Source organism: Nyctibius grandis, chromosome 5 (genome assembly GCF_013368605.1).
Source record: "Nyctibius grandis isolate bNycGra1 chromosome 5, bNycGra1.pri, whole genome shotgun sequence".
Taxonomy (NCBI): Eukaryota; Metazoa; Chordata; class Aves; order Nyctibiiformes; family Nyctibiidae; genus Nyctibius; species Nyctibius grandis.
In genome coordinates, this window is record NC_090662.1 from 4,666,644 (window position 1) to 4,736,991 (window position 70,348).

Below are 70,348 nucleotides of genomic sequence, written 5' to 3' on the forward strand. Positions count from 1 at the left end.
AGCAGCCCATGCTACCAAATCTTCTATGCTTTTGCCCCTCACCTTGACCATCATGGTGGTCTGGATGGGGCTGGAGCCTGTAGTAGATGGGCAGGGAGGCTTTGTGCCACCATGGCCACCGGCAAAGGGATAGTTTGAAGAAGGTCTTGGTGACTCCAGGAGGGAAGAACAGTTCTGCAGGGAGCAAAAAAAAGCTTATGGTATCACTGTTAACCAACACGGTGGAAGGATGGGGTCCAGTCCTATGTAGCTTAAGGAGTTTCTCTTGACCTAGCTCCAAGCCAATGCTTCTTTCTACTTCCAGGAAGGGTAGTAAAGGAACCCCAGTAAAAAAAAAGACTCTCCCAGGTGGTAATGCTCCACCTTCCCCTCCTGCTGCAAGCTGAGCTGCAGGTTGAATGGTAGAAATTAAGCCACACAGACCTGATCACGCTCCAAAATGCTGGGCTCAGCTTGTGGCTCATCCCAGCCCTGCACCAGTTGTCCCTGCTGTGATCCCAGGAGAGGGGGGTTTGCACATCCTCAGCATGGGGGTGAGCACAGCAGGATCTGAACCTCCAATTGCCTCGGCCTTGGATGGTCCAGCCTGTGCAAGGGCAGACGGGAGATGCTAAGCAGGGGGATCTGAGTTTCTGGCTCCCTGATGTTGGAAGCCATGGAGTTTTCCCAGCTTGGCCCAGTGCCACCACACAGAAGATGGGATTGGTGCTCTGCTGAGCTCAGAAGATCAGCAGAGGTGATGTGGGGGGCCAAAACCCCATTATCATAGAATGGTTTGGGTTGGAAGGGACCTTAAAGATCATCTAGTTCCAACCCCCCTGCCATGGGCAGGGACACCTTCCACTAGACCAGGTTGCTCAGAGCGCCATCCTACCTGGCCTTGAACACTGCCAGGGAGGGGGCAGCCACAGCTTCTCTGGGCAACCTGGGCCAGTGTCTTACCACCCTCAGTCAAGAATTTCTTCCTAATATCTAATCTAAATCTCCCCTCTTTCAGTTTAAAGCTGTTAGCCCTCCTTCTGTCCCACCCACATCCATTACACCCAGGTCTGTACTGGTCCTACCAGGAAAAAAAGAAAAACACAAATCAAACCAAAAACCAGTTCCCAGTGCCTCCCATCCCTTTCTAAGGCCATCAGCTCCCTGTCCCGTCCCTGTCTCATCTCTCCCAGCCCTGCTGTCTCCAGCAAGCTGAGGGTTAAAGGCTCCGAAATTGCACGAACTTCCTCCCTTCTGCAGCGCCTGCCTCCAAGTGACGCGGGTTTCTGCCGGGCTTTGCCCAAATATGTCCGTTTCCTTCTAAAAGACGGAGGAGGAAGAAGGAAGAATATATAAATAAAGAAGAAAAATATATATATATATGAAAAAGAGCAAGGCATCCTCACCCGCGGAGCCCAGCCGCCCCAGCGCAGCCCTGCCCGCCCCATGCCGTTCCGCAAAGGTAGGGCTGGATGGGGGGGACCCGGGGGACCGGGGCTGGGGCTGGGGTCCGTACCCCTTGCAGGGGTGGGAGATGGGAGCATCAGGCTGTGCCCGGCTTTGCGGCACCGCTGGCTTTCGGGGGAGCGTGGGGGACACCCCACGGGGCTGGGGTTGGGGGTAGAAATGCACCCTGCGAAGGGCAACTGTCTCCCCTTGGTGGGTGGGGGGGTTCGTGTCTCCGTGCTCTGGGGGAATAAGCAGCTCTGGGTGGTGCAAGGGCTGAGGAGGAGAAGGGAGCAGGGGGTTTCTGGGCAGGGGGGTGCTGCTGGGGGTTGTTTTGGGCGATGGAGGCTGAGAACTGGCAACCTGCGTGCATTTGTGGAGATGCTCAGCTACAGGAGCTGTGCCTTTGAGAGCACCTTGGGAGATGCTCAGCTACAGGAGCTGCGCCTTTGGGAGCTTGGGAGGAGAGGCCAGGGGGATAAACAGCTTTTGAGAGGGGTACCCTACCTGGGCAGCCCTCTTTCATGCCATGGTGGTGTCCGACCTGCACCCCAAACCATCTCTTTTCCCATGAAACTCCGTCCCAGCAGCTGGCAGAAAGCCCCCCTTGCCATCCCCCAGCTTGGTGGTGTGGGGCAAGAAGGACCCTGCTATGAGACCTAAAGCCCCGACGGCAAATCCTGTGCTGCCCCATGGTGGGGGATGAGTTTTCTGTCCTCCCGGGGCTGCTTCGAAGCAGAGGCCCTTAATGTCAGCTCCTCATCATCCTGATGGCTCTGTGTCTCAGTGGGGTACCACAGTGCAGGCATAGAGTAGGATGCTCTTGGTGGCTCCTTGTCCTAGTAGCAATATTGGGAGGAGAAACCGAGGGGAAAAAGTCTTCTCCAGGAGACACAAAAGCCAGGGTTAAGTCGGGATGTGCAAGGGCATGGGTAGAAGATGCTGCTCAGCATCTAACCCAGGTGCTTTGCCAAAGTGGTGTCTCCAGACTGGTGGGCAGCTGGTGCTGTGGCGGGGGCTGGCAGTGCTGGGGCAGGGGGGTACCACTGCGGGGACATTACACGCTGAGGCTGGCATGACATGAAAGGGCATCAGGGAGGGAACGGAAATTTGTGGGAGAAAGGTTTGATTTGGTTTTCTCACCTCTCCCTGCTCTAGGGAGGATGTTTTGGGTGTGCGGCAGTTTGCCCGCAGCGATGGTCACAGAGCCCGTGATCTCGGGCGCGGAGATTTATGTTGCCTTTTAAGGCTCAGTGAAGCATGATGTGATTCACACCCTCGCATCGCGACAGCACAGCAGACTTCAGGTCTTGATTTAATTTTAGGTGATAAACGGATGCGTTTAGAGCAGAAGGAGAGACACTGGGGGTGGGCGGTGGGAGGAAAGCAGAGCATCAGGCTTTAAGCGCGCTGAGCCCTTGGGGTGAGCATGGAGAGCCGGGGAGAGCTTCCCATGGTGGAGGGCAGCTCGCGTGGCTCCGCTGTAGCCTCAGGAGGGATCCCAGTGACAGAAATGACATGTGGTCTCCAGCACTTGGGGACATGAGGTGGGTTTGCAGTGATGACGATGCATTTCCATGCGGTCCTGCTCAGCATGCCTGAATTGGGGAGGACCTATTTGCTGGGGCACCATGCCGTGCTTGCCGTCACCGCTAGATACCTGGGGCACAGCTAACCTGCAAGTCCTTGGGACCTTGCTATGGGCAATTCGGTTCTGCAGCCATTGTGTCACCCTCCCTGCCATACCTCCTCTACAGACTTCCTCTAGAGGTCAACCTTGAAATGCCAGAGCAGCTGCCAGCAACTCCTTCCGTCAGCTTGCAGCTCCACCTTGGGAAGGTCCAACGTGGCACAGAGGTCAGCGTGGATGGGTTTTGTCCATCGCTTGTGCACGTGCGTGCTCAGCTCATGCTGGAGTCCCCCCCAAGGACCCCTTCTTCTTGCAGATGGAGACTGTAAGACTCACTTAGACTAGAATAGACTTGAGTGTGGCCATGACAATGCTTGTAGAGGCTCTCTGCAGTCTGTGTAGACATGACCCCGGCTGAGAGCATCCTGTTGGGTTCGTGGGACCCCATGTCACCAGCCATGCCTAAAGCACTGCTTGGTGGCTGCAGCTGGGCTGCCTGGGCTTCCTGTGGTCACTTCTATAAGCCACCAGGCAGGAGGGCTGTGGAGAGCACGGTCTTCTGGCTGCCCTTCAAAAGCTGCACAGAGTGAGCTGTGCATATCCTTAATTTGCAGGAGAGTCGGGCGTGAAGATATTTTCCCTGTAGATCAACTTGGTGCATTAAAACTCCTTGCTGAAGGTGGTGGCTTCAGCCTGATTGGAGTCAGGATGCCTGCCTGATCCTCCCAGAGGAAAACTGAGACTCCAGCCAGCTCGACAAGGAGGCTGGGCCTTTCCTTTGGGAGCCTTTTGGGAGCAGCGTCTCACCCCAGGGTTTCCTCACCACCACCCAAATCTGGGGTGCAAAGAGGAGGCTCTGCCTAAAGGCTGCTGCTCTGCAAACCCCAGGTAGCTTGAGGCACAGGAAGACCTTGAGACGTGCATTTTGGAGGCCCTGAGCTGCCTTTGCACACCCCTGCGTGTGGAAATGGAGTATCCTGGGGAGTAAAATGCAAACTCCACCCATAGCCCTGCCAGCTTCTCACTGCTTGCAGCTTTGGCATCACTTTCCCAGGTCTCCCCGACAAGTCTGTGCTAAATCCTCATTGCCTGGGCTCTGTTCCACCTCCTTTCGCCCCGGGCATCGTAGCCAGTGGCGTTGCCCCAGGATCTGCATTTCGTGTCTGTAAAACAGTTGCCATTTAGCCGACCTCAAGGCAATTGGCAGTTTTGGATATCAAGGAAAGGTGTTTCTAGCAGGGATGCTGGAGGGCAGCTGGAAGGAATGGGCTTAGGGCAGGAATTAATTCCTTACAGCGTCACCACGTCAGCTGGGAGCGCTGGAGAAAGGCCTGAGCAGTGCCGTTACCCTGACAAAGCCCCATCCGTGGCTACAGCTCTGCTGGCAGGAGCCTTCACCTGAAACGCCCTTCACCCCGTCTGAAAAATATGATTTAATTACCGCAGCTGACGCGAGGAAGCCTGGGAGTGTGCAGGTGATCAGAGCCACGATATTGCCAGAGAGCGGGGCCGTTCCTCAAAGGACAAATGAAACCCTGGTGGTGTTGCTGGCTGGGACAGAGCTGGAGATAAGAGCGAAAGGCAGCGAGCAGAGATGGAAGGCGTGATGGTGGGAATGACATGCTCCCCAGGGCATGGGTACAGCCATCAGCGAGTTGGCAAGGGCATGGCAGCTGCATGGCGCAAGGTACTTCCCGCTGAAAAAACCCCACATGGCACCATGACTATGTCTATTTATGGTTTATATAAAGGTGTAAGTTGGCTTTGGGCTGTTGGATGGGAGGACCTTCTGGGTGCTGCTTGGATCACCAGTCATCAGGGCATGTTACTGCTGGACTGGTGTGAGCAAAGGATCCTGGCGTAGCGATGCATGACTTGAATTGGGCAAGAAAGAGGACTTGGGGCCCTGCTTGATGAGGGGGAGGATTCTGGAGTGACTGGTGTTGATTTTGTCTGTTGATGGTCTTCTCTGGGACCACCAAGGAGGATCATGCTGGTGGCAGAGGTGGGCCTGGACAGACATGGGCTGTGGTTTGGAGAGGCGATGGTGGACACCACGGTCCTGCAAAGAGGCTCTGCTGACATGGACAATGGCTGCGGTTCTGCAACACCATCAATCCCAGGCAGAGGCAGAGCTTGGATGACTGCAGCCAGCTGTGCTGAGCACACTGTCTTCACAGGATAAACGAGAAGAACTCATAGCAAGGTGGAAATCAGAAGAGCCATGAGCTTGATGGATCAGCATTGGATCCTGTGCAGCATCTGGAGGAACAACCACAGCTTGAAGAGGCAAGAGAAGAAGGAGGGACGCTGGAAAAGCTGAGCTCTGCCTTCATCTTCTGGGCTGGCAGTGGGAAAGCAAGTGGTACCTCATGGTCACTGCACACATGAGTTGGATTAAACATCAACTCCCAGGCTGAGAGCAATCTGGTAGGCATCCTTGCATATGTCACATGGGTGAGATGGCTCTCACCTTTCTTAGGCCTCTGGAGTGAAGTGTACAGCATAAGCCAGGCATCCAGGTCCCCCCCAGGAGGCAATGAATGGGCAGGCCCAGAGGAGGTTGCTTTGATAATGGATAGGCTCAATGGCCCCAGTGGCAACCTCTCCATTGCCATTGGCCTCAAGGAGAGCCAGACACGGGTCCAAGCTGGCAGCAGACAGCTGAGATGAATATGACCTCAGGGCTAGCACGGGTCTGGAGGAGCTGAGCACCCACCACGAAGCGGGGAGCATGAGGTTTGAAAAAACAGCCCTAAGCTTCCCGGGGTCCTTCCTCCCCACGTCATACCTACCTCCACAAGGACTTATCCACTCACCTTCAGCCAAGTTGCTTGTAAATCTTGGAGACTCTATAATAGCAACCCCCAAATACAGCTCTTGGGATGCTTGGGGACACAGAGCTGCTCTGCAAGGAGACCTCACTATATGTTGCATCTACTGACCTTGCTGCAGATGTGTTGTGTTGGATGTCTCTCAACCATCACGTCCCAGCCACCACGGGGTGTGTGTCTGCACGGAGGTTTGCAGCATCCCACAACGCTGGGTGAAGAAGAGCACCTGGTAGACCTGCACAAACCCCTGCTGATGTCCACCCTCCCCTGGGTCCTCTCTACTGGTGGCCATCAGAGCAATCTCCTGAGAGCAGCTCCTATCCAAAGGAAGTTATTATACAGTGGGAAAAGTGATAACAGGAGCTGTTTTGGCAGGAGAAATGCCCTGGTGGGTATGACGATGTGGAGGTGATTTCTGCCACCAAGCACTGCAATTTCCAGCCACCTGATGGGAGGAGCAGGTAGGCAGCGTGGCCGCTATAACAATGCTGCTCATTATTCAGCCTTTTCCCTCTCTGTTAGCAGAAGTTGTGACGCCTTCTGGTCTCATTTCTTCTCGCTGAGATCAAGGAGGCTCTTGTTAGCACAAGCAGTGGTGCCTTTTGCAGGTGAGCGTGACGGGAAAGGGCAGGACAGTGCCGTGCCCCAGCATTGTCACCTCTGCAGCGTGTCCCCTTCTCTATCAAGTGCTTCCTTGATATCACAACTCCTGCAGATAGATTATAACACCCGCTGATGGGAAACTACCTACTTTCGCGAAGTGATTACAGCTGGGGGCGGAGATTTGCCTTTCTGCAGCTTTTTGGTATCAAAAGGGATAATTTTGTCACTTTGGGCTGCTTGCTGGCTTGCTGGCAATGCCCTGCACATCCACACGCTGCTGCGCTCGCTGGTCGCGTCACCCGTCGCTCCTTGATGCCGTGGGAGGGCTTACGAGCACTGATGAGCAAAGCATCTGATGGAGGGGAGCCAAGTGGGGAGTCGGGAGCTGCCGGGGGGGGGTCCTGCCTGCTGCAGCTCCTGCGGGGGCTGTCCCGGTGACGGGGACAGCGTGGGCGTCTGCTCGCCGCCGTCTGCTCAAAGGGCAGGGAGGAAACGTGCGGCAGCACTGGCCCCGGCTCTCCTGACTCACCGGCTCGTGCCTGAGTCAAGCCATCGCCTTGTTTGCAATGAACACCTTTCCTGGAAGGCTGGAAACTCCCTCGTGTCCTGCTTTGCCCCCTGACCGGTGTTTCTTGCCAGGGTATTTTCCTTCTGGCTCGTGGTTTTGTTTCATCCCCTTTCGCCTCACCAGCCTCTTGAGTGAAACACGAGTGAATGACCCAAAAGAGCAGGTGTCTGTTCCCCCATCGCACCCGTCCCAGTTCCCCGCAGCTCTAAGAAGGCGCTTGGTGAGCATGACCCCTCCACTGCCTCTTTGACATTGTGGTTTCTTTAGCATTTACAACCACTCATGAAGACTTTTAAATGGGTTTAAGGAGCCACCGTGCCTAGCGGTCATGTTCTCACTGTTACTCATGAGGTTGTGCACAACCAAGCAGCAAGGCCCACCACGTCTCATGGTGCTGGTGCAGGGGAGGATATGCCAGGCTGTGGTGGGGAGGTGGAATGTCCTTCACTGCCACCAGCCAGAGGTGGGACCACCACCCAACTCAAAACTGAGGTAGGAGGCTTGTAAAGGGATATGTGCTGCTATGGGGGAGCTGTAAGGTTCAGTGGGGGTTTTGGGGACCCACTCTGCACCTCGATCACTCCACAGAAACCAGCCAGTGGGAAGAGATGGGTTGCTACAGCCTCTCAGACTTCCTGAGTATGGGAATTGAAACCACGTAAAGACGCAGTCGCTGATAGCATCTCCTCATCTCCTAACCTGGGAGCAGGCAGATAGGCCTGTAACCTGCCGTTCCAGGGCCAGCAACCCACCAAGCAACTTGGGATGCTGGGAAACCTTCCTCTTGGTGTCTTGCCTCACTCTTGCATGGATGGAGGACTCTCCTACATCGTATTTACATGGTGAACAGGCATTGGCATGACCCTGTTGCTTTCTATCCACGCCACCAGCTGAAGACCAAGCTTGGTGGCCACGTTACATAGAAAAAGCCCAGCTGTCTGGGCTGGGCTTGGCCCATGAAGAAGGATCCACCCTCCCCAAGGAGCTCAGCATGGGCTTGGTCTTCACCCTAGCATTCAGATCACACCACCAACACCTGAGCCACTTCTCCACTTGCCATCCTACCATCTCTGATGTTCCTCTTGCCATCAGGAGCCCGTGCCGGCAGGGCGGCTGGCACGCCGAACCCTTCCCTAACACGCCCTCAATGATGGAGAAATTAATCTCAGCATAAAATTACTCCAAAGGCTTTAAAGCAGATGACCACGGGTTTTTCGTGGAGGGACGTGGGAGGATTTCAAAACCAGCAGCTGGCGAGGCGTGATGCCCGTTTGCCTGGTGCATGCGTGCACACACGCAGGCACACACATCTCTGCAGGGCACCCTGTTTTTTTTTTTTCCTGCATAACCACATTTTAAGGCTGAAAAAAAAAAGGGGATGGGGGACAGGCCCTGGTTGGGAGTCAAGATCAAACCTACACAAGCAGATTCAAATTTCCCTTGTGTTTTCCCTAGGGGATTCTTTGTCCTCCCAAGAGGTATGAGGCTTCCTCTAATACTTGGGCAACTTGTCCTCTGTTTACCTTAAATATTCCTTGCTAGGAAGGACAGCTGTTATTTTCATCATAGCATCCTTTTGCAGACTGAAAGCTGTTCCCACACCTCCCCCCCACCCCAGGTTTCTCCTTCCATGAGCACAAAACAGCTCTCACTTTATGCTCTCCCACATATCCCTGTCTGGAAATATCTCCTTGGTGTTTTCCATCCCCAGTTAAACCTCTTCCCAAAAGCATGGGGCCTAGAGTGAGACATGCACTGGTGAGGACGCACCTTGAATACTGTATCCAGTTCTGGGCCCCACACTTCAAGAAAGATGCTGAGGTGTTGGAGCGAGTCCAGAGGAGGGCGACCAAGCTGGTGAAGGGTCTGGAGGGTCTGACCTATGAGGAATGGCTGAGGGAGCTGGGGTTGTTTAGCCTGGAGAAGAGGAGGCTCAGAGGTGACCTTATTGCAGCCTACAACTACCTGAAGGGAGGGTGTAGTGGAGTGGGAGTCGGCCTCTTCTCCCAGGCAACTAGTGATAGGACAAGAGGACACAGCCTCAAGCTTCACTAGGGGAGGTTCAGGGTGGACATTAGGAAGCATTTCTTCTCAGAAAGGGTCATTAGACATGGGAAGGGACTGCCCAGGGAGGTGGTGGAGTCACCATCTCTGGATGTGTTTAAGAAAAGACTGGACATGGCACTTAGTGCCCTGGTCTAGTTGACATGGTGGTGTCAGGGCAATGGTTGGACTCGATGATCCCAGAGGTCTCTTCCAACCTGATTGATTCTGTGATTCTGTGATTCTATGCCCTTCCCTGGCCAGTGAGACATGTCCTTCCTGGGCCAGAAAAACGCAATCTCTTGCATTTTCTATGCCACCCTCCTGCTAAAACACCCTGGAACTGGACTTTCCTTTTGGTTTTTCATTATTACAATTTTTTTCTCCAGGGGCATCATGCTGTTTGTTCATAGTTGGCTGCTGAGACTTTTTTATTCCCCCTTCTACCTAGTCCTTCCGTCCTTGTTGGATGATTTCCAGCTTTATCACTTGAGGCAGGGGAAACTGAGGCACAGGAGAGTGCAGCGATAGGCTGGAGGCTGTGGTGATTGTGGGTTTAGCTGCTCTTATCTGCAGATCCAGCACACTCTGCATCAAACCTGGCTGTGCCGGAGCATCCTGCAGTGTGTCCCCCATGTTGGTACATTTTGGTGTGCATCCCTGGTCCAGACCTTACCATACTGCAACGTGGAGCTTCAAAGTCATAGGATCACGGAGCTTCAAAGTCATAGGATCACAGAAGGGTTCGGGTTGGAAGGAACCTTCAAGATCATCTAGTTCCAACTCTCCTGTCACAGGCAGGGACACCTTCCACTAGACCAGGTTGCTCCAAGCCCCATCCAACCTGGCCTTGAACACTGCCAGGGAGGGGGCAGCCACAGCTTCTCTGGGCAACCTGGGCCAGTGTCTCACCACCCTCACAGCAAAGAATTTCTTCCTAATATCTAATCTAAATCTTCCCTCTTTCAGTTTAAAACCATTCCCCCTCATCCTATCACTCCATGCCCTTGTAAAAAGTCCCTCTCCCGCTTTCCTGTAGGCCCCCTTCAGGTACTGGAAGGCTGCTAGAAGGTCTCCCCGGAGCCTTCTCTTCTCCAGGCTGAACAGCCCCAACTCTCTCAGCCTGTCTTCATCAGAGAGGTGCTCCAGCCCTCTGATCATCTTCATGGCCTCCTCTGAACTCGCTCCAACAGCTCCATGTCAGTCTTATGTTGGGGGCCCCAGAGCTGGACGCAGCACTGCAGGTGGGGTCTCAACCCGTGTGGTTAGGAGCAGGGTGTTAAAACCCCACCTGGAGAGATTTGCGTTGGAAATTGGGGAAAGCTTTGCTCAGCTCTGGAATAGGATATCTGAGGACAGGGTGGGGAGGCTGAGAAGGACAAATATAGAATCACAGAATTGTTTTGGTTGGAAAGAACCTTTAAGATCATCAGGTCCAACCCTTAACCCAGCACTGCCAAGTCCACCACTAAACCATGTCTCTCAGCACCACATCTACTCATCTTTTAAATATCTCCAGGGATGGTGACTCCACCACTGCCCTGGGCAGCCTGTTCCAATGCTTGACAACCCTTTCTGTGAAGAAATTTTCCCTGATATCCAATCTAAACCTCCCCTGGCACAACTTGAGGCCGTTTCGTCTTGTCCCATCACTTGTTACCTGGGAGAAGAGACTGACCTGGGGGTCAGAGGCCCTCGCTACACCCTCCTTTCAGGTAGTTGTACAGAGCGATAATGTCCCCTGAGCCTCCTTTTCTCCAGGCTAAACAACCCCAGTTCCCTCAGCCGCTCCCCATCACACTTGTGCTCCAGACCCTTCACCAGCTTTGTTGCCCTTCTCTGGACTCGCTCCAGCACCTCGATGTCTTTCTCGTAGTGAGGGACCCAAAACTGAACACACGTGAAATGGCTTGGGGAGAAATGATGCTCCTTCGGGGCTGGGGAAGGGTGATGGTAAATTTGCTGGTGAAAGAAGGTGCTGCCGTGTTCCTGCGCAGCCCCAGCCCCACGTTGGGCTCTCCTGGTGTGGCCAGCGGCCCTCGACAGCCAGCGTTTGGGCAGGGACGTGGCAGGGCTGGAGTTAAATGGCTGCAACCCTCCGGACAACCTGATTTATCCCCCTCCCTGACGCCTTGGCAGTCAGCTCCGGAGCTTGTTTGCCCAACCTGACGCAGGGAGAGCCTTTTGCAGGGCAGCGAGGTGAACTTGTTTACTGATCTATTTATGATTTGTTGGCCGTGCACGGCCCGCTGGCACATGGCCGCCGGTGGGAGCCCACGCTCGGCCGCCCGAGCGGGACGGCGGGGACGCTGCCGGAGCACGTGCCGTCCCCGGGCGGTCGCACGGGCTGTGCATGCCCCGTTCGCGTGCACGCAGGGAGGAAACGCTGCCAGGGATCTGCTTTCCTGACCTCGCCGTCACCCAGCACCGCCACCGTCCCTCGCAGCAGCTGCAGCCTCCTCCGGAGACACGCGGAAGGGGCATGAGCAGCTATCGCCGGTGCTTTGGGGCTGCCGGGCTTTCCGGCTATTTCCAGGAAACCCGGAGAACAGCTGAGCCTGGTAAACAACAGGGATAACACGGGTGGTGTTTTTCTCCCAGCAGTATTGGGAGAAAAATTTGTCGTCTTGCCTCCTGCACCCAGATCTGACCACAAGCCCCAAGGGGGGTGTAACTTCCCAGTTTCGGTCTCTCCGGAGCCAGGATGCTCCATCTGCTTCTGCGGAGGGATAATCACAGCATCACAGAATCAATCAGGTTGGAAGAGACCTCTGGGATCATCAAGTCCAACCATTGCCCTGACACCACCATGTCAACTAGACCGTGGCACTAAGTGCCATGTCCAGTCTTTTCTTAAACACCTCCAGAGATGGTGACTCCACCACCTCCCTGGGCAGCCCCTTCCAATGGCTAATGACCCTTTCTGAGAAGAAACGCTTCCTAATGTCTAAGCAGGAGGATGGGTCGCACGAGGATGGGTTGCACTGTGCGTGTTTTGCTCGTGGGCTTGAAGGCAGGGACTGAGTGCCTGGCATGAGGAGGAACTTCTTTACTTTGAGGGTGACAGAGCACTGGAACAGGCTGCCCAGGGAGTGTGGGGAGTCTCCTTCTCTGGAGATATTCAAAACCCGCCTGGACGCAACCGTGTGCAACATGCTCTAGGTGAACCTTCTTTGGCAGGGGGTTGGACTAGATGATCTCCAGAGGCTCCTTCCAACCCTTAACCATTCTGTGATTCTGTGAATTATTCAGCAAAAATGCAGATGGACATTGCCAGGTTATCCTGCTCAAGTGGAGAATAAAGGCTCCTTAGTCACTGATATAAATTTATTTGGAGGAAACTTGTCCCTTCATCCCAGGTATGACCCAGGCGAGCATCCCACCTTGATGCTAATAGGAGACTCTAGTATGCCTGGGGCAGAAATTTGAGGTTTTGACTTGTTTTTTTTTCCCTGCTCACTGATTTTGTTAGAAATCCTCCTAACTAGCAAGGGTTTTCTAACAGGAACAGTAGGACACGGCTGAGGCTGTGATTTGGGCTTGGGCAGCTTGATGAAGCCTCTCCACCCCTGGCACCACTTTGTGCCAACACTGCTTTGGGGATGGTTCCATGCTCATGAAACAATACTCCCTTTGCAAAAAAAAAAAAATAATAAAGAAAAAAAAAGATGTTATTTTTTCCAGCCTGAGTCCATTTCCCAGCTGAAGCACTGGATCCTGTTCACAGTGAGGATGACGCTTTGGGGTGGGAAGAGGGACCCAAAAGTGGCTTCGCTGATGAAACCTCCATGTTGTCGAACCAACCTGAGCAGGACAAGTCGAGACAGAAGAGGCACCTGCCAGCAGTGATTTTTGTGCTTATTTTTTTTCTCCAATGGATTTCCACCTTGCAGCAGCTGTGAAGAACATGTATGTGGGGGAACGCAGTCAGCAAAGCCTTTGGTCCTCTTAAACATGAAATCACTTCTGCTTGCTGCCATGTTTCCCCTCTCCTTTGGTTGCCTTTTCTGGCATGGCTTTGGGTGTCCTGCCATGCCGTGCTTGCAGCGGTGGGGTTGGGTGGCCTTGGCAGCTAAGAGCCTGGCTGCAAACAAGACGAGGCAACGTGGGATGAGGCTGGCGTATGCCAGCGCCGAGTCTTAGTCACCCCGCTTCGCTGGTGACTGACTCTATCTGAATGCAAAAGGACCAGATTTCTGAGTAGCATCTGAAGGCAAGCAGTGGCGCGGGCTGCCAGGGTTCGGGGTGGACGCGTGTGCTCCTGCACGTGTCCCAGGGAGTTGTGCCTGTCCAGGTGTGGATTGGACCCTGCGTGAGATGGGTTTTCAGGGCTTTTTATCTGGTCAGCTCTGGAATGAGCATCTCTGTTTAAGGCAGGATGGGGAGGGGACACGCAACGCATCTGTGCTCAGAGCATGTCCTGCAGATATGGGGGACTGCAGCTACTGTGACCCCTTCACCCCAAACCCACAGTGATGGGACTGCCACGACTGCAGAAAGACCTTGCTCTTGCATAGCTGGCAGGTTTGGGAAATGCTCTGGGCTCTGCTCATGCAAACGTCCGTGGGTCTTGACATCCTCATGGATACAGACAGGAGCTCCCGTTGGCTCAACGCAGGGGTTGGACGACCCAAGCATCTCTCTGATCCATAAGGCATCACAAGCACCTTCACCCAGCAGTGGGAACGATGTGCTCATCCCTGAGATGCCTTGGATTATCCAAGCTCTGGCAATAAATGCACAACACAAAGTGAAACAAGGTCATGCCTTGAGCCCGAGCCCAGCTCTCTTTATTGGGAAGTTGGCAGGAGAGCCTGGCTGGGAGTCGAGTGGCTGTCAGATCTCTTGTTGACTCAGGCCACTCTCTAGCAGTTGTTTTAATTCAGCCTGAGCGCCGGGTAAACAGCCGGGCTGGGAAATGTGAAACCCTCGCTCTGACCTTGCCATCACCCAGGTGTCAGCCAGGGGAGGTGCAAGCAGAGAAGCATGGACCCACTGGCGCAGTGCAGAGGAGCACGTGGGCACGGTGGGGTGAACGTAGGGTGAGCCCGTGTCTCCTGGAGTCATTTGTTTGGTTTTCAAGGAGTGGGAAGAAAAAAATGAACCTGACTTGGGGCACAGAGTTTGTGCTGTGATTCCCTGCTGAGTGGTGTTTGCCAGAAATACTGAAGCAGATGCAATAAAAGTGGTTTTCCCCCTTCTCCATCGTGTTTGGTGGGGATGACTCATGGTCAATGTCCAACGTGTGTTTCCATCTCTGCCATCCCCTCATGGCTCTGGCTCCCAGCTCAGGTAACAGCAGTTATTTTGAGAGGAAACTGGGCCACTCCTCAGTGCTATGAAGCACAGCATCTTCTTTCATGATCCCTACCACTCTGCCAAGTACCCAAACACCAGTTTGCTACTATATGTTAAACTCCAGGGCAAAAATCTAAACATTCAGCTGAATTTTCTTTTTTTTTTTTCCCAATGAGCTGTTAACAGGTTGTCATTGCGGTTTGGAAAATGTAAATGCATTTGAGAAAATATGTTGGCAGCAAACTCCCCATATTGTTTCAGCTTGTCCCAAAATTCCAGAGAAATTTCCCATTAATATTTTTCATGCCTGATTGGAAAATATCAGGGAAAGACGAAATAAATTCTGTAGATATTTTTGGACCATTTTTGGCCTCTCTTTTTTCCCCAGCCAGGTCTCCCTGGCATGGAAAAGATTAAATGAAATGCACAAATTAAAAACATCTGCTAGGAATTAGATAAATAGAAATCTTTGCCCTATAAGCAGAAAAATTTTAAGAAAACCCTGATAAGGAAATCTGGTTATTTAACTTCTGCATTCCAGCAATCTGTGTGATCTGATTCCAGTGATTTCGCTCCAAAAATTGGTTAGGAGAGTTGTTAGGAAATCAGAGATCCTGAAAAGTTACCTGAGGGAGGCTTTGACTGTAGAGAGCTCCAGCAAAAGATACAGAAACTCAGACTGATTCCTGCAGCTGAAGAAAAAAAACCTCCTTGAGATGTCTGCTGTGTGAAGGGCAAAGCCTCAATCAGTCTTTCATCTCGTGATCATTTTTCTTCCTGGTGCAGAGAATTCAGAAATCTTTGCCATCTCATTATGGCTTTTCACTTGGTTGGTCCTTGGGCATTTTGCAGTGTAGTTGTGGACCTTCCTATTCTAAATTTCAACCTGTTCACCATACGCTTTCCCTCTTAATTGTCTTTCACAGACCTCCTAAAAGCAGCCCCTGCAAGGCTTAGGTTTAAAAGCACATGGCAACAGTCTGGAGAAGTGGGACACTTAGACCTCACCTCTTGATGCCTTGTGGTTTCCACCAGTTGAATGGAGAGGTGAACCCTTGGGGAGGCTGATCCAGGGAACGGATCAACCTGAGGAGTGGTGTTGGTCCCAAAAGTGGTTCTTCTTGGCCAGAGTTGAGGTGCGTGGGACACTGTTGGGCAACCATCACCTGCCATTGCCTGTATCATCCCAGCCCTGTGAGGAAGCAGGGACAAGCAGGTTGTCGATATGGCAGATGTGCTCATGAGGGTGTGGGTGGATAGATGCTCAGCACGTACGCGGTTTCGAAATGCATCTCCTCATTAAAGCTTTAGTCTTCCTCCCTACATGGGACTCTGGATTGAACAAGGAATTGTGTTTTGGGTCACCTTGTGCTGGAGCACACCGAAATCTGCATTGGATGGCTTTGGACACAGACAGCACTGGGGTCTCCCTCCATGCTCACAGGCTACAAACACCTCCAGGACACATCTCGACCTGGTTTACAATCAATATCCACAGCATGGCAAGTGAATTGCTCTGGGCGTGCCCATTTCTCTCCGTGGATGGTAGAAGCGGTCAAAGGTGGCCAGCCCTTTGTAGGCACACAAAATGACATAAATCCTTCCCAAATACTGCCCACAGCTTTGCTGTGGACGGAGGCAGACACATCAGGAGCCCTGTGGGGCTGCAGTGCTTACTCCCTGCTCAGCATCCCCCAGGGAATGTTTCCATCTGAGCCTCCCAGATGATACAGATCATCCTGGGGTTGCTGCTTCGTAGGATGGCATTTAATCACCCCCAATCAAAAGCCTCCATGACAGGGCCCGTACTGATATTAGCGGGGGTTGATAGCAGGGATAAAATAATACCTTTTTGCCTAGGCTGTGATTAATCCAGCGCATGCTGCAGCCTACAAGGACCTCCTCCTTGATCAGCAGGAATACAAACCACCACAGTTTCTTCCTGAGAGCTTTGTATTGTAGCTTCTTGCATTTCTTTGAAGAGGTTCCCCAGCATCTCCTGGGTATCTGGCTTCATGGCATCATTGCCCACAACTCTTTAGAAGCCTCTTGGTCACCATGGCAATGCTGAGGTTGTCAGTGGCCTGGGCTTTGTTCCATCATGAGGTGAGTCAGCCTCAGAATGAAGGCCACAGCCTTTGCCATTGTTTGATTTAATAACCTGCAATGATGAGATAATGATCCAGGCTCTTAATGAAAGGTGGGTGTTAATAAGAGGTTAGGAAATAGTTCAATAGCAAAGTCCATGGGATAATGACAGGCTGTGATTTCCGGAGGGTGACCATCTTCCACCTTAAATGGGTTGAACAGACCCATCCTTTGGGGGTTTCATATCCATCACTGGGGCCCTGCAGGCAGGAGACCAGGAGAGCGCATCCCAACTGCACCCCTGGACTGGGAATTAAGCTCTTCGTGAACACAACCAACTTCAACCACTGGGCACCCCCATGGAAACGGCTCCTGTAACAATCTGTGCTCAGAGGAGGACTGGGATTTTAACTCCTTCCCGCTGGATCTCCGCCTTGCTGCATCGCTTGCCAGCACAAATTGGGTCTGGATCAAGATGGTCAGAGGGCTGGAGCACCTCTGCTATGAAGACAGGCTGAGAGAGTTGCGGCTGTTCAGCCTGGAGAAGAGAAGGCTCCAGGGAGACCTTCTAGCAGCCTTCCAGTACCTGAAGAGGGACTTTTTACAAGGGCATGGAATGATAGGACGAGGGGAATGGTTTTAAACCGAAAGATTTAGATTAGATATTAGGAAGAAATTCTTTGCTGTGAGGGTGGTGAGACACTGGCCCAGGTTGCCCAGAGAAGCTGTGGCTGCCCCCTCCCTGGCAGTGTTTAAGGCCAGGTTGGATGGGGCTTTGAGCAACCTGGTCTAGTGGAAGGTGTCCCTGCCTGTGGCAGGGGGGGTGGAACTGGATGATCTCGAATGTCCCTTCCAACCCAAACCATTCCGTGATTCTATGATTCTGTGAAGCATGAGCACACGGCTGTATTTCTGCTGATGTATCTGGAGAAGGTACTATGGTAACATACGCCAGGTTTATGCTGGCAGCAGCAGGACGGGTAATATCAGATCTGGCAGCTGGGACAGAGTAACCCTGTAAACACACTTGTCTTTCAAACCGGCAGGATTGTTGTGCTGGATGGGTGCCTTGGTGCAGGTGGTTGTGGCATCTCGCTTAGGGATGAGGGAACCTGAAGTCAAGGTTAACGTCTTGTGGATTTACACCCTGAATCAAATCCCAGGAAGTTCAGTGGGGATTTTTGCACCCTAAAATCACAGGGCAAAGGGGGAGGTGTCCTTCGATGTAACTAAAAGTACCTGGGAGTAGGAGGCACAACCCAGTGTCAGGCTAATGCGAATATTGGCTTCTCAGAGTCATTGACAGTGCCCAAACCTGCAGTTTGGCTCTCTGACAGATCTGCACCCTTTGACCCTTTCTGTTGGGACCAAGCCTGAAATTTTGCAGCCAGATTTCATTTCAAGGAGAACCTGTATCAGATTCCCAAGACTGGAATATCCCTAACCTCTTGCCATCTAATTACCCTGTAACCACTTTTAAAAACCCATATTTGTCTCTGCAACTTATGGAGTCAATTATCTTTATGATTTAGCCTGTTTATGGGGTGAGTTTTGTTTTGTACTAGTCTTGTAAGGTCAGGAACTTTCACAGGACATTGCTCAATCCTCCTGGACCCGTTTCTGAGCAGACCTGCCAGTGTTGAGAAATGTCCCTGCTCCAATGGATGTTGCCGGTTCAGAACGTTATTTCCAAATGGGGTTTTTTTGAGAATTACAGAATGTAATTCTCAAAAATTACAGATGAAACCTCTTTCCTGGGATTTAAATAAGAGCATCAGTCTGGGAGACTCCTTTGGGATCATCAGTCCTGCGAGGCTCCTTTGGGGTCATCTGTTCTGGCTACTGGACACCCATCTTACACCTCCCCATCTCTGACCTTGAGCTTTACTGGCTCTTCCCAGGGACCCTCCAAGACCTGAGCACTCTCGGGGGCACCCACCTCTCTCTGGGGATGATGGAGGGATCCTTGAGTGATTCTGCTTCGAACTTGGGGAACTGAGATTAAATCCAGGCTCTCATCCTTCCTTCTTCCCCATATTCATCATGGTCAGGCAATGCGTTTGCATCTCTCCCATTTCCTTTCCTACCTACCTTTAACTCACCCGATTATAACCAAACTCCTCTACTTAGGGCACAAATCTGGCAGCTCAAAAGAAACTAGGTTTGAACCCTCACCCTCCTGCTTGAAGGGCTCCTAAATGAAAAGGAATTTAAACAAATAAATCGCTTTTAGCGATGCCCTGTGCCTCTGTGGGGGTTTCCTCCTCTCAGGCTCAGCACTTGTTTCTCAGCATCAGAGGCTGAACCCCTTTGAGTTCTCATCTTCTCTTCTTGCAGCTATTTTTAAGAAAAGCTGCACCCGAAGGCATGTGTGCGGCAGCGCCGAGTGCTCGCTCCGCTGGTATTTCAGCGCTCGGCTGTTGAATTTCTGACGATCAGGGAAGGAAGGCGTTGCGTGAGCGCGTCAGGCTCAATTACAGAGCGCAACAGCCTCAAAAACTGGACGGCTTGTCCTCGGCCAGGGGAACGGGTGTTTGCACCGGTGAGTGAAGACAGGGACGGCTCGGGGCAGCACACGGTGTTCCCTGCCTTGCTCCGATCCCGCACCCCGGGCAGGGTTCAGCCCTCCCAGTTGCAGACCCGAGAGGTGTCAATCGGGAGCTCTCCTCTGATTTCAGGGTAGGGGACTGGCAAGTCCCGTGCTGAGCAGCACCCCGTAATCACTGCAGGAAACCCTGCCTTGAAATAAGACGGTGAAGAAACCATTTTGCCCAATTTCTGTTCTTCTTTGGACAGCAGTGGGGGGAAGCTGGAGGTTTCAGGAGGAAAGGGAGCGTGTGATTGCGAGGGCAGGGGGGGTGAAACGCAAGAAATGAGGAAGGAAAAACCATCTCGTTGAGAGGTGAGGAGAGAAAAAGCTCTTTTCCATGGCAGAACACCCCGACATGTTAGAGGGGCTGATGCAGGAGCTGATGACAGTCCCGCCAGCATCAGGGCTTGGGCAGGATGAGGGAGAGGGTGAGGAGAGGGAGCAGCGATATCCCAATGATGGAGCAACAGTTCGCACTTTACTCAGTGTTTATTTATCCTTGTAATTGAAATACCTGTGAGGGGAGAGCGGGAGGGAGGCGATTGAAACTGTGCAGACACAAAGGACCGTGAATTCCAGCTGCCTCTCCAAGCCCAAAACATTTTTTTATCAGCCTTTATAAAACTCTCCCCACCAGGAGCCTGACCCTCAACAGCCAAAACAGCTCAGCATCCAGCGGGCAAGAGGAGGGGGCAGCCACTTGGTTGATATTTCTGAAAGCCCTTGATTCCCCTAAAGCTTTGCAGACAATTTTCTTGGCTTCTCCAGGATCCCACTGATTTTTTTTCGGAAGTTTAGCATTTTCTTTTTAAATAAGTGTATAAATACCCCTCGGTCAGCCCAGAGGAATAATTTTCTCTGTTGCAAGAAGGTGTCATTAATGCATTAAAAAGAATTTGGGCAGCTGCTGCTTGACTTTTGCAACCTCCCTCCCAGGGACAACTATTTGTGCCCATGTCCCAGGCTGGTAAACTGAGGCAGCGCTGGAAATTGCTGCAGGTCAACCTGCCCTGCCGTTAACCGAGAACACGTATGGCTGCGTCTTTACGGTGATGTATGCACAGCTCTCAGCCACTGCCCCCAAATTTTAACCATGCAAAGAGTTGCTGGGTGCAGGGTTGGACGGCACGACTCAGTGGATGGCACGACTATGACGGCACGACTATGACTGGGCCTCGCACTTCAAGAAAGATGTTGAGGTGTTGGAGCGAGTCCAGAGGAGGGCGACCAAGCTGGTGAAGGGTCTGGAGGGTCTGACCTACAAGGAACGGCTGAGGGAGCTGGGGTTGTTTAGCCTGGAGAAGAGGAGGCTCAGAGGTGACCTTAGTGCAGTCTACAACTACCTGAAGGGAGGTTGTAGCGGAGTGGGAGTCGGCCTCTTCTCCCAGGCAGCTAGTGATAGGACAAGAGTACACAGCCTCAAGCTTCGCCAGGGGAGGTTCAGGTTAGACATTAGGAAGCATTTCTTCTCAGAAAGGGTCATTAGCCATTGGAAGGGGCTGCCCAGGGAGGTGGTGGAGTCACCATCTCTGGATGTGTTTAAGAAAAGACTGGACATGGCACTTAGTGCCCTGGTCTAGTTGACATGGTGGTGTCAGGGCAATGGTTGGACTCGATGATCCCAGAGGTCTCTTCCAACCTGATTGATTCTGTGATTCTGTGATTCTGTGACTCGAATGCCACCGAGCATCACGCACCCTGTCCCCTCCGTGCCACGTCCTAAGGAGACGGTCCGTGTTGCACTGAACGTAGGCATGAACGTGACTTGGCCTTTCCTTCCAAGTTTCCTTCAGAGGGGGAAAAAAAAAAGAAAAAAGAAAAAGAGGCGGATGAATCATGGCTTAGTCAGAGTTGGGGCTCGCCGGAGCAATCGCTGCCCTTGCCTGCATTTTGATGCCGGGGGAAGGGTGTCAGGGGAGGTTGGCTGGTGGCCCCTCGGTACCGGTAGGTTCTTCCGAAGGGGATGGGGAATTTAGTCTGGGATTGTGATTTTGGGCCTCATCCAGAGCCTAATTTCACCGTTTAGGGCAGGTTGCTAGGTCAGTTTGGGGAACAGAAGGGAGAATTGAGGGGTCTTGGCTTCGGTGTTTCGGAGAAGTCCACAGCCCGTAAAGCCCGTAAGAGACGGGTGCCCCGTTGTCGCAGAAATGGGGTTTTTCACCCTTTTCTGCCAGACTCCCCTCCTTTGCGCCGCCCTCCCCTCTCCCACCCCTCTGGACCTGCCGCCTCCATTCCTCGGATGCTCAAGGTAATTTTTTTCTCCGTCTACCACCAGAACCTTCAGATTTTGAGCCCTGGCGTTACATTTACACCCTTGTCCCTTTACATTTATTAAATCCCCGCAGGTGCCTGCGACAGGGCAGGTAAGGCAGCACCTCTGCCAAACGCCGGCTGATTTATTCCTCCCTCCGCATCCTTCGTCACCCGGCGAAGCAGAGGACGCGGGGCAGCGTCGCTGCCCGTCCCGTGGCACGCCGTGCCCACGAAGCCGACGCACCTCTCACCGACAGCGTTTGGCCCCGTCGGTGATTTGACGTCTTGAAAAATCGCTGAGCTCAGCACCCCGTGGGCTCCCTTCGCAGCAGCTGCGAGCAACAGCTCATTTACCCACCCAGGCTCTATTTATAGGGAGTTGTGCTTTTACACAGCACGACTTGAGATGGGGAAAAATAACCCCCCTCGGTGCACCTAGTGCCGTCCTACCCACCACCCTCTCCCCTCGGTGAAAGTGCCTTATAAATAGTAATGATGCTTCTTCGCACTGACCTCTGGGTGCTCGTGCCTTCGAAAACCAGGCCACTTATTTAGGAGTTGAAGCTTTCCGCTCCAGTTATTCAGGAGTTTTAAAGCCAAGAATTACTAAGTGGACTTAATTTGAAGTGACTGTGATTTTAATTCAGGCGGGGTTTCGCTTTCGGGCTCCTTTCGATATTGTGGGGGCGGTGATTTTCCGAGCAGCGGAGAGGAGAGCTGAGCTGCTGGAGGAAGGGGGATGCCCAAATTCCTCCTCCTGCAACATCACATGAATTTTATTCCTCCTTCTGACCCCAATCCCCACCTTCGCTCCCCAGCCGAAGCGCTCGCTGCTCCCATCCCCTTCCTTCCCACATCCCAAATCTCTGTCTCTTTTCCAGCTCCCATGTAGTAGCTAATTTCTATTATTTTTTGCCTGTGAATATTTTTTTCCTGCATAGGAGAGGGAAGGATTGTGCATTTTTTTTACTCCATCCATCTTGTAAGGAGATAGCCAAAAATATTTTCTTTCTAGATCCATTATAAAAATATAAGCCTTTGCTTCTAGAGGGGGAAAAGGCCCTAAATAATTAAAAAAGGCCATTGAACACTTTAAGTATCCGAGGTGCTACTTATTGAGCTTTGAATTTTCAAGCAAAATTTGCTGTGTTAAACCACATCAAAGCAGATGCTCCCATCTCTACTCTCTTCCCAGCTATGGTGTATTTATATGATATTTATATATGATGCCACATTTCCCCACTGTGGCATGTTCACCACCCAGCATCCTCCCAAACGGCCCTCCCGGTGCCAAGCAGGATCCCCCCCATCACTGGGGCCGCGGGGTGGGGACGGGCATCTGCACACTTGGGGCTTCCGCATCTCCGGAGCGGTTTTTCTGGGTGGTGCCTGGACAATGTCCCCAACCCCTCTGTGCTGCAACATCAACTTCTTGGGGTGGTTGTTATTGCCCGGCTGCTGTTCAGAGCCTGATTTCAGGTGGAAAGGTAACTTGCAGGAACCTGGCGAGTGGAAGAATAATAATAAGTGTAATAAACTAATAAAATAATGAAACCAATAAAATAATGAAACTAATAAAATAATGAAACTAATAAAACCAGAAATATTAGAATAATAAATATAAATGATAAAATCATGAATATAAATAATAAACTAACAAAAATAAAATAATTGAAAATATTAAAATAATTAAAATAATGAAATTAGAAAAATTAAAATAATAAAAAATAATACAATAATAAAAATAATAAAATAATGAAATAATAAAAATAATTAAATAATACGACCGTGCCCATTTGAGAGCGAAGTTTCCCCGGGAGCATCCCCAGCGCTATCGCCCCTTCACACACCCCCACGAGAGCTGCTTTTTGCACGGAGGGACAGAGGGGTGCGGGGCGTGGGGGGCTAAGCCGCCACCGCGGCGCCCGCCCGGGCGTTTTGCGCGTCCGCGGAGCGGGGCGGAGCGGTCGCGACCGCCGGGGGCAGAGGCGGAGCCGCCGCTCTGCAGCCAGGGCATCCCCGCCGGGGGAGGCGGCGCGGCCCGGCCCTGCACAGCCATGTGCGACGTGAGCGACGTGCCGGAGCGCAGACCCCGGCCCCCCGCCGCCGCCCGGCCCCCCCGGCCCGCGGGGACCCGCTGCGAGAGCCCCCGGGGCGGCACCGGGGCGGCACCGGGGCGGGGGGCGGGGAGCGCGCTGGGACCCCCCGTGCCACCGCCGTGGAGTTAGTTTGTAGTTTATTTTTTTAATCTGTTTTCGTTTTCACTTTGCTTTTTTTTTTTTTTTAATTTTATTTTAGTTTTTATTTTTTATTTTATTTCTGGTTTTTGTATTTTTATTTTTTATTTTATTTTTGAGCTTTTTTGTTGTCTATTTTTTAATTATTTTTTATTTTTTATTTCATTTCTGTTTTTTATATTTTTATTTTTTATTTTATTTTTGAGCTTTTTTGTTGTCTCTTTGTTTTTTTTTTTATTTTTTATTTTATTATTTTAATTTTTCTTTTACTTTTTAATTTTTCTTTTACTTTTTAATTTTTATTACTTTAATTTCTATTTTATTATTTTAATTTTTATATGTCATTGTTTCTTTTATTTCTTTATTTTTTATTTTATAATTTTAATTTTTCTTTTACTTTTTAATTTTTATTATTGTAATTTCTATTTCGTTATTTTAATTTTTACATATTTCATTGTTATTTTATTTTATTTTATTTTATTTTATTTTATTTTATTTTATTTTATTTTATTTTTATCTTGGGCACCTCCTCCACGCATCACTCCCCCCCCAGGCGCAGCGGTGTCCAGCCGGTATCCCCCCCACCCCCCCGCAGAACAAAGGCTCCCCAGCCCCAGCGCGGCGCCTCCTTTGTCGCCGCTGCAGTGCGGGGGGCCGGCGGCAGGCGGCAGCGCGGCCCCAGCCTCGCCGAGCCGCGCCCACATTCCCCCCCCCGCCGCTCTCCGCCCTCCGCCCTCCCTCCATCCTCCTCCGCGGCGGCGCAGCGGCCGCCCCCCCGCCCCGGAGGGCGGGAGCCGCGGGCCGGCCTGCCGGGCTAGAAATAGGCGGCCGCCGCCGCTGCCGGCTCGTTGCGAGCGGAGCGAGGGGCAGAGCAGCAGCAGTAGCTTCGCTTCCCTGCAGCAGCCAGGAGCCGGGCAGGACCAGCCCTTCCCGGGTGCCTCGCGTTGAGATTTCTTTTTTCCCGCTCCTATTTTTTTTTTCCGAAATAAAAGGGAAATTTTTTTTTTATATTTTTTTTTTTGGCATCCAGATTTATATCAAAATTAGCGGCCGGACTCGCCCGCTCTCTCTCCGAGCACGCGTTTGTGCCGTGCCTGCCGGCTTTGTGCCCTGAAGCCCCGTCCCTCCTCTTCCTCCTCCTCCTCCTCCTCCCCCTCCTCCGCCGTAAAGCCTTACTCAGACTCCGAGAAGCATCCGAAAGCGCCGCAGCCGCTTGTTCAAACCACCCCCTAAAGCGACGACCGCAACAAAAAGCCTTTTTTTTTATTATCTATTTTTTTTTCCATCCTTCCTTCCTCTTTTTATTTTTTCCGCCTCCTTCTTCCTTCCCTCCTCTCCCCCGCAAACGCATCAAGGTGGACGCGGAGCGCAAAAAGACCTTTGTTTTAAAAATGCCCATGGAGCTGACGCAAAGCCGCATCCAGAAGATTTGGCTTCCCAATGACAACCGGCCAGCGCTGCCCCGCCGCCGTGAGTACGGGCACCGCAGCGGGATGAGATGGGATGGGGTGGGGTGGGAAGCAGCCCCCGCTCCTCCTGTCCACCCCGGGGGGGCTCTTTGCAACCCCCTTTCCTCAAAATACCCACGCAGCATCCCGCCCCCCCCCCCCCTCCTCCTCCTCCTCCTCCTCCTCCTCCTCCTCCTCCTCCTCCCTCCCATCCTTTCCTCCTCCAGCATCATCCCGGTGTCCGCATCCCGACCCGCTGCCATCCCGTGACTCACTTCCAGCCCTGCGAGCTGGAGGAAGGTGTAGCCATCACATGGCCGCTCCCCGGCCCCGGGGGGGGAGAGGCGCAGGGACACGCGTGTCCCCATTTCCACTCCTCCCCGCCCCCGCCGCCTCCAGCCCTGGGATTAAAAGGGAAAGGAGTAACCTCGGCACCCGGGTACCAGCTCAGCTGGGATTTCCAGGGTCTCTGGCACCTTGCTCTGAGATTTATTAGTGATTTATTAATTTTTTTTTTTTTTTTTTGAGGGCAGGATTAGGGCAATGGATTTGGAAAAAAAAAAAAACCACCAGCTGTTTGCAGTTTACCTTGTGCTGTGCTTGGGATGAGATAGGAGGCAGGTGGAGGAGAGGGGGAAAAAATTGATGCTAAAACTTGTGCGGTGGTTTCCCTTTTTTTCAAAGCTCTGAAAGCATCTGGAGTGTTTAAAACCAACCTCTGCGCTTAAAAATTAAAATAATAAAAGCAAATGCTTGGGTCATGCCGGTGTTACTATAAAACAAAATCATGAATCATAATACAATCCTAAAGCTCAAGAGGCAGCTCTTTTAACTCGCCCAACAGCTAAACTGACAACCTGCCAGTTGTGCAACTCCGCGTAACTCTAAATAAGCGTCGCAGGAATCCGCAGAGCCGGGCCGGGGGAGGTGGCACTTCACAGCCTGACAAGGGATGGAAGTGGCTTGGGCAGTTGGGTGAATCAGCCTTTCCGATGCTTTTCTTTGAGCAGGAGTTTTTAAAGTCGCTTTGGACGTTTATTTCCCTTGGCCGGAAAGTTCCCTCATTTGAAAAATAATAATAATAAAATATATCCTATGAATTTGCCACATGTTGCCCCGTGGCTATGGGTCAGGCATGCGGTGAGGGACGGCGGTGCCGCCGAGGAAATGGCTTTCAGCAACAGGCTCAACAGCTGGGTTGCCACGGGGCTCTGCTTTGAGCGGGGTGAAATGTCTCCTGGCTTAATGCTTTGCAGATGTATCTGTTTAATTTGATTTTTTTTTTTCTTGAGGACTGACACCTTTGAAAGAAATCCCTCGTGTACGCGGAGCCTCCCTGTGCTTTTTGCTACTTTATTCACCTGGTTTTGCAAAGGAGAGAATTCCCTTCTTGGCAGGGCAGAAAACTAACATACTTTAATATATTAAGGCATCGAGGGGCTCATTAATACCGTCATGTGGCTTCTAATTATTTTCTCTTGGGGTGGGAACAAGCCACGTTGGGCACCGTTATCTGCGGTCTATGGGAAGAGTGTTACTGGGATTTTTTAGGGTTTTTTTTTTTTTTAAACTGGAGGTAGCTATTTTAAACTCGAGGTGCTATTAATTCCTCAGCAGCAACAAAGAGCGGAGCCACAAAGCTGGGTGGGAATGGGGGTATAACACAGACGTGAGGCCGGTGTGGTCCCTGGGGTGGTGGAGGGAGCGGGAGCATCTTTGGGAGCATCCTTGGGAAGCTCCCTCCGGGCTGCTCCCTGCATGTGCAATAATTAGTCCGATTGTCCGTTTCCTCGTCAGCGGGAGGCTGGAATGGATGCGAAGTGATGCCTTCATCTGCCCTTTGACGGCGATCCATTAAATTGCTGTCAAGCTGCACGTCTCGCACGTAGGGGCTGGGAAAGTCAAGTCATCGCAGGCGGCTGGATGGGCAGAGCCAGGCGAGGGGAGGGGGCTCGGGGAGGGGGATGCTCAGGGAGGAAAGGGGCTCCTGCTGCCTTTTCTCTCTCCCATCGCTCTGGCGTGTGAAAATAGGGCAGGGATGTGCGTGCAGGACCACAGCTGGCACGTCGGCAGGGCGGTAGCAGTTACGCGTGTGCGTGTGGTGTGCGGCACAGAAACACTTTCGTGAAGGTGTCGGGGAATTGCAATGGGAAGAAGCTGGAAAAAGGGAATGTTAAGGCTAATGCAGAACATGTGGTGTGGGAGCGGGAGGCGCAGGGGAACGCTTCTTAAGAGGAGACAGTAAAAATGCCTGAAGTGGGGAGTTGGCTATCTTATTTAACCTTTTATAGAAGCAAATTTCCTTCCCTTTATTTCTTTTCTTCCTTTTTCTCCTTCTGGGGAAGCATGAAAGCGCATGGGCGCTGACTTTCTAGCAGGTAGAAGGCACAAGTGATAAGCTACTTCTCAATATCCTGATTGAGCTTTTCAAAAATCATCCCTGACCTTGACTTACCTGGCTAGATGTCGATAATGCGTAATGAATATGCATTGAAATCCCTGGTAGCTTTCCAGCAGTGGTGAAAAGAAATGAATTAGGTCTTTGTGAAGCACTGGGAGCAAAACACTGGTTTCTGTTACATCCCTGATGCAAAGTTTCCCGGAGCCTTTTGTGATTTAGCTGTGTTTGGGCTCAGGTTCCTGATAAAAAGTTGCATGCTCAATGCCCTGGAAGCGCTTCCCAGGGCCGTAAACAGATGCTTTTTCACAATCCAAGAGGAACCTGCATCCTTCCTTTGGCAGCAAACTGAACTGGGGAGAGATTCCTCAAATACAGGTGTTTTAACTCCTGCAGCACCCTTTGGAGGTGGCATGTGTGCGCCCACACAGCACCAGCTCTGGGACTGTCTCAGCTGTCTGGAGCCAAAGGGACATGAACAGTACCTGGCATTGTCCCCGTCCTCTCGCAGAGCTATTATCTTAATGGCCCCAAATCCTCTTGGCTCTGCTCTTTGAGATCCTTTGTCTGCTGGCAGGTAGGGAAAGGAGGAGTTTCTTTATTCAGGTATTATTCCTTCCCCCCTCCCTTTATTTAATATGCGGTTGGTTTTTGTGCAAAAAAAATACTTGCACCCGTAGGTTGGTTGAGGATGTGAGATTGTTACGAAGAAAAAAAAAATTTTCTGGATATGTTGCACAGCTGCCTTGGTACCCCAGCATGTAAAATCAGCCCTCGCTGCTGAAATCAGTGGGAGCTGGCCCGGGCTTTTGAAATGCGGCACCGGGGAGGCAGGTCACACAAAGGGAGTGTGAGGGCAGCTCCAGCCTGAGGAATGTGGAATTCTTAGGAAAAAAAAAAAAAGAAAATCTCTTTTAGATAGTTCTCTCATCTCTTGCCTGCTGAGTCTGCTTTGGTGAGACAGCCACGCAGATGATGGGTGGCTCTTCTCTGCCCTTCTGGGCACCAGTGCTGTAACTCTTCCTCATGGCCTTAATTCAGTTTCTTTAGCTGTTGCTTTTTTTTTTTTTTTTATTAGGAAATCCCGTATGCTTTGCACACTCTCAGGATACCTCTCGGTTTGTTTGCCCTTCCCAGATCTCCGATGAGAAAAATCTACCCTGACCCAGCACCCCGGCTCCATCCCCGGGGAGCGCCTCGCATCCCCAGATCAGCTCTGGTCCCACCTGCGGGCAGATGGGTCGGGCAGGCAGAGCTCTCCGCCCAGACTGTAATTAAGCTGCATTTTTATGGCTCTGCCACCAGCCACTTCACTCCCTGCATTCCTTTCCCGTGAGGTCTGGGTGGATGGAAGGGGAGGTGAGAAATCCCCCCGAGGGTCTCGCCTATCCGGGCTGGTCTCTGCCTTCGCCGGGAGGGCTCTTGGTGTGTCACGCCAGGCAGCATGAAAGGCGGCTGGCTAATCCAAATTCCATTAGGCATCGTTAAGATCTTCCTTTCCCCTATTTAAAGCGTTTGGCTTTGTGCCTCGGCCTTTCGGGTGTGTGCAACACCATGTGAGAAGCAATTCTGCAGGGCAAACCCTGGAGAGGAGCAGGGATGCTGCCACGTTACATGGTCCACGGGGCGTGTGGTCCAGACGCATCCCGTGATGCTGGGACCAGGCTGTGGAGGACTAAAAAAATTCACAAACTGCATTCCCAGTCCTGCAACCTCAGCAATTTCCTCCAAACTGAACCAGGAATTTACTTTCTAAAGGATTTATGGGGGGAGAAGCGATTCACCTGGGCAGCTTGGCAGCTGATTTGTCTGTGTTTTGGCCATGGCACTCGGGTGAATTCGAAAGGAGTTTCTCTTCACTTGCCAAGTCATGACTAAGTGATGCCTCTGGATTTATTTCCAGCTGTTTGACATGGACTCTCTTTACAACAACAAAAAAAAACCCCAGCTTAAAACAGGTTTATGAGGAAAAAGGGATAAGTCACTCTTAGATATCTGCTTTTAAAGCCAGTGGTTCTGCAGTCCTCGGGCTCTGCTTGTCTTCAGAAGAAAACAGTTGTTTGCATTTGCACATGTATCAGCTAAAAAGCTAGCAGAAGTTTTTGGAAGGTGCTGTCTGTGGGTGAAGATCTCAGTGCAGACCTGGTATTTCAGCACAGCAGCCATATCTGAAGTGCGCTGCTGCAGGGACTGGACCCAAGTCCTTGGCCGTGCTCTAGGTTTGCACAGAACTGACCAAACCGCAGGAATAAGAGGGTGTATTTGCATTGATTTTTTTTTTTCCCAAGTGGGGAAACTGAGGCACAAGGGTCCTGCAGGGAGCCTGGGGCAGCTGCTGGTTCCTTGTCCACTTCGCAGCCATGAGGATGTTCTCCTCTTGCCCTGTCTGCAGGGATGCACAGGAGACACTGCAGAGATGATAGTGTACAGGGAGCAGAGGCTTCGGGTTTCCTTTAGCTGCTGAAGGACGAGGGGGAAGGTTGGGTCAAGAGCAAGTGCCTTGTAGGGTTGATACAAGATGAGCTGGAGGATTAACAGCTGCTCATGTTGTGCTTTCTCCTCCTCCTTGTAGCCTGTGGGCCGCAGCTTGCCAATTCCCCCACTGTGATAGTGATGGTTGGCCTTCCAGCCCGTGGGAAGACCTACATCTCCAAGAAGCTGACTCGCTACCTCAACTGGATCGGTGTCCCAACGAAAGGTGAGGCTTTCAGTGGCTGCCTGGGGAAAGCATGAGGTCTGGATCCTTGGGAGGTGCTCAAGGAGCTTAGTCCCTTGGGGAGTGGAAGGTGGTGGAGAATCTTTCCAAGATCCCATGGGACAAATATCCATGTCCTCCCATCACTTCTGCTGCAGCCCAGGTTGTCCTTCACTTTGAAGACCAAGGGATGTCCCTCAGCCTTTTGCTCTAAGGAAGTCAATTCTTGGCCCATTGCTAGAAAGCATTATCTGCAGGAGCTGCGCAGCTGAGTCGAGCTGTGCTGATGCCCGCTCCTGATTTTGATGGTCTTTGCCTTTCCCACCCAGTTTTCAATGTGGGGGAGTATCGCCGTGAGGCAGTGAAGCACTACAGCTCCTATGACTTCTTCCGCCCCGACAACGAGGAGGCCATGAAAGTCAGGAGGTAAGTGTGGGTACCACATCTGCGCTCATACCCAAGTCCCAAATGGGTGATGAAGCCCATTGCCAGCAGTGGGGTTGCCCAGCTTGTTTCGAGGGGTGATGGACAGACAAGCTGGGCTCTAGCTTGAGGTTTCCCTGCCCACCTAAGTAGGGCCTAACTTGGGCACCAAGAGCTGAAAACTGTAGTTGTCAGGGCTTGGCAGCTTCAGGGTCACCAATGCATCATCTCGAGGCTCAGCAATGTAGGGTATGAGGTCTGCCATGAGGTTTGGTCTTTGCTTCTTCATCTACCATTGCCTCTGCCGTGAAGACCAGCATGCTGCTTGGCACACATGGCTCTTGTATTTTTGGCAGGCTGAGGGTGTCTTTCCTAAATGTCCCTGGGAGAAGGAGGGAGGTGGTGAGGAGGAGCTGCAAAGCCTGCCCTCCTTTGTGGGAGTCTGTGCGCTGGCTGCTACGAGCATCTCTGAGGACATCGGGACCATGTGTCTCACCTCTTTTGCAGGCAATGTGCCCTGGCTGCCTTGAGGGATGTCAAGCTGTACCTGACGGAGGAGGGTGGCCAGATTGCGGTAAGCTCAGAGATGTGCTCCGTGGGGTTTGGCAGCAGTCTTGGTCCCGAAGGCGCTGTGCCCTGTGCTGTTCGCTCTGCAGTTCCTTCTCTGAGGAAGGGCTCAGTAGGAAACCAGACACTCTTGGTGGTAATCGAAATCTTTGCTTTTTAAAGGTTTTTGATGCCACCAATACCACGCGGGACAGGAGAGGGATGATCCTGAACTTTGCCAAAGAAAATGGGTTCAAGGTTGGTACCATTGGGCTGCTGCCTGTGTTGCATAGTCCACATTAGTGCATTGTTGGCTTTTTTTTTTTTTGCACTAACGTGTTGTCCTTGTGATGCTCCTGCATAAGGATGATTTCACTGCTGGATTTGATCAAAAAATATGAAACTCTTCCCTCATTCCCAATCCGGAGCCCTGGAGAAGGAAAGGATGGGAGTGGGGTAGAGAATGTGCTCTCCAGTCAAGGAGGGAGGAGGTTGGGTTGAGCAAGCAGCTGTTTGAGTGCTACAAACCTTGTTGCTGGCCTTCAGGTGAGCTTTGTTTTGCTTTACAGGTGTTCTTCATTGAATCTGTCTGTAATGATCCCACAGTAGTTGCCACCAATGTTATGGTAAGCATGGAAATGTCTTGCTTTTATTTTCCTTTGTGGAGGATTTTCCACCTATGCTCAGCTGGTTTCTTGTTGGAATGTCTTGACAGAGTTGGTTGAGGATTAGGAGGCTTTTATCTTTTTATGATGTATTTGTCCTGGGATGAGAAAGGACCTGTTATCTCCCAAGACCCAGGGCCACTTGGAAGTAATGAAAATAAAAGTTGTTGTAGCTTTTCCCCAGTTCCCTTCCACGGTCTCTGCATTTCTGTTGACCTGTAAGTTGATATCAAGGAGAGAAATGTATTCAAGATGCTTTGGTGACCCCACAAAGTCCCACTTTTTGGAAGTGATGACTGTGGGTTTAAATCCCATCAGAGATCAGTCTGACTTGGTGTTTTCAGCCACATGCAGCTTCCCAAGATCTGTTGGGGTCTGCTTTGAGAAGAAGAGCAGCTCAGCTTAGAGGTTTGTTGCCGCTAGTTGAAGTCTTGGCTGGGAGAGCAGCATATGGTTGGACTCTGATCCCAGAGGTCTCTTCCAACCTGACTGATTCTGTGATTCTGTAATAAAACATTGATTCCCGGCACCTTTGGGAGCTGCTGGATCTTTGATTTCCCACCAGCAGAAGAGCTCCTTTGCCCGTTAGGCTTGGCTAGGGCAGATGGACCTTAATTGGTCTACCTAGGCATGATTCACTTGAATGAAAGCGTCCTTTCCTCCACTGGGCTCTGCTCCAGCCTTATCTCCAGCTGTACATCTGAACCTTGCAAGCCATTTTATGGTGTCTGGGAATGCGTTGCAGGATACTTTCTTTGGAAACTAGCACTTGAAGGGAGAGAAAATGAATTACTAGCTGATCGTAGGCCTTTGCTCCATGGGGTGTTGCACATAAATGATGTTTAGTGCTGGGATCAGCGCAGACAATACACTGCAGGCCTGGGGTGTTGCTGCACACCTTGCTTGGTTGTGTTATCCTGTTGACTTCAGGATTGCTTGTGAAGTTACTAATGTGTAACGCTGCTGCTCAAACCCAAATCTTCAGGAAAAAAAATAGCCTGTTAGAGTAGTTTGGGCAGAACTTAGTCCATGAGAGTTCTGGATATTCACATTGCCCATTTCTAGCATCTCTCAGCCCAGTAGCTCGTAGCAAATAATCCACAGAAAGGGGTTGAATGTTGTCATCCTGCTGCCTCAGGTGGTGGACAGCCAGGTTGACCTCTGCCTCCTGGGAGCTTCATTCACTCAACAGGCCTGGGACAAGCATCTTATCTAAGCTCGTGCACTTTCCATCCTCAGCTTGAACTGTTTAAACCTAATGCTTTTCTTTAGCCACAAAAAAGCTCAGGTTTCCCACTGTGGTGGGTGGTGAGGTGCTACCCCAGCTCTTGGGAGAACAGGAGTGGACTGATACGCTTCTATACAGGTCATGCAATGGTTTACACCAGACTTTGTCACCTTGTGCTTAGCTTTGGGTCTCGTTTGCTTTTTTTCTGTCCTATGATAAGCGACTACTATGAAGTGGCTCAGCTGATAGCTGGATCTTTGAAATTTGAGATTAGCATGGTCTGGCTTGGAAAGCTTCCTAACCTCTCCTTGCGGTGTGTTTTCTCTCCTGCTGCAGGAAGTAAAATTGTCCAGCCCTGATTATCGGGACTGTAATTCGACCGATGCCATGGAGGACTTCATGAAGAGGATCAATTGTTACCAGGCCAGCTACCAGCCGCTTGACCCCGATGACTATGACCGGTAAGAGACTTTTACTCCTCTCCTGGGAGAAGAAAGGCATTCAAGCCAGCTGAGAAGTCATGAAATATGGAACTGTATTTCACTTTGCCTTCAAATACATAACTGTTCTAGAATAACATATGGCCAAGCATCACTGTGGATTCAGGCTTTTTCCTTGAAAATGCTGTTTTTCCTCAGCCCTGTGTGAGGGAGTTGGGCACTTGAAACCTTCCCAGGCTCTTCTGGGCTCACATGTGTTGGTTTCAACCTTGTTCTGCAGGTCTAAATACAAAAGGTTTGGAAAAGCACTTGGGACTGAGTGTTTCTGAGGTGCTTTTGTCATTGTCCCAGTTAAAGGAAGGGACTGCTTGGACAGGCTCAAATCACAAGGCTGAGCAAGCCCTGGGGTTTCTGACTAGTTGTGTGCCCTGGGAAGACCTTTGCTGTCCTGCACAACCATGCAGGCACCTGCCATCCTTTCCACTGCTCACAAATACGTCCGTGTGCCCTGCGCGGATTATCCTGGTCCTGCTGAGCCCTGTCCTAGGGAGGAACGTGCTCCCTGCTAGTCCTGTTTAATCCTCTTTACTGCTGGAAAGAGGAATAGCGATTACACTGGTGTTACTTAGCTCTCTGTGAATCGCTGTTACCTGTTGGCTTCCTGTTGAAAATAGCCTGCAGGAAATCCTTTTAGCTGGGTGATTATGCTGACTGAGATACCTCCCAAGGCTGTTGGGATGGTGTTTCTTTCTTTCTGCTTTCCCCACTGGCACCCGCCTCATCCTTGCTGTGCTTTCCCTAGGGAGCTTTCTCTCATCAAAGTCATCGACGTCGGCCAGCGGTTCCTGGTCAACAGGGTTCAGGATCACATCCAGAGCAGGATTGTTTACTACCTGATGAACATCCACGTCCAGCCCCGCACCATTTATCTCTGTCGGCATGGCGAGAGCGAGTTCAACCTCAGGGCAAAGATTGGAGGGGACTCGGGCCTCTCCAACAGGGGCAAGAAGGTGAGGGGGGAGGGAATATTCCTTTGTGGCTTCTAGGAGTGATTTGGCTGTAGCAGATGCCATGCATTGGGTTAAATGTATATTTGATGACAACTGGGGTGCTCAGAGGATCCATCTATAGGACTGGTTAAATTTCGGCTCAGGCATAGCCTCAAAACAAGACTTTCCAGCCATTGATGTTGCATGTAGGCTTGCATGTAGTTAGGGGTTAACAGAGGTTGGACTGCAGAAATCTCTAGGAGAGAAGGGTGTAAGTATCTTCATGGAGTTGGTTCAGACCTTGCACAGGCAGGGCGGGATGTAGAAGGACTGCTGCCACCCTTCGGTAGGGATAGCCAACTCCAAGGGTGCTTTTAGATTGCTCAGTACTTGATTCTTCAAAGACATTGTCAAACAAGCTGCTTCGTAGAACCATAGAATCATTTTGGTTGGAAAGGACCTTTACGATCATCAAGTCGAACAGTTAACCTAGCACTGCCAAGTCCACCACTAAACCATGTCCCTCAGCACCACATCTGCTCGTCTTTTAAATCCCTCCAGGGATGGTGACTCCACCACTTCCCTGGGCAGCCTGTTCCAGTGCTTGACAGCCCTTTCTGTGAAGAAATTTTTCCTAATATCCAATCAGGGAGGGTTAATAGCTACTTTGACTTGCCAGACCATTTTGAAGTCCAAATGGAGTAATTTGAAGTGTGACTGTTATCAAGGACTACAGAATAAATACATTGGTTTAGCACTCTGACAAATAAGCAGAGCTGTGGTTGAGGGTGGCTAGAGATCTGCCACAGCATTGTCGCAGAGCCCAGGTTGTGGTGCTGCTTCTTGGATGTTGATGTTGTTCCATGATTACATTAGGTTGCTGCTTTCTCCTCTGCTTTCTCTCTGTTATCATACCGCTCATAGCTTTTGGGGATCAATGCGTGTGTGGCTGCTCTGTACCTCAGAGCAGAAGGCTAATACCACTGCCTACGGAAGGCAAAAGAGGTCCTGGAGAAGGCAACATTTACTGGGAAGCAGGGAATAAGGCCTATTGGGAAGCTGTGGATCAGGAATCAACCTCTTGTATTTTATGTCCCACAGTTTGCAGTGGCACTGAACAAGTTTGTTGAGGAGCAGAACCTGAAGGACCTCAAAGTCTGGACCAGCCAACTAAAGAGAACAATCCAAACAGCAGAAGCTCTCCAACTACCCTATGAGCAGTGGAAGGCACTCAATGAAATAGATGCTGTAAGTATCTTTGATTGCGGTAGGAACAGCTGGATCATGCTGATTGCTGCTTGGTGGAGAGGGTGGTAGCACTGGTCTTTTCACTTTTGCCTAAAACTCACCTTTTGTGGGGAGATTTTCCTTCTGTGGGAAAGGGTGGTACTTCTGCAGTACTCACAACTTGACTTCTGATCTTAGCTCTGCCTTGTGAAGATACTTCAAGATGTTGGCTTGAATGAGCAGGTTAAAATGACTTTTGCTTGAAACTGCTCTGTAGCTGACCACTTGGAGGGTTATAGACAATTGCTTTGGAGAAGGTTTTGCATGTTGGGTGTGCTGATGCTTTTTGACTTGAGCGTATCCGGTAACCTCATGGATGTCCTGTTCTGGCAGGGCGTGTGTGAAGAAATGACGTATGAAGAAATCAGGGAGCAGTATCCAGAGGAATTCGCTTTACGTGATCAGGATAAATATTACTACCGCTATCCTTCTGGGGAGGTAGGTCTGCAAGGAGACCTCCAGCGATGTGACTCAATGTCCTTCTTGTCTTCATGCTGTCCTCTACACTTGAGGCAGAAGAGCAGCAAGTGCCCCAAGAAACTAGAATAAAGATGGGTCAGGGCTCCCATTTACCTTTTGCATTGAGCTCTTGTGAAATTGTGGTACACGAAGGTCTTATTAAGAAATGTATCACTTAATAATAGTCCCACTGACTTGATAACAAACTAGTAGGATGGCTTCTTTCTCCTGACCTGAAGAAGTAGCTACATTCTAGAGCAGCCTGAAGATGAGGCTTTGTTGAACTTTGCTTGATTTCAGCAGTAATTATGCTGGTTTAGTTTAGTCAAGGGCATTAAATCAATATATGGACCAAGACAAGGATCACTGTTTTGTGTGAGGTGCTCATTTTCTTGATTCTATGCCATATCTCCTTTCCCTTCTTCTGTCTCAGTCCTACCAAGATCTGGTGCAGCGCCTAGAGCCAGTCATCATGGAGCTGGAGAGACAAGAGAACGTCCTTGTGATCTGTCACCAGGCTGTCATGCGCTGTCTCCTTGCATACTTCCTGGACAAGAGTGCAGGTGAGCTCCATGTCCCTGGGCAGGTGGTTGATCCTGCTGGAAGAGGGATGATAGTGCTCTGAGGAGATGAGAAATTTGTTCAGGTCCATGTAGGGCTTGGAACATGGATCTCTTTGATGTGGGATGGCCTTAGCTGTTGATGAAGATGTGTTAAGCCAACTTTTGGAAGAGGGGATGGGATAACGCTCCTGCTTTGCTTTCTCTGCAGATGAAATGCCCTACCTGAAATGTCCCCTTCACACAGTGCTGAAGCTCACCCCGGTGGCCTATGGTAAGTGGGGCCATTCTACTAAACATGCCGAGGGGTTTGACTTGCACCTCCTCCTGAATCCAAGCTGCCTCTGGGAGAAGAGCAGGGGTCTGGGGTGGAGCACTTCGTAGCATCCTGTGCCTGTTGGGTTTGCTGATGGCCTCTCTGTCTCCTTGTGCTCCCTTCTGCAGGCTGCCGGGTGGAGTCCATCTCGCTGAACATTGAAGCCGTCAACACCCACAGGGAACGGCCAGAGGTGAGTGTTGCTTTTCCTCAGAGCCATCCCTTGGTGTCCCCCTCCTTTCCCCCACGATCAGCTGGCAGCGGGGATGCCTGGGTTGGGCATGGGGAGATTGCTCAGCTAGATGCTGGAGGACTGGAGCATCAGATGGGTTCTTACTCTGCAAAAACGTGTCCGGTCGAGGGTTTTCCGAGGGAAAAGGACTGTTGCGTGTGCCTGCTTCCCACTGTGTTCGCTGAGATTAAAGCTGGCCTGGGGAAAGCTCCTCCCTGGTCTTTAACTTCTACCTGTGCAGTCATCTGCTCACCCCGAGCAGGGAACGGAGCCATGGATGGAGAAGGTGACTTCTCCCGGGTCTCCCAACTGGCTGGCAGAGCCAGGGCTCAACACCTTGCCCAACATCTCCTGCCTTTGTGTTTTTGTTTTTGTTTTTTTTTTCCCTGGCATGCCAACGGCTCTGTGGCTACCAGAGTGCCTTTCGGTTGGGTGGGAAGCAGTGGTTCTGGGCTGGGGATGCTGCGGGGAGGAGAACCCTCACGTGGAGGAAAACCCCCATGAGGTCAAGTTTATATGCCCTGTGCTCCACCAGGAGCTTGGAGGCCAGAGCACGGGGACACCAGCACAGTGTTGGGGCTGGGTGGCCACCCAAGGGGGAACCCAGGGACCCTGGCAGTGCCCATGTCCCATCCACTGGGACCTTTGCAACTTGTGTGTAGCGGTGATGGAGCCTGGCTGGATGTTGGATGGTTGGAGCCATCCCCTTTTGGCCCACAACTCCTTTCCTTCGCTTCCTGACCTCAGCCGCCTCTCCCTCCCTGCGGCTGTAGGTGGGGAAGCCAGGGGCCATCGATGCCCTCCTCCACCACCCTTGCTGGGGATGGCAGGAGAGCCGCGGGCTGCGGGTGGGATGGAATGAGACACGTGCGAAGCGCTTGGGTCCCTCTGCTCGGCTGCGTGGATGCTGCCTCTGCTTCCCACCTCGCTTGAGTTGGAGCTTGGCGCAGTGCCGCCCCTCGCTGGCTGCTCTGCCCCCGCGTCCCGAATCTTCCTTACCAGCCCCGGGCTGGCTCATCTTCCCTCTTCTTGCTTTCACACCCCTCCCTGGGTCGGAGGGACCAGCTTTGAGGAAGAGACCCATGGGCACCTCTTTGTCATGCAAAGTCATGGCTTTTGCTTACTGCTGGGCTTTTTTAGCAATCTGTGTTTACTTTTTTGTGAGCAGAGGCTCAGGTGAGGAGAAAGTCCATCTCGTTTCTGAGTGCAGGGCCTCTTTGGGTTTTTTCCTTCCCTATTTGGGCAATCACGCTGCGTTCTTGAACGTCTGTGATTCTGTTTTGCATTAGGGATTTTTTTGGTGTCCAGAGCCTTTCAGTTTATCATTTGCACGTTGACAGCGATTGTGGGGAAAAGCAAAGGCCACTTTAAGAAAAAAACCCAAAACAACCTGCTTCTTTTTTTTTTCCTTTATAACTGTCGCCTTCTTCCCTTTATTTTTTTTATTTACTTTTTTTTTTTTCCTTTGTCTCACTCTAATTTAGGAAGCAAAGAAGGGACCTAACCCGCTCATGAGACGTAATAGCGTTACCCCTCTAGCAAGCCCAGAGCCCACCAAAAAACCTCGCATCAACAGCTTTGAGGAGCATGTGGCTGTTTCTTCCGCCCTGCCAGGCTGTGTTCCTCAGGAAGTGCCCACGCAGCTGCCGGGACAAGTTAGTTGAACTCTTTTTTTGTTGTTATTCTTTGTTGTTTTATTGTTCGTTGTCCTCCTGTCGCTCCTGAAGCTGGGGAACAGCTTGCATTTGTCGCAACCTGCGCTGCTGTCTCTGAGATGCATCTTTCTCCCATGGCTGCTGTCCCTCCCTGCCTTGGATTGGTTTCAAGACACACCTCTAGAGTGGGCAGGACCGAAGGGCTCATGCCTTGCCCCTGGATGTACTTGGCTCCAGTGTAGACCTGGGCATTGTAATAAAGCAAATGTTCTTGTGCTTCACTCAAGAAGGAGCTGCCAGGACCCATCTTTGACTGGAGGGATCTCCTCCTTCCTGGAGAAATAGGCAAAATAGACCAAAAATGAGTAGAAGCCTCTTGGCATGGTGAACCTGGTTGCCTTCTGCAGCCCCGGGTGAAACCCTGTGGGTAACTGCCGTGATGCTCGAGTGTCCTCTTTCACCCACCCATGAAGGGATGTAGAAAGAGAGACCTTGCAGTACACTTCTGCAGGAACAAAAGCCCCCTCCCTGTGCTCGTTAAGGAGCTGGGGTGGGACCATATACAGATATATAGGAGCCCCTTTGCCATGCTGCCCTTCCCGCAGCTGCCTGTTGGATCTTGCTGTTTCGCCCAGCCCCTCTTCACGTTGTCTGTGTTGTCTGGTGTCCTCTTGCCCCTCCTTGGCCAGGTCCTGGGTGGGTTAGGAAGGGTGCTGTGCTCCTCCAACCGCTCTGCTTGGTGGCTGCTTCACATGAGCCTTCCCACCCTAGCAAGCACCGAGCGTGGCAACTCGGTCTGTCTCTTGGCTTTCAGGGCTTCGCTTGGGCTGGTTGATTCTTGCAGCAAATCCTCTGCCAGCTTCGGTTTGGAAGCTCTCGCTGTTCGGGTGCCCCTCGCTGCCGTCCGGTGTCCTCTGCCCAGTCTCGCGCGGCGTTACTGACACCTCTTTCCGTTCTCTCTGTCTCTCTGCAGCCTTTACTAGGGAAGGCATGCCTGTAAGTACCTTCTTGCGTCTTATTCCCCCCTCTCACCCTCTTTCCATGTCTCTTGCCATCCCACCGGTTGTTTTGTTGTTGCTGTGAAACCCGGTTGGGGTGTGAACTTCTTGGAGTTAATATTTCTCTGTTGGGGGGGGCGGGATTTGCATACGTCTTAGGAGAGGTGAAGAGGAGACTATGGGTGCTGCTTTGTCCAACCCAAAGTATCATAGCTTCATTAAACGTCCCAGTTTTGTTGAGAAATTAAGCAAATTATCACTTGCCCTCTATCAACGATGTCTAAATTCCCTGCCTCCTCCTTGGACAGTCACGGGATGGGAGATGCTGTTGGGTTTTCCTGAGGTTCTCTCCTCTGCGCTAGCACATTGTACTGTAGGTGATAGACCCAGGGGTCTAATTTGTGTCTATGAGTGATGGCATCAGATTGATCTCTGAGAAGGTTCTGACCTCAGCCCCCAGCAGCATTTTATCGCCTGCATGGGAGCAGGAGTGTGTTTTCTGGAGCTGGACTGATCCTGGGTCCTGGCATCTGCAGTTCTGCAAACCTGGATTTTGTGAACAGTCTGCCCAGATGTCTTGGGCAGAGTAGATGCAAGGATATTGTCCTCTAGCTCTAGTAAGAAAGCACGATGCCTTGAGCATTTAATGCACTAATTATAAATAATCAAGGCTTCGACAGTTTGGCTCAGTGCTGTTAGATCCTTGTGTAATAGGGACAGGACAGCTTCTGGATAAATCTGAAGCCTTTGGACTTGATTCATGCTACACCATTGAGTTGAGAGCAGCAGTTGTTGGAAGCTGCACTCAAATGTCTTCTCAAAGACCAGGGAGATTTTGGGGCTGAGCCGAGGCTGGGGTAGTGCCCAGGGGTCTTTTTGCCCCACTATGGACCAGTTCGAATCAGCCTACATGTATCCCTGTCCTGGTTCATTTTGTGGGTTGAAGATGGAGGAATCTGCTATAACATGGCCAGGCCTCAGCCCTGGTTGCACATAGCAGCTGGTGAACCGCATGTTTCTTCCCCTTTTAGAGTAAAGGTTTTTGAGAAAAGGGAAGTTAGGAAGGTCACACTTGGCTTTGCTGGCGGACAGGTTGGGGAAGATCATCACGCTCATGCTTCTGGGCGAATGTAGAGGTTGAGTTGCTTAGCATGGCCTGCATGTCTATGCTCCTTCCCTTGCTGCTCATGGTCACAAAAGCCCCTTGATGAAGTGCCTGGTCTTGGGCTGTTTTGAAAGCATTTTTGTTTCTTTGTCCATCCCTCCATCCACCTTTTTCCCATCCATGTTGTAATAAGAAGCACTGCATGCCTCAGTGCTGGCTGGGACACTAAAAACACACTCCGATGTTGAGTTTGGGAGATGGCTGCATCATGTTTTGCTAGACTAGGAGCTCTGCTGGAGCAGACAGTGGTGGTACCCACCCCAGATGTAGGTCGGCAGCAGCAAGCTTAAAATCTCCAGCTGCTGGGAGCCTGCCTCCACATACTAGTGTGGGACTTAAAGGCTGCTTTTGAGGGAGCAAAGAAGACACCCCGAACTCAAAGGCATGGTGTCAGTACCTCTCTTGGAGGCCGTTACCTCATCCGGTCCTCACTATGACCCACCACAACCCATGTGGGGTCAGGGGATGTGGAAGGTACCTTCTTCCCAATTTGCACCATGGGACTTGGTTGGCAGTGGGTGATTTGTTACATCAGCCCTCACTGTTGGGGTCTTGACCCCCATCCAGGAGGACCAGGGGACACCTGGAGAAGCTGGGGCACAGAGTCCTCCTGACTGTGGGATCGAGCCAGTTTGGGGTCATGGGACTACCTGGCGTGATGATTTCTTTTGCTTTGTTTGTGATCCAAAGTGCACTTTTTAACAACGACCTGATCCCATCCCTTCTTCTCCCCTTCACTTTTCATGCTTAAAGACGACCCGTTTGTCACTTTCTCAAAGTTTTCTCTTTACTAATATTTCCAAGGTAAATGGCTGTGGTTCATGTGGCTTTTCCTAACCCTCCTCCTGTCTCCTTAGATAACAGAACAGCTCAAGTCCGCTCTGCCTCGTAGCCTGGCCAAGATTCCTGGTGCTTGTAAGAGGCAGTTTAGGTAGTAAAAGCAAAAAGAAAAGAAAAGATTTTGAGAAACCTTCCTAGCTCTTCCTGGTCCTTTTTTCCCCACCTTGTTTCATGTAGTTTTGTGGATCGGGAAATGTCCTTGTTGTGATTATCTCCCCTTGGGTTTCTCCTTTAGCAGATGCTCTGCTCCAGCCACTGACCTCAGGGCTGGTCCTGCTTGTGTTTAGCTGGTTGTCTCTGGTTTTGTGGTCCTCACCACACGCTGGTGGGTGCCCGTTGTTGCCACCCTGCACCAGGGCTGTGTCCAAAGCAGCTCTAGGGCCCATGAAACCTCATGGGGTGTCACTGGGGGAGCGGGTGCTCCTGCCGTACTGCTGCTGGTGGCTGGTCCCCATGCTGGCTCCTTGGTGCGGCTGGCAGGGGCTGCATCTTCTTGGCAGTTTAAAGGTCACAAACAGTGACCTCCTTGATAGGCAGGAGGGGACACTGCCCACCATCATGGGGAGCAAGAGAGAGATGTTTAATTGGGCTCCTTGAATGAACACTGTGGTCCCCTGTCACCTTGTCTTGCATGGACCAAAGAGCAGCTTCAGAAGCGCAGACCATGTGGGGTGGGAGGGTTGCCTTGGTTTTAGCTCAGTTTTTAGGGATACTTCTGCCAAATTCCCACGCCGTAGTTAAAGCCAGGTGATGCTTGAGGGGAGGGGTGTAGGTAGCAAGTCAGCGCATCCCCCCCACCTCTCTCCTTGGGTGGACAGTGTCCTCTCATCTGTGGTGGATGCTTTTGTAGTGACCCGTGCCATGGCTTTCTGTTACTCCCCCTGTCCCTTCGTTGACGTGCACGTAGAAGATACTGCTGGGATGGGGTCCGACCCAAGCGCAACCCCCAACCTTGGTCCTTCCCCTCTCGTTGCAGAACATGAACAACTTGCAGAAGCCGTCGTGACTCCGTTGGCGCTGCCGCGAGGCCACCAGCGACGCCAGCCTTCCCATCCCATTGCCATTTCTGAAGCTTGCTTACAAACGGTCTCCTCCGTCTGCGGCGAGGTTGACCCTCGGCTGTTCCTACCCACGCCCGTTCATCCGCAAAGCCGCTCTGCTGAAGTGGGGAGAGGTGCAGGAGAGCGGAGGAGAGGAGCCGAGCTCCCCCGGGGTCACCACCAGATCTTTAGGCTGCAGCATTTGCTCTCCTCTCCGGCGTCCCGTTAGATCGTAGCAAGCTGTAAAGTGCTTCTAGCGCACAGGAGTTTAACTTCCCTCTGTCAGCGGTTTGGATCTGCTTTTGTATAGACGATTGGTACCCATCCATCTCTGGGTGGGGTGTATATATATGTGGATGGTGCGGGGTTAGCAGAGAAATGGGGGGAAGGGGGGGGAGTGAAGGGGTTTTGCATTTTTTTTTTATTATTATTATTATTAATTCCTTTTCAAGAAAGCCCCTAACGTGCCGTGCCGCAGTCCTTCACCCATGCCACAGCCTGTCTCACACACGCAGCCCGGCTCACCCAGGCCCACAAACACCAGGAAGGCAGTTGTGTGAAGTCCTTCACAGCGAGAACTGCTGGGTTTAACAACAAAAAAACCCCACCCAAAACATATATTGTTTTATTTTTCCTTTTTTTGTGAATCAATACACCTTAAAGGCGTTCACAGAGAATATAGATCTGGGTCTAAAACCAATCATGAGCTGCCTGTAGTGGAGGGGCAGCCACGCCGGGGGTGGTTTGGGTGATGCTTTCATCTCGGGGAGCACCCAGGGATGCTCCCAGTTCAGGTGTGTGTCGATTTTTTGGGGAGGCTGGGCACTGGTTGAGGTGCTGTGCATCTACTTCATCTCCCCTTTCCTCTGCCTTGGAGGAAAGTGGAGATTTTGGGGGGGCAGGGGTTGAATCCTTGCATGATCACAAGTCTATAGGCTGAGCTAGATGCATTTTGCAGACACACAGGTCTAGTGGAGGTGGCCAAAGGTCTGGCCAGGATGCAAAAATCCCTGTGTGGCTGCAAAAAGCCACAAGAAGGGACAGTTTTGTCTGTGTTCTCTATTTTTTTATTTAATATATATACATGCACCCACGTGTGTGTGTGTATACCTAGAAACCGCTTGGTTTTTGCACTTTATTTGTGGCAGGAGCATAACTATTTTATTTTTTTCAAGTCGTGCCCCTTAACAGGGGAAGCCTGAATGCAGGCAACTTTTTTTTGTTTGTTTTATTTTGCATGCTGGAAAGCTCAGACTACAAAAAAAAAAATAGTAGTTACAGCATTCGAGGTGTGTGTGTGTGTGTGGAGAGGGGGCGGGGGGGAAACGGGGCAAGGTCCTGGCTTAGGCTCCACCAGCCAACTCCCAGTGGTTTCATACGCGAGATCCCTTCTTGGCAGCCTGTCCCAGGCTGTGAGACAGCAGTTAAAAGTGGCAATTAACCACTATTGCTTTGTGCAAAAGTCTGTGGATTTTGAATTTTTTAATTTTTTTTTTAGGGTTTTGGGTTGTTTTTTTTTTTTTCCCCACTCCTGTTGCAGCATCTTCTCCATCCCCATCTCGGGCTTTTTGGCTGCTGGGGGACTGCAGATGGGCAGCCCTTTGGTTTCCTCCTTTCCGTGGCTTTCCCCAACCCCCTGTGTAGGAAACAACATCCCTACAGACAGGAGCCACAGAGGTTTGGGGGGAGAAATAATGATTATTTTTTTTTCGTGTGTGTGTGTGTTTTTGGGGGGATTTGGTCTGCTTTTCCTTTGGGAAAAGGCGAACCACAGTGCCTAGAGCTTCAGTCTCGCTCAGCCAAAGCTCGGAGGGGCACTGATGGTGGGAGGGGGCCAGGACCACGCTCGGTCCGTATCCAACGGGGGGGATGGTCTCAGCAGTGCCCTGCCTGTGTGAGCTTGTGCATACGTGTATTATATTCCTGTACAGAAGAAACAAAGAACGCTTTTTCCTCTTTTTTTTTTTTATTTTTCCCCCAATAACTTCATTAAAAGCAGACATCTCCCTGTGCATGCGGTCGACGTCTGCCCTTTTGGTTTCTCTGCATTTGAGAAAAAAAAAAAGAATGTTTTGGGCAGGCGAGTCACTTGTCTTTTCAGCCCACTTCCTAGGGAGTTTTATCTCTCTCCTCCTGCTACGAAGAGATAAGCCGGCGAATGCAAACAGGACGTCTGGCTGCCCCGTGATCAATCCTGTAAACATGTAATTCTGCAGATGTTTTGGCGTGTATTTGTGTGTGTGTGTATACATATATATATAAAAATATATATATATAAAAAAAATCAAACCACAAAAATAACTTGATGACCCTAAACTTTCTTCCTTTGGAAATAGCAGAAGTCTCGATAGGTCCTACAAAAAGATGAAATTTGAACCTGGCATTTTGTTCCAGCAAGGGGAAAATTGGTCTCTGAGCAGCAGAGAGATCCTCTCGTGCTGGAGGGGTTGGCGGTAGGTGGGATGGTGTCAGCTCCATGCCCCAGAAACTCGCTGCCCATCGTTTTTGGTTATCAGAGCCAAGAGCCAGGCAGTGATGCTGCAGCCGAGGTGGGTGGGGAGAGGGGACTTGTCGAACCACACCAATGATTTCTTCCTTCCCCTTTTTTTTTTTTCCTGGTTTTGTTTTCCTTTGTGATACTTGAATTTATTTTTTTATTATTTTTTTGATAGCAAAGCGCTCTTTATTTATTTAATGTATACTGCAAAGCTTGGAGAGAAGGGTAGTTACTTGGGATTTTTTTTTTTTTTGATTTATGGTATGTTAACTGTTCTGTATATATGTCTGGAATAATTGCCTGATATAAAGCTGTGCCAGCTTAAAAACAGGGTATGCCTTTCAGAAATTTGTATATTTTGCAGTTGCTGGACCAATAAAATACCTTGTTGAAATACAGATGTGACCTTATTCTTCCTTGCAGGAGGAATTATGCTCTCAGGCCCGTCCCATGTGCAGCTGGGTTGCCCTGAGGGTGACCACGTGCCATGCAGTCCTGCCTCGCACATATGTTCCTCTGCCTCATAAACCCCTCCTGATCCCGCAGTGGGTTTTCTGAGGATCATCTCCAAGGGAAACCATTTGGATCCCATGGCCTGATCCTTTTTTTTTTTTTTGACCATGTTACAGCAATTGTGAAGAGTTCATCAGTGGAGTTGAGGGTGTGATTGCTCCAGCCGACTGTTGACATCTACTTAGGGCAAGCGAATACCTGCCAAGCTCTACCCACTACATCACTGTTGAGTATAAAGGTGATGTGCTGGAGAATGCCCTGCCTAGATCTTCAAGGCTGCAAGTTAGGCAGGACTAGCCATTTCTTCAAACCTGGCACAGTTCTTGAAACCAAATGCCTGCTTAAAATGATTTGTGCTAAATGAAGCCAAATTGCTGGACAAGAGCTGTCCTCTGAGATTATGGCAGGAAAACAGCAGCTGCCACCTGCAAGCAACGTTGTAAAATTCCCTGCAAAGTTGGTTGTTTTCTTTTTTTTTTTTTTTGTTCCTGGCTCCAAAGAAAAAGGGGGAGAAGGCAGGGAAAGGTGTAATTTGGATGTGGTGCCTGAAGTACATCTTGGGTGGATGCTCCCCAAGTGGTTGGAGGCTCGTCCCCCTTGAGCAGTTGTGTCTCTGAAAGCTTGTTAGGACCAAAAGGGGGAATAAAAGCATAGAGTGTTGTGTGTTGGAGCTCAGCTCTGTGGTTAGCCACTGCTGGCTGATGTGCAACCCTTGCTCTGATCTTCCCTGGGCTTTCAGAGCAGGTTGAGCCTTGCGTTGGGCTGGGGCTTGCTGCAATGCAGCTGGGCTATGCAGGGGCCATCTGCCTTCTCCTTTCTCCTGATTGCTCTGTGCAGCAGGGCCCCTCACCAGGGAGGGGGGATCTCTGATTTTAAGCTTGACTGAAGCACCTGCAATAATGTTTTTCTGGGTGTGCACGCAGACACGCGAGGCTCTAGGGCGATGCTCATCCCTGCAAGCATCCCGGGGGCAGGGAGGACCCGTGCTCTCCGGGAAACCCACAAACCGCAAGGTTTAAACTTTTTTTATTATTATTTTTTTCAATCTCCAGCAACCTGGCCATCTCCTTGACCCAAGCAGAGACAGAACGCTCCTGCCTTATTTCAGGGCAGGGAGCATAGCCTTGCAGAGCATCCCACGAGGATGCGGGGGCTTCGATAACATCGCCAGCGGCGGTGGGCTGAGATTACGTGTAGCCACAACAGCAGCGCTGCTCCCCTGCCTTCCCTGGGTGGGCAGGGGCTCTTCTGAAGCCGTGATAACCTTGTCCTTGTGGGGGGAGCACAAGGCGGGGGGGATGAGGAAGGCTTTGCCTCCCAGAGCGTGGCTTTGGGTAGCGCTTTCAAGGCTGCTCTGCGTGAAAACACCCCCTCCAAAAAGCCTTTTCTCCTCTTTCTGTGTGCAAGGGGGCACGATGTATCATGCCATCCATGCAGGAGAGCCGTGCTAGGGAGGGGGTTCAGGGGCCAACGCCATCCCAGGCAGCATCCTTTGTTTTTCTTCCATGCGATACATTCTGCAGCATCGCAGAGAAGAGACATTCCTTGAGGCAGGGCGGCTTTAAAGGTTACACTTGACAGCGGGAACATTTCCCTGCTCCCAGTCAAGTCCCATTTTCATTAAAAAAAAAAAAAAGCACAAACCAAAACCCAGCTCACTGCTGGCAAACAAGGCTGGAGAACTTGTGATTGCTAAAAAAAATAAAAAAGGACAGCCCAGTCACGCTGGCTGACTCAGCTCTGATTGATGGCTCAGGAATGTGTCTGATACGTGCAAGGGATTAAATAAACCACGGGCAAACCTTTGCAATGCAGCATGTTGGATGAAGCACAGCCGGCACCCTGCTCACCTGCCTCCGGCTGGGGAGGGACTCCATCACGTCATGGGGTTGGAGGGGTTCTTCTTTTTTTTTTTTTTTTTTCCCATCTGTGAGAAAGAATGAACAGAAATGGGTGTTTTGGAAGGTTACTTTGCAAGGGGAAACAACTTGCTGCCTGTGGCTCTGACAGAATCATAGAATGGTTTGGGTTGGAAGGGACCTTAAAGATCATCTAGTTCCAACTCCCCTGCCACGGGCAGGGACACCTTCCACTAGACCAGGTTGCTCAAAGCCCCATCCAACCTGGCCTTGAACACTGCCAGGGAGGGGGCAGCCACAGCTTCTCTGGGCAACCTGTTCCAGTGTCTCACCACCCTCACAGCAAAGAATTTCTTCCTAATATCTCATCTAAATCTCCCCTCTTTCTGTTTAAAACCATTCCCCCTCGTCCTGTCACTCCTTGCCCTTGTAAAAAGCCCCTCTCCCACTTTCCTGGAGCCCCTTCAGGTACTGGAACGCTGCTAGAAGGTCTCCCCAGAGCCTTCTCTTCCCTTCACATCCATGCAGCCTTCCCTTAGCCACGAACGAAGCCCAGGCTCTGAGCCCACCCTGGGGATGGGGAAGGGACCTCGACACTTAGCAGGGTTCAGGCATGGAGCAGCAAGACTGATTTACACAGGTCTCTGCACAGCTGCAAAATAAACTTTCCATATTTCAGTAGAAATCTCTGCCTTCCCAGGACGTGTTCGTTCTAGCAAAAGTGCACAAATGCATTTAGATACCCGGAGCTGTTGCAAATAAAGCCCCTCTCCCACTTTCCTGTAGGCCCCCTTCCAGTACCTGAAGGGGCTACAGGAAAGCTGGGGAGGGACTTTTTACAAGGGCATGGAGTGATAGGATGAGCAGGAACAGTTTTAAACTGAAAGAGGGGAGACTGAGATTAGATACGAGGAAGAAATTCTTTGCTGTGAGGGTGGTGAGACACTGGCCCAGGTTGCCCAGAGAAGCTGTGGCTGCCCCCTCCCTGGCAGTGTTCAAGGCCAGGTTGGATGAGGCTTTGAGCAACCTGGTCTAGTGGAAGGTGTCCCTGCCCATGGCAGGGAGGTTGGAACTAGATGATCTTTAAGGTCCCTTCCAACCCAAACCAGTCTGTGATTCTATGATTTCACCCTTGCATTTTCCTTGCTCGTGCGTGCATCTGTGTCCTCTCTCCTCTCTGAGGCTGAGGGGTGTGATGGGGCAGCACCAGGCTCCTCTCCCCGAGCTGCCCCATCCCCATGTGTGAAACAGTCCATTCCCACAAAAAGGCTCAGTGTGGATCTAGGGGGGGTGCAAACTTGCTCCCAGCAATTTCACGCCCCCAAATAAAACCCTTCTGTTGTGGCTCCTGCTGAGGAGCCCAAGCCCTTCTCCTCACCTCACCCCTACCCATCAAGTGGTCCCCCAGCACTGGCACCGCACATCTCTGCCAGCCTCCCCAGTCAAGTGGGCAAGGGTCCCACACTGGTCCCATCCTTCAGCTCACCTGCCTTCAAGGGAGTCACAACTAGCTGCTGACTCCTCTTCTTCACAGAATCACAGAATCACAGAATGGTTAGGGGTTGGAAGGGACCTCTGGAGATCATGCAGTCCAACCCCCTGCCAAAGCAGGGTCACCCAGAGCACGTTGCACAAGGTCACGTCCAGACAGGTTTTGAATATCTCCAGAGAAGGAGACTCCACAACCTCCCTGGGCAGCCTGTTCCAGTGCTCTGTCACCCTCAAAGTAAAGAAGTTCCTCCTCCTATTCAGATGGAACTTCCCATGTTTCAGCTTGTGCCCATGAAAAAACTTCCCATGTTTCAGCTTCTTCCCACCTGCCCATCATGGCACTGAGAGCCTCTTCCACCCCTGGCCATGCATGCCTTGGCTTCCCACCAGGCAACGTCCCACTAGCAGTAGGTGGGAAGACCTACCACGCTGAAGTCCTGCTCTTTCCAAAAACCACAGAGACTTCGAGAGTTTTTTGAAAAACCTCTCTGAATTTAAAAGGTCAAGTAAAAGAGGACTCATCTAGAAGGAAAGAAAGGGGACAACGGTAGCCATGCCACCAGTAACAGCCACCTAGTCTGCAGCTGGACCTGCTCAGATGCTCCTAAGCCCTTTGAGTTGGTCCTGCTGGAGGAACCTTCATCTTCAGCCCCTCTGTTACCTCCCTGACCACAGCAGAGCATCCTCTCAGCCCTGCTTCACACCCTGTGCAGCAATGAGGAGCAGCCATCAGAGCTGTTTGGAAACACTTCTGCCTTTAAGCTGCTGCTTAGAAATAGCTGGCCAGTGACAGACACCTTGCGACAGCCCCTTGCAACTTCCTGGATAAATACACAGAGGGTTGGTTTTTTTTTCAGACAACAGGTCACTTGAGAAATCAGATCGTGTCATTTCCCCAGCCACGTGCTTTTCCTTTCTAATCTCTTTTCTCTTGGAGTATGACCTGTTCGCCATGGATGATCTGGTCTCTGTTTGCAGAGCTGCTGCTCTCCACAGCTGTGGCAGGACTCAGGGGAGACCTTAAAGGTTTGGACACTTGGCTTCTGCTGGGAGTGCTTCTGGGAAGGAACTGGTTAGAAAAAGTGAATTGAAACCGAATCTAGTTGTCAGCAATGCTAGAAATTACATGTGAATGGAGGAAGAGTGGTAAAAGTCAGTACCAAAATGGTTGACATACATACCCCAAAATTCATGTAGAGTGCCTACATCTACATAGTTCGCTTCACGTCTCATGTTCCTCCTGGAAGTGCCCTGCTGCATCCTGCTGATCCTGGTGGACTTGGCAGTGCTAAGTTAATGGTTGGACTTGATGAGCTTAAAGGTCTTTTCCAACCAAAATGATTCTATGATCCTGTGATTCTGTCCTGCTCCGTGGTCCACCCCCAGTGCCTGTACCTGGTCTGGGGACACCATGGGGGGAACCAGCCCTTGCTGCCGCTGGGGCCAGGCTGGGCATGACCTGGGAAACCTTCACTGTAAGATTTGCTTTTCTTGTGGTCTGATGCACCGGCCAACATGTGTCAACACAAGACATTCCACAGAGCAACAGAATACAAAGAAATCGGTCAATTGTGTACTGAGTGTTGCCAGGCCTCAGATCTCCTGGTAGTCTCTTCCCTCATGAACCACCACTATCCCCTGAGGACCCAGCAGCTCCAACCCCACTGATGATGGGCTAAATGCCTTGAGAGGTCTTCTTGAATGTTATCTCCCACAATCCTAAGGGAAATCTAATTTACAACCTGATAAGACCATGACAAGGTTACTGAGTCAGGTGATCTTCAGGACAAGACAGACAAAACCCAACTGATGCATCTGTCCATCCAACTTGTTGGCAATGTGAGAAGATAATTTCTTGCTGATCTAAGAAGACTCAGAGCTAGTATGATCTGAAGGGATGGTGATGAGACAGCTTTCAGGATCACACAGGCTTTGTCAATTACTTCTCCTTCTAGTACAAGGTACAGACTCTTACATTGCACCAACTCCTAGTCAGACACCCAGCAAACATTATTTGGTCTCCACTGCCACAAGAGGTATCTGAGTGCTCTTTGCATTGAAACCAATGTCGGCAAAAATTTGTACCAACCAGTGGCCTGGTGCAGAAGTTAGAAAAGTGGATGGCAGCAGAGGTTGTGACCAAAAAGCATGGCTGAATTGGAGCTACGAAGAGAAACAGTAATTAAGACCTAACGAATAATTACCATGGTGGAGGGTAGCTTGAGAATGAGCACGGCCCCAAATCCAGATATTTCTAGCTGCAGCTCAAACCCCACAATTAAGCTGTGATTTTGGTCATTATGAGGAGGTATTTCCAGAGCTGGGTCTTGCCTTTTGCTGCCTTTATCCACCAAAACAACTGACTCAGCATCAGCAGAAAGAAAACCCAGCATTTTGATAAATGTCATCCAAACCAGACTGGAGAGCCTGTGTTAGCCTGCATTGGATGCCTCCACCAAAGCTGGATGCCAACCTGTGGGCAGAGCTGCCTTTTCCTGATGAAGAGAGGAGAAGGCTTGCTGGCTAGCGGGGGATGTGTTGGTTTAGGGGAGGTGGAGGGTACTTAAAAATACTGATGTCCTCCTTTGGGAGCAGGATTCCCACCATATGGCAGCACAGAGAAGCAAATGTCATCATGCATTTCTCTGGTTCTTGGTCCATCTCTACCCACTCATTACCCAGGACAACGATGCACCAGCAAGAAAGGTGGGGAAGGAAGCTGTAGCTCTCATACGGGTACCTGCTCGCCCAGTCCAGTCCGTGCTGCAAGCACGCTGTCCTCGGGTGTGTCTCTACAAGCAAATCACACCATGGACCTAGATTTCAAGGTGATGGTACAAGTGTTAATGGCTGATTTCCTTCCTGGCTCTCCCGCTGGTGATGCTGCAAGGACTGTGACTTACTCTGGCCGTTCCAGGGTTGCTCTTTAACCTTCCAGACAGTATTAATGTCACCCGCTCCGATGAGTGACACCACCCTACCAACCAGGCACCCTGACTCACTCACTCTTCCTTCTGCCCAGCCTTGATTCATCTGTGACAAGCGGCAGACGTGCTCCCCTGCCATGCATCCGCCTCACTCTTTCTAATTGCCCCATCCTTTAGTGTTCGCAGCACCACGGGTTCGCTTCTTGCTCTGTATTTTCTATGAAATGTGCAGGCATCTCCCAAGCCTGTCCTCCTTCTGTAGTACCCCAAGGCCACCTTTTCTCCTTTGACAGACTACTGACATAATGCTCATTAACCCACTCTATAACTGCTCAACCACCACCATCAGCTCCCCATGCCCAGTTTCTGCTGTATGGGTACAAGGGTTAGATGTCACTGTTTTTTTTGGGTCTGCACTGGTGGCTTTGACCTACAGGAGAAAGGTGAAATAAAAGACCTGGGAGTCATCCCCATGGCAGGTTCTTAGAGGAGGAGGCTGCCCTTTCTACCTGAGATGTAGCCATTTACAGTGTCAGAGTCATTGCCACAAAATCCCAATGCCTTTCCAGCCAGTACTTTGATTTACCTTTTTAATACTTTCTCCAAGTTTTTCCTGAGAGGATATCATCTATTTGGGCACATTCTCAGTGACATTTTTGTACCATTACAGGCCCCATTGGTGTGGATGAGCCCACTTTTTAGGAGCTACTTGGGGCAGGGAAGTTATTTTCTTATTTGGTTATAAATTACCCAGCAGGGACTGGGTGCTGTATAAGCAAGTCATAATAAAATAATAAAGCTCTAATATTCACCATAATCAATTTGTAGTAAGGACTGGGATGCCTTTCCAGACTTGCTAAACCAGCGTGCAGGCTTATAGTGAGTATTTCTGAGTATGGCCATTGCACAGTGGCTAATTTCAAGCCTCTTCTTCTGGCATGTTTTTGCCCATGACTGGTTCTCTTGCAGAGGTGAGAGAAGTCCGTCTGCATCCGTTACATAAAATCACTTGCAAGAGTCAGCAAACCCTGGAGAGAGATGGGAGTGGGAGGAAAGTGAATTAAGTCAGAAGACTTGTAATAAAGGGTTTGCAAGACTCATGGTTAAAGCTGGCTGAAACCCAAGGCTTTTGGTTCACCAGAGATCTTCTCTTGTAAAGGTAAATAAAAATAAAAATATCTTCCTGTCCAAATGGGATGGAAAGTGATAATTTTGAAAGTTTCCAAAGCTCCTTTCAACCCCACGAACTGACATATCATTTTCCCTGTTTTGCTGAAGACGTTTTAAACAAAGTGTTGCCTTTTTTTGACAAAACATTCCTTTTTAGGAAAACATCACACTGGATTAACTTGCCGTAACACTGGGGGAAGAAGTACCACTGATGAGGGGATGGGGGATGGCCCTTCATCACTCATGAAAGATGAAATGGGGATTTCATTGCTTTTATCTTGCATGAGGCTTCCATGCACCAGTACAGGCTGGGGCTGACCTATTGGAAAGCAGCTCTGCAGAGAAGGACCTGGGAGTTCTGGTGGACAAGTTCACCATGAGCCAACAACGTGCCCTTGGGGCGAGGAAGGCCAATGGTGTCCTGGGGTGCATTAGGAAGAGTGTGGGCAGCAGATCAACGGAGGTTCTCCTCCCCCTCTACACTGCCCTGGTGAGGCCACACCTGGAGTAACTGTGTGCAGTTCTGGAGCCCCCAGTTCAAGAAAGATAAGGAACTACTGGAGAGAGTCCAGCAGAGGGGTACGGAGATGATCAGAGGGCTGGAGCATCTCTCTTACGAGGAGAGGCTGAGAGAGCTGGGTCTGTTTAGCCTGGAGAAGAGAAGACTGAGAGGGGATCTTATCAATGCTTACAAATACCTTAGGGGCAGGTGTCAAGAGAATGGAGCCAGACTCTTCTTAGTGGTGCCCAGCGACAGGATGAGGGGCAATGGGCACAAACTGAAACATGTGAAGTTCCATCTCAATATGAGGAAAAACTTTCCTTTGAGGGTGTCAGAGCACTGAAACAGGCTGCCCAGGGAGGTTGTGGAGTCTCCTTCTCTGGAGATATTCAAAACCTGCCTGGACGTGACACTGTGCAACGTGCTCTGGGTGACCCTGCTTTGGCAGGGGGTTGGACTGCATGATCTCCAGAGGTCCCTTCCAACCCCAACCAGTCTGTTATTCTGTGCTTCTGTGATTCTGTGAGGCTGGATGCCCACCTTGCCCACACAACAGATCACCTCCAGGAACCTCCTGGGAGACCCAGCAGAGAGGAGTTGCGGCCTCAGGAAGGCAGATATGGCTCAGCGTGGTGTCTCTGGCATCTCACTATCAGCCCTTGAAACGCTCTTGGAAGCTACATGAGCTGGATGGCCAGCAATGTCCCAGACAGGGAGAAAGGTTGGGAAAGGTAGGCTCAAACAAAAAGCCCACCTGTGTGTCCTTGATGGTTTTAACTCAGGTATTAACTACCTTCCTTATCTGCTAAGCTGATCTGAGCGTGTCTGCGGCTGGCTGCTTCCTCCTGAAGCTGCTCCTAGCAAAGCTGCTGCTGTCTGTGTGCTTGCACGGCTGTTCTGAGGGCCAGGAAGGATGGGATTGGTGCTGATTAAGGGCTGCCAAGGTGTCAGCCAGCCCAGGGAGACTCTGCCATGGCTGTGAAACCGATTTGCCCGCAGAGGAGCTGACTCAGCGGTGCCATGAGGGTTAAGCTAAGCTGGGCAATCGCACGCCTGCCACGGGGTGAGCCCAGGCACGTGTTGGGCAGCCGGGCTTTGGCTGACGGGCTCCCATTGCAATAGCTCGGTCGTGTGTCTGAGCCTGTCACGTGAGTTTTGCAGCTTCTTTGGGAGGCTTTTTTTCTCCCCACGTCCTCTGGTATTTCCCAATGGCAGCGCCATGCATCACACAGTATTTCCCTTTCTGGTTGCACTGGCGGGTTTTTTGTGCTGGTCTGGGAGAGAGGGCTGGGCTTCATGGCTTGTCCTTGGCACAGCCAGGGCTTTTGCAAAGAGCAGGCAGGACCCCACAGAGTCATAACGTCCAGCCCATCCCCTGGCTGTGGGATAACAGGAGTTCTCATGTCCGCGCATCTCTTGCAGGTTATGGGTCAGTCATAGAACTACAGAATCATAGAATATCTCAAGAATCATAGAATATCTTTGGATGAGGCTTTGAGCAACCTGGTGTAGTGGAAAGGTGTCCCTGCCTGTGGCAGGGGGGTTGGAACTAGATGATCTTTAAGGTCCCTTCCAACCCAAACCATCCTGTGATTCTATGACTCTGTGATTCTATGATTCAAGTTGGAAGGGACCCATATGAATCATCGAGCCCAACTCCCTGCTCCTTGCAGAAATACCTAAAACTAAATCATTGGTGCAAAAAGAAATACAAGCAATAACTAATCAACACATACTGTCCTGGAAGTCGGTATGTAAAGTGCTAATGAGCACGAGCAAATTGGCCATCATCTGCTTCGAAAGGGGCTGCGTTTGCCCCTGTGCAAAGGTCAGATGAAATATTAAGCAGCTGCTACATCCCTGTATTGTTTTGAAGAGGTGATTTGAGATAAACAGCTGTGGGACCCATTGCTGGAAGTGGTCTGGGACAAGTTTCATAAGAGGATGTTCAAGGCCAGACTGCGTGGGAGATCCACACTAACTCACCATCAAATTGCATGCTTCGGTACACAAATGCCAGAGGTCTAGATACCTCTGGATTACTAAACATTTGCTGCAAGGGTTTAGGAATAAATCCACCAGAGGAAACGGACCTAATAGCTATTGCAGAACCAGGCCTTGTCTCCCCTGTTGAACTGGATGTGTTTTAGACAGATCCCATTAGCTGCAACCCGACGTTATCATCACCTCCGCTTGCGGCAGATGAGACAAAGCACAACACTGAAGCATTCAATTGCAAAACAGATATATTCCAGGGTGGAGATCTAGTAGCATCTTCTGTCAAGTAATTAACCAAGGGACCAAAGCAAATATGCACAAAGAGCAAATTAAATCATCGTGGATTGGTTATGCCTGAAGAAAATAAAACTGTCAAGGAGGTCATTTCTTATGCTGGCTGGGATTATTTATAGCCGCGCTCATCTGAGCAGGCAGGGAGCGTAGCAGGGGCTGTGGCTGCTGGGAGAAATCAGCTGTGTTTAAGTTAAGGCTGGGAATGCAGGCAAAGCCAGGCGGGATTCTTCTGGGTGAGCTTTTTCCTCTAGCTGAAAATGTTGGTTTGTCAAAAAATTGAAGCATTCTGCAGCAACATGCCAAAGAGACTCTTCTAAAATAAATCAGACCTTGACTACAGACACAATCCGTGGACCACAGGATTTTGTGGATTTTACCTATGGGGTCTGTGAACATGGCTGAGGGCAGCAGTTTGCTGTCAGGAAGCCAATGTGGTGATGGGTGATGATGGGTAAACTGGAGAAGACTGGGAGCAGCTGGGCAAGGAGAAAAGAGGGGGCCATGTGAGCGTGATGCACACCACGGTCATGCCATGCACAGCCCTAGGAAAGTCCCAGCACTCAGAGCAAAACTCTATCCCCATGGCCACGTCCCCACCGCTTGCACGTGGATGGGGAGAGCTGTGGGAAACCACCTGTTTCTCAGGGTTTTGGGGCAGAGGCAGAAAATGGTTTCACCCTCAGCTGCATGCCAGCTCTGGTCTCTGAGCCTGCATGTATGTAAATCACCCCAAGACAGGTCTGTCCCTTGATGGATGGAAAAGTTATATTATTATTACTATTTATACTATTACTATAATTATTCTTGTTACTCTTGCTATTATTATGTCTGGGAGTGGCATATGCTCATCCAAGCATCTCAAGCACTGGGAGCTCAGAGCGGGATCCCGGCTGCACAGTGGATTCAGTACAGCTCTGCTGGAGCTCAAAGCCTTTATTCAGTTTCTTTGTCCAGGAAGGGTCTGGGAAAGGAAGTGGTAAATTGTCTCTTTTCTCATCCTTTGTGATCCCCAGGCACGCTTCACTGATCCCTGGAGGGATAAATTCCTGTTGTAGCCTCTAGCAAGAGTCACATACCTGCCTGGATCTCCAGTAGTTTGAGTGACCAATGAACCTGTATGGGGACGACATCAAACCCCGGGTTTAGATCTGAAGTCCATCCCCAGGGCATCTCCCAAAAGACAGCCAAGGTGGAAACACAACCTCCCTGCCTTCCAGAGCCAACAGCCCCCTTTCCCCGCCATGGATCCAGTTAAGGATTTTCTGCAGTCCTGAGACCCAGCATTAAGCAATCCTGAGCAAACGGTGTTCCCATGGGGCTCATCAACCTTGTGCTCTCACCTCACTCCAGTCACTGCCTTCTACTTTAGGATTTGGTGGGGGTGAGGGATCGCAGCAGAAGTCATGTCATCTAATAGCGCAGATGATGGACCAGTGGAGTCACAAAACACGAGGGAACCTGTAACTGGTGTCCAAACTGGGTGTTTACCCCATCTTAACTCCTTGACATTGCATTTATTAGTGCTGATGCTTTGATTTACCACCTCTGCCTTGGCAAATTTTGCAGTCTTCGTTTGCAGCTGGTGAGCAGGGTTTAATTTTCATGTTGCCTAACTCTCCACTGGGTTGGAAAGAGTTAGCAGCACCCAGTCTAAGCAATAAGGCTGCTTGACTTCAGGTGCATTTTGTCTGCTCCTTTCTAATAAAGCCTGTAGAAAGCATGTGGGTTTGGCTCCTCCCTTGAAGGAGAAACTCTGAAGGCAGACAGAGACTTTGAGTACCGCGGTATTTAAAGCCGTGGGTAGTTAGTTTCTGCCAGTAAATGCAGTCTTCTCACATGTGGTGAGCGGAAGAAGTGACTGAGATTTGCATCTCTGCCTGGTGCTGGCTCCCAGGAGAGAAGCAGTGCAGCTGCTCAGAACGAGACAGCAGAGCCGCGGCCACGAGCACGAGGACGAGGGGAAGCAAGGGGGAGGATGTCACCACGTGTTGCTGATAGCCATTTCCAGTAATCGGTGCATGCTGCATGGCTTAGGCAAAGCTCATGTTTAGTTTACCACCAGACAGATGTTGGAGAGCTCTCCCATTCTTGGTCATAGGGGCCTGAAGTCTCCTTTCCGTTCTCTGCTGTTGACCCAACAGAGGCAACCAGCAACGCTGATCTTATAATCCATTTCTACATGTGATCTCAGAATCACTGAATCATAGAATCGTTTTGGTTGGAAAGGACCTTTAAGATCATCGAGTCCAACTGTTAACCTAATACTACCAAGCCCACCACTAAGACATGTCCCTAAGCACCACATCTACTTAGCTTTTAAATACCACCAGGGATGGTGACTCCACCACTGCCCTGGGCAGCCTGTTCCAATGCTTGACAACCCTTTCTGTGAAGAAATTTTTCCTGATATCCAATCTAAACCTCCCCTGGTACAACTTGAGGCCATTTCCTCTTGCCCTATCACTTGTTACCTGGGAGAAGAGACCGAAACCCGCCTCGCTACACCCTCCTTTCAGGCAGTTGTAGAGAGCGAGAAGGTCTCCCCTCAGCCTCCTTTTCTCCAGGCTAAACAACCCCAGTTCCCTCAGCCACTCCTCATAAGATTTGTTCTCCAAAAGACTCCATCAAGTCTTCTGGTGAGAAGGTTTCTTCCAGTTAGTTAACTTCAATTGCTGGTCTGGCAGAACTGCTCTCTTGGCCCTGGATGGCTGAGTACAGGCATTGCTGGACCTGGATTTGGTCCTACTAGTGCCCCAAGCCTAAATTGCATGAGATGGGGGTCAGGTGCTTTGAGTTACCTGCAGCAGGGCTCCTAGCACAGCTCCTTCTGGCTTTGCTCAGCAGGTGGCTTTCAGAGGTGCTAAATACCCTGACCTCGCTGATACCTCCAAGGACACAGGTGCCTTGGGAAACTGAAGTCCTCAAGTCAGGAAATTACAGCTGAGGCCAATTAAGTCATGAGGACAATGCCTAGAGGTTGACCAAGATGCAACCATTATTGTGCCGGGCCTTGCATGGACATGGAGCTGTAGATAGGCCCTTGCCATGCTGAATTAACAATCCAGAAGGTTTTATACAGATCCCAGAGGCTGTGCACTGAGAAAGCAGTGTGGGTGGGAGGGAAGGAGATGAGGAACCAAACCATGCTCGTTGTTTAGGTGCACAAACCTAGCAAATTCCTTGCCAGCTAGTGCTTGCTTTACAGACCATGCTGGGAACAGTGTTTGTTAGTTATGCAAAGCTGCGTGATTATGAAAATAAAGTCTCAGATAAGCCAACCTAGCCTGTCATGAGGTCCATAAAAAACAAAAAGTGTTTGGAGAGATGCAAAAACCTCCCTCTGCTTGGAGCACTGAAGCTGGGAGAAATTGGATCGTTGCTAGTCCAGGACTGTGCATCAAGTCCTATCTGATCTCCCAGACAATGCACCATCTCCTTGTCTCCTCCTTCTCTTGCCCAAGGGATGTTTTGACTCCAGTGCTGAGTAAAGAGAAAGGCATATGTGACCTAAATCAGGTTTTGCTTCTGCTCACATCCCTCCAGCTTGAGTAAACAGCAGAGGATGTGACTGAGAGCACATACGGTGCCTCGCCAACGCCTCTTCTCCGCTGCAGGTTTTCTTCTCCCTTCCCCAGAGGTGAGTTTGACTCACTCTGTATTTAGAGAGATGCTTCCCTTTTCCCCACACTGCTCATTAAACCTCCCTGATCAGCCGGTCCCCAGCCCACCTCTGCAGCTTTTCTTGTTACACGGAGTAGCTTTGTCCAACAGCACCTACCTCCCAAGCCAAACCCCACCGGAGGGCTGGGGAAGGATGGGAAAAACCCCAGAGATTGACAAAACAAACACAAAAAAGGCTCACTTGATCAACCTGAGGGCCAACCCCACCCCGGGGTGTGGAATAAACACTGGCAAGTATTTATTCCTCGTCACTCAGCATCCAAATATTTGTTTCTCTGTCACACGGGCGCACACTCACATTCACGCAGATGCCTTCATTCCCAGGGAACCTGGGCACGCTTCTGTCTGCTAAGGCGGGGGAGGAAAGGGATCCTGCCTGCAGCATTTGTTGTAAATATGCTAGGATTTCCAGCAATTTGATGTCTAGGTGCACAAGGATATTTCTTTTTGGATATCTGAACTTCCACCTAAACTCTCTTCTGCACCACGCATTTGTCTATCCATTTATATTCATGCACTCACAAATTTTTACATATATATGTGTGTGTATGCATATCTATTTAGCATATATGTGTATCTATCCACCCACGTGCACCTACGTATGAATACACAGCGCTGGAAATGATAATCTGGATGCCTTGGCATTAATAACACATAAATCTGATGTTTGCAGCAGTGAATACGTGGCGCATGATGGCATTTTAATCTTTGCATGCACACATATACATCATTTATCCATCTGTCTAGTTACAAACATGCCAGTATACAGGTGTGCTTAATACCACTATGTTCTTATATGGGAATGTGGATGAATGAAGTTAGCACACAGCACTGGTTATCTCGCCCAGAGTAAACGTCAGCAGAACCATTTAATTAAAAATTATATGCCTGCTGTATTTGGCTGAATCAATACGAATCCGATGCATGCATCAATGTCCTGATCATCTTGATGTAACTCCTTGTCCTTGTATGACTAAAGAGGAAATGTTCCTGCTTGACCCCATGACCACTAAATCTCTTCATCCCCTGATAGACTGAATTAGGCTGCAGGTGAAATGTGGAGGTGTGGCACCTGGGAGAAAAGCTTTCCGTAATGGTGAGCACACACAACACGTGATAACTACCCTTTGATCTGTCCCAGCTTTATGGATATTAGGGGAAATGCCTTTAGGGCAAGTGAGTTTGAAATGTTGACCATGGCGATTAGATAAGGGTGTTTAGTGAGAAGCTTAATTTCCTGCCTAAAATGGTCATGATAACCTGGGATGTGATGAATAATGATGGGCTGCTAGAGGGCAGGGAACTGGCCCCAGGGGAAGTTTTTTTTCAGTGTATTCAAGGATGTAAAAGGGAGGGGATTTCTCAGCTAATCTGAGTACTTTATGGACCTGGGATTTCACCCAGAAGTGGAGCAATTCTCCATTGACTCGTGAATTTGAACTGGTAACTGAGAGAAGCATTAAAGGCAACATGGAGATTCTGGCCCAAGTCTGGCTGCCCCTGTACTCACAGGTAATTAAGGACATGTTTTATCTTTACCAGCGACAACCTACTTTTACAGTCTTTATGACAGCAATTTGCTAAGAAGGCACAAGACTTTACCAAGATGTCCCACTGCAGCACCTGCAATATGCTTCGGTGCCCACATTGCAGTTTGACTTCAAGAGAAATGTGGGTGATGCCCAGTTCTCAGTGAAAGCAGGGGGTGTGGTGCCCAGTTTAGACATAGGTGACAAAATGTCCATGTGCTGTTGACTCCATTGACTGGATATGGAGCTGGGGTCAGGCAGATCTGGAGATCTGCTCTGCTGTCTGTGCTTTTAAGATGGATAGAAGGCACAACTCATCTTAGTCACACCAGAAAGTGGTTCAATATGACACAGGCTCCACCTGAAGTCATCCTGCCACTGCTCATTGCTGTGGGCGCCTGTAAATGTGCTTTTCTTCCACTGGCATACCTACCCACCAGTGGATCAGACGCAAATTTGCATTTTCCAGCTAAAAGAAACCTTTGTTGTCCCAGAGCGAAGCCACCATAGGGTATAGTGCTCCTCCAGCCGTACCATGTGTACATCACCTGTTACATAGCAGGCCAAAGGAGTACCTTCCTCTACTTTTTTCCTGAAACCATCAGAAAACAGGCAGAGAAGCCTGGAAGGTCGAAGTAGTCGTTTCAGTCAGATGTGTCAAGTTCCACTTAAGATATGGCCTGTTCTATCAGATAAGAGGAGGTATGATGGCTCTTGACCTGAAATCCCATGGCACAGGCTGTCACAAGTTCCCAGCAGTCTCGTGGTAACTGTGGCAGACAATGGCTTGGAGCTGACTTGGTAGCACTTCTATAATTGGAGACACACTTCTGAAGCTATGAATGCAATATCGTCTCGAGAGATTACTGAGATCAGAGAAAAAAGGCCATCAGCTGCTTTGTGACCATGCTGAACCCTCCAGATAGACTGGTAGGGAAGTCTGTTGAGAAGGCATTATACATGGCTGCTGCCCAGAAAGAGGGCTCTTCTGTGGTCCATGGCTTGCTGCCATTTTCGTACTCCCAGTTAGACCCGCTAACCATCATCTACAGTGTGTGATCCCACTTCTGGTAAGAGTTTCTCTGAATTTAGCCTGAGTCAGCTCCTGCTCTGCACTGAACCCAAAGTGGCCCAGATTTCAGTGAGAAGGTCTCCCTCTGTCCCTCTGGTGTTTCACTGCAGAAGGGGAACAGAGGGGTAGAAGGCTTTTTGGGAAGCCCTACGAGGTGGGTATGGGTTGACCAAGTCTTCTTGATAGGCTCCAGGGTCTTCAGCGCCATCTACTGCCATGCAAAGTCTTGTCTCCCTTGTCATCCCTCCAAGAATGGGTTTAAAGGATACTTTCAGGCTCATAGGATGAGGGTAATTGGTAGCTACATGTATTGCTTTGCTGTTTCTATGGGCTGAGTACAAATTAAAAAACATGCTAGTGTCTGGAGACAAAAACCTGGTGCTATTTCCCTTACAAATTCATACAAAGGGCAAGAAAAAGCAAATACTAGAGGACTGTAATCTGGCAACAAGCAAAAGCCAGGGAAAAGATAACAACTGGGAGCTACAGTACTGTTCTTTCTGATCTGCTTCTGCTTATCAGATGTTCTCCACTGTCAGCATAACATTACAAAGTGAAGGTTGAGTAGACCATTCAGTGAAGGTCAAAGGGAAACACAGAGATAGAGTAGTTATCACTTTGGGGTCATTGATTTGTCTGCAATCAGATACAAAACATCCCTCACATTAAGTAGCGAAGAAATGTTAGATGAACATGGGATAGGATAAGTGTGGCTGAAGCAATCTATCTGTCTCTATGTCATGTTCTAACCTCAATCAACTTGAAGCAATCAGCTGAAATCAGTGAAGTTACACTGAATTTACAGTACCTGTATTAAGCACAGAACTTAGTTCTCCATGCTCTTTCCATGTAGAAAAACATAGAGGTTCAACAGCTCTTCCAGGCCTAGGAAAGATCTAAATTATGGAGCAGGACAGCAAGTCATCTCTAATGTGTCTCAGGATTTCATCCATGTGAGAAAAGCCTTGACAACCAGCTGCAAAAACCATCTCTTAAGCCATTTGGGAGCTGGTGTCATTCTAAGGCATTTTGTGGGGTATGTTCTTCCCCTGCACTTTCAGGTGCTAGCAGTGTTTTGAAATACACATGCTCCTCTCTACCTGCCCAAGAGCCTGGTTATTAATTTTATAAAGTGAAAACTCGAGTATGTTCAGCTTCGCTTCTTCTGTAGATGTTGTTGAAGGCCATGCAGGAGCTTCAGTCCTCAGCAGTCTACACTAGGCAAGGGGGAAGATGAACCATGATGTGAAGTGTTTTACATTGCCTGTAGAGCTATCCTAGGGCATTATAAGGGTTTCAACATAATGGAACTGAGCAAGACTTGGGTATCTTCTGGATGGCCTCTAGTATGAGCAAAGGTGTCTGGGGCTCCAAAAAAACCTGTTGTCAATCATCTTTTAGAAGAACTTGCCCTTATTTACAAAGCCTTCCAGATGCATAAATGACTGATCCCAGCTCAGCAACATTTTTTGCTTTGGTGTTTGCCAATGGTCAAGAAGCTAATGTATATTTCTTTGCATTTAATTCTTCCGGTTAGTGAAAACATTATTAGGAACTGGGATCAGTCTGAGCTAATAAGAGGGGCTGTGGGATGGCTCCAAGTCACAATTCTGACAAAACGTGCACATTCAACTTCAAATATCTCTCCTGTGATCCTTGAACAGGGCAGGGAATCCTACAGGTGGCCTGGACTTCATCCAACATCTTGGTTGAGGCATTTGGGAACTGATCTCAGCATGCTCCCACACCAAACACTTTGCCTTCCCCAAGGTCTGATACTTTGTCACATCCTCTGGGACCTGGAAAAATAGAAGGAAACAGCTTTGAGGAACTTGTAACCCAAAAGCAGGGAAGATTTTGGAGGGGAAACTGAAAATTGGAGATTGATCCCTTTAAAAACAGTTTGCTTAGTGCCACCAACAGTCATCTAGGAGTGCTTGTGGTCTGGGAGTTAAATACAACCTCAGGACCTCTTGCATGCTCTTCTGGTGAGGATTTGATCAGCCTGATTCAGCATTGTTGTAAGGAAAGCAGTCGATATTAGAAAAAAATGTGAGGTTCCCATTAATGAAAGTTCAGAACATAGCCTGGCATAATTGCAACCTAAATGCTTCTGCTGAGCTCCAGCTGGTGTTGATTCATCACCAGCCTTCTGCTGCAGATGGTTGGGTAAATTAGGAGTCCTCTGTACAGCAGCCTGTAGGTTTTTTCCAAGAAAAACAAACAAAAAAATCTCAGTGTGGTTTCTGCGGGAATGAAACTCCAGTTGAAACATTGGCTTTGTCCCTCTCTACTGAAGAACAGTCCCATTGACCACTTCTACAAAGGGCACAAGTAATAAGGACTTCTCTCAACCAGAGATAGCCTCCTGAAAAACTATGACTTTCCCCAAATTCTTAGCAGCATCTCTTCTAGCTAATATGCTTGTGTTGCTCCTCCTGGCATGCTGAATGGCAGGAGAAGGATATGTTTGTGCAAACACACCCAAATTCCTAGTGGGCATCGCCCAGGTCTCCAGCTGGGAAATTTGACATGCAAAATGTGACCCTGATCACCTGCTGAATGCTCTAGGGATGACGTGTTGCAATCAGCCTTCCTGGGACGGCTTGTAGGCATGTGATAAGATTAACACGTGTTCTCACTCACCTTTGGTGTCTCGGTGTTGCCAAGCTCTATGTCTCTCTTTGGCAGTTCTGCACCTTGGCATGCAGAGAGCTGGGTTTCGGGAGCTCATGGTGACCTTACAGAGTCTCTCTGATCCCGGACATACCTATGACTGAAAAGGACAGGCTGGGGGTTGAATGATTTGACTTTCCAGTGCTTCAACTGGATGCAACTAGATGCAAAATGGTGATAAGGAGTTCTTGGAGATCTTTGTAAACTGCATCATGTCTTGCTTATGTAGGAGTTAATTATTCTAATTGTTATTCCCTTTTTACTGCCAGTGATTTAGCACAAAGGAATCTACCTGAGGTGACGGGACAAGAAACTTTTTATAGTGCTCAATCAGCAGGATTTGTAGAGGAGGCAACTGAGCTCTGTTCTTGAATCTGACCGTGACCCCTCCAAGACCTTGGCCAGGACACTTAAACATCTCTGTAGCTCACATTACCCATATCTAAAACAGAGAGAATAATACTGAGCACTCCCAGGAGAAGATGAATGTCTGTAAGATGACTAGAGAAGCCTTGAGTGCCAGGGAATGCAAAAATGGTTCTAATTTTCCTCCTTGCAGCTTCAGTTTGTGGTCTCGGCATCCATGCTGTACTCTGGAGGGGCCTGTGATAGCAAGTTTGTATTTATTTGGTTTACGACAGCCAACATGAGCAAAAGGGATCTGTGCCTCTGGTAGAAAATGCTCCAAAGTCAGGGAAAATAGAAAAAAAAAGAAGAAAAACTTGGACCAGTCTGCCCTATTCTGAACACATGGTAATGGAGATTTTTAAACATACATGTATTAACAGGCTCTCACTTGCTGGACAATTGACTCTTTCTTCATGAACAGTCATGGCAATCAAGTTCAGCTGATGTGGTCTTCAGGTCTGAGCTAAGAGTGCCTGTCACATTGACTCTACCCACAGGTGGTTTCCACAGGGCATTTCTCCACATAGATGTTGCTTCTCTTTAACACAGCTTGAACGAGTCAGACTGCAGCTTCTGACCATCTTCCCAGAGACACAGCCATTTTCCGACTTCTGGAGATAAGCATTTACAAACAATAAGTTAAGAACTGCTAAAATTTCCTCTGTGGGAGAAAAGGGACATGTTTAATCCATTCTCATCCACCACAGGTTCACCTCTTCCACCTGCCCTTTATCCTTTGCTGTCAGTAGTGCTTTAGCAATTATTTTTTTTCTTTCCTTTTTTTTTAGTTTTTCTTTTTTTCAGGTTCTTGTCCGTTTTGAGTTGATGTGTGGAAGAACTGTAGAAGTAACAAAAGAGCCTGAAGGACAGGACTTTGACTCAGTTTGCCAAGCATCTTTCACCCTGGCTTCAATGATGAGTCAAGGCAGAACTGCCTTTTCAGTCCCACTTACACCCAGATCCTACAAAGATGTGGCCATTTGCAGCTCTGTGAGGAATCATGCCGAAATCATGGGAAATAAAGACGAGTCATGTGCATGGCACAAGGTCATCCAACACAGAGAGTTTCCCCTTTTCCCACCAGTCACTGATGTTTAGAGAATGCTAATGTGGTGCTTGAAACAATAGCAAATAAAAGCAATTCAGGGAGAGGTGTGTTGTTTAGCTTGGCCAGAGCCTCCCAGGATTTCCAAAGCATGTTAAGATCTTTGGTTGAAAGACAGATTGCAAGGGCAAGAATATAATTATTATCAGTTTGAATTCTGCCTTCCAGGCACGTGAAGTAGCAAGATCCCAAGGTCAGGGCAAAAGAGAGCTACACGCCACATGCAGCAGTGGAATTTGATCCTTGCTGCAGGGTGAGCTATTAATTAGAGGGGGGACTTTGTACCGCCTCTGTCAACATTTCCAGTCACAAGTTGCTTATAATAATTTGAAATGGAGTTTTAAAGCAAGCCTGGGATGAGAAACCCGAGATTTAATTTCAAGAAGACACAAGGCAGAATAACACTGTTCTTAGCAAATTAATCTCTTGGTGTGGGAGCTGGCCTGGATTGAGGGAGCTGAGGGCATACTGGAGATTTTTATCCTCACCTTTCAGGTGTTAATATCAAAATACCTTTTTCTTTTTTTTTTTTTTTAACTTCCTTTTCCTTCCAGACTGGAAATTTAAGGAAATAAAACCAGATGTAAAACGCATTTGACAAATGAGTAGCTAAATATACTCAGTCCTGATTCATGGTAATGAAGCAGGGCTTCAATCTGGGCTGCATGTGAGAGCTCATTGCACGGGCTCAAGGACTACTGGAGCACTGGTTTAGGGATGCCCTTAGCCATGAAGTGCTCCAATCCCACACTGCAGTTTCCTCTGGCTGCAACATTAACTAATAAAAGAGAAAAGCTGCCTTATTTTGTCAAGGAACACCACAAGGTCCTTCCCAGCAGGTGCAGAAGTGTCACAAAATTCACCAGTGCATCATTTCTGCATGTGTATTCACCTGCTAAGTGAGGCCCAGGACACCCAGGTGCTGGTCACTGCCCCAAACCAGTTCTGCACACTGAGCACTGTTGGAGAGCACTGGGGGAGCTGGTGTGAGTGGTTATTGCAAAATTCTGTGCTATGTGGTAAAATGGTCAGTGTGACATCCCCAGGAGAAAGAGAAAGGGAAAGAGGAAAAGCAGCCCCTGCTTACAGTAGGTCTTTCTTGAACCCTTGGTCACAGGACTTGTCAGACTCATTGACTAGAAATGCTTAATCTTCAATGGGAATGGTGATGTGAAACGAAACGGCTGTTTCCCTCTGGCTTTTCCCCTTGAGCATTGCACAAGACCCTACTGGTGAAAATCAGGTTGTGTGGTCCCAGGCACCTCTGTGGTAAATGTTCTGTCAACCTGAGCTGAAAAGTGAAAGGTTGCAAAGCCCAAAGCTCTTTTCTCCTCCGCGTTGTCCCCCAATGGTGCTCTGAAGTCGGTCCAGCTCCCCGTGCTTTGTGAAATCTCCTGGGGATAAAGTTCAAGATGGCAGGCAGACACAGCTCCTCCCCTGGAGATAAGCAACATGTGGAAAGGTGATGCCTTACCTGGACCTTGCACACCTTGTGTCTGCTACAAGAAGCCTTCTGTGAACTTCTGAGAGAAAAAAACCCAGTATAACCCTACAGCAATAGCAGGATGCTTTTCCTATGGGTCTGCTGTTCCCTTGGGCCCAGCAAAGCTCAGGAAGGAGGCTTTCCCTTTCCAATAGCTCCCTTCATCTCAGTGAGAACAGCATTGGGAACAGAGCAGATCCTGTCCTTGCAAAACCATTCAGCCCCCCTCCCCCCTGAGACCTCCATAGGAGCCCCACCAGGTAGGCACATTGCTGGATGAAGCCCACATTCCTCCTGAGGAGGAGCAAGCCTGCCAACTAGAGCAATTCAGTTCTAGTGGGAGACCTCTTCAAGGATCAACCACACCGGGTCATTAGAACTTCCAGCCCTGCAAAGCAGGGGGAAGACTGGAGAATGAGACATGCATCCAGTGTGGATGCTGCAGCCTGACGGTCTTAAACTATTTCTACATGTCTGCCTTAGGCTGTCCAAGGGCTATAGGTTACTTTGCGTAAGAAAAGGAGACACCATAAATGAGAATTAGTCCACAAGCCTTCCCTTTCTGGTTAATATCATCCAAAGAGCAAGGCTTGACTCTTCTTGGCTGACATTTAAACCATTGTGTGATGTAAATTCTTTTGGGACCATGTTGCCACTAAGCAGCTGACAAGGACAACATGGTGCAAGACAAACGACAAGACTCATTTTCTCATGTAATTGTGAGCTGTTTCCATCCAAAAGGAGATGGAGATGATAACATTACCTGCTGCAGTTCCAGCCTTAATGAGGCCTGCAAGGAGGAGTTGATAATTAGGCCCATGATTCATTCGTTGGGTGCAAGTTTCTGTTCGAATGCTCTGCCAATTAGTGCATGCTTTCTGATCAATAGAGGGGTAATTATGAGATTAGGGTTAATGGGTCAGACTCATTGAAGGCTTCATACTCTATGCTAATGTCAGATTAGCTGAGTCTTGCTGTCATTAGCTTTACCTTTCCAGGTTGCTGGCTACAAAGGAACAAGGGGCAGAAATGGGTTGTGATTGCCTGTGGTTTGCACAGGAAGACTCCTATATTGAGGTTTTTAGACGTGAGACGGGTGTCTAGGTTCCCGTCAGCAGAGATCTAACCAATGGAGCCAATGGTGTCTACAGAGAGCTTCATCCTGCTCTCTGTAGACGCCTCTTCATCCTGTGAAAGGGACAGCAGGGGTGGGATTCATTTGCCTAAACACAGCTTCCAAGTGCAAGGGTTGCCCTGGACATCCACACAGGGTTGGTTGGCTGATATTCCACAGGGAGAACTGTTCCCCTGGACAGAGGACAGATGACAGTCATACCTCAGCTGTGGGCAACAAGGCGTGGATAACTTAAGCACCTGGTATGTCTAACCAAGTGAACCATGAAGGTTTCAAACCAGCTCATAGCTCAAGGCAGTCAGCTCTAAGGAGAGGGGTGGAAGGAAAACTGAAGGTAGACACGAGGGTTTGCAGCCCTGTCTTCAGGCCATAGAGGCCTCTGAGCCTTGTCACATAGAATCATAGAATCATAGAATGGTTTAGGTTGGGAGGGACCTCAAAGATCATCTAGTTCCAACTCCCCTACCACAGGCAGGGACACCTTCCACTAGACCAGGTTGCTCCAAGCCCCATCCAACCTGGCCTTGAACACTTCCAGGGAGGGGGCAGCCACAGCTTCTCTGGGCAACCTGTGCCAGTGTCTCACCACCCTCACAGGGAAGAATTTCTTCCTGATATCTAATCTAAATCTCTCCTCTTTCAGATTAAAACTGTTCCACCTCATCCTATCACTCCATGCCCTTGTAAAAAGTCCTTGGAGGTCTGCTCCTTCCCAAGCCTGCAGGTTTTATTCCCAACTAGGAGAAAGGCCTCTGTGGATGTCATCTTCTACTCTGAGTATGTAGATGGAAGGAAACCAAGCAAAGCCAGGAGCTGGGGTTGGAGCTGAGATGTGAATGTTTGCCTTCCTTAGCAGAAATGGGGAATATAAAAACATAAGGAGTTTTCATTACAGAGAAAAGGTAGGACTTATGACCAGTGAGGTCTCTCTGAGCTGTTGACTGACTAAAACCATGAAGGAAGACCCCATATGGGGAAGACAGCTAAATGGCAACCAAAATCCCAATGACACTGATGATGGGTACCAAACAGAAACACCACCTAATTGATGATGC

General features: G+C 49.9%; 1 protein-coding gene across 4 annotated transcripts; it reads left to right on the forward strand.

Annotated features, from left to right (window-relative positions):
- Positions 1–24,565: 24,565 nt before the first annotated feature.
- Positions 24,566–43,315, forward strand: PFKFB3 (6-phosphofructo-2-kinase/fructose-2,6-biphosphatase 3). 4 transcript variants are annotated; one of them, XM_068400336.1, is made up of 16 exons: positions 24,566–25,039; positions 29,988–30,113; positions 30,440–30,536; positions 31,041–31,107; positions 31,263–31,337; positions 31,649–31,705; positions 33,309–33,433; positions 34,215–34,422; positions 35,503–35,649; positions 36,022–36,126; positions 36,581–36,710; positions 36,919–36,981; positions 37,152–37,216; positions 38,740–38,910; positions 39,884–39,906; positions 41,827–41,881. In XM_068400336.1, exons 1-16 carry the CDS (start codon positions 24,961–24,963, stop codon positions 41,879–41,881), a joined length of 1,593 nt encoding a protein of 530 aa, XP_068256437.1. In that variant the 5' UTR covers positions 24,566–24,960. The 4 variants fall into 4 exon arrangements, with proteins under 4 accessions (XP_068256437.1, XP_068256434.1, XP_068256435.1 ...); XM_068400333.1 differs by lacking the exon at positions 41,827–41,881 and adding an exon at positions 42,890–43,315 and having other exon boundaries at positions 24,867–25,039; XM_068400334.1 differs by lacking the exons at positions 39,884–39,906; positions 41,827–41,881 and adding an exon at positions 42,890–43,315 and having other exon boundaries at positions 24,867–25,039.
- The last annotated feature ends 27,033 nt before the right edge of the window (positions 43,316–70,348 follow it).

Coding starts and splice junctions, on each gene's coding strand:
- PFKFB3 (XM_068400336.1), top strand. CDS start 24,961: ATGCCCATGGAGCTGACGCAAAGCCGCATCCAGAAGATTTGGCTTCCC. Junction 30,114..30,439: donor GATCGGTGTCCCAACGAAAG/GTGAGGCTTTCA, acceptor TTTCCCACCCAG/TTTTCAATGTGGGGGAGTAT. Junction 38,911..39,883: donor CCACGCAGCTGCCGGGACAA/GTTAGTTGAACT, acceptor GTCTCTCTGCAG/CCTTTACTAGGGAAGGCATG.